The sequence below is a fragment of the Scatophagus argus genome, chromosome 24 (assembly GCF_020382885.2).
Source record: "Scatophagus argus isolate fScaArg1 chromosome 24, fScaArg1.pri, whole genome shotgun sequence".
Lineage (NCBI taxonomy): Eukaryota > Metazoa > Chordata > Actinopteri > Scatophagidae > Scatophagus > Scatophagus argus.
The window spans coordinates 7,955,092-8,027,180 of NC_058516.1; the positions used below are offsets into that span (position 1 = coordinate 7,955,092).

At 40.7% G+C, this 72,089-nt stretch overlaps 2 protein-coding genes across 2 annotated transcripts in view; one reads left to right on the plus strand and one right to left on the minus strand.

The window, feature by feature from the left end:
- The window catches only part of ndfip2 (Nedd4 family interacting protein 2), a 9,275-nt gene extending 6,817 nt beyond the window's left edge, over positions 1–2,458 (plus strand). Inside the window, exon 8 of the mRNA XM_046382557.1 lies at positions 1–2,458. This exon is cut by the window's left edge and continues 548 nt beyond it. The gene's annotated coding sequence lies outside the window, so the exon portion shown is untranslated.
- Positions 2,459–22,941: 20,483 nt separating this feature from the next.
- spry2 (sprouty RTK signaling antagonist 2) lies at positions 22,942–28,055 on the minus strand. Its single transcript, XM_046382722.1, has 2 exons — positions 27,519–28,055; positions 22,942–24,938 (listed from the first exon to the last, which is right to left on the minus strand). Exon 2 carries the CDS (start codon positions 24,888–24,890, stop codon positions 23,880–23,882), a length of 1,011 nt encoding a protein of 336 aa, XP_046238678.1. The 5' UTR covers positions 24,891–24,938; positions 27,519–28,055; the 3' UTR covers positions 22,942–23,879.
- Between the last annotated feature and the right edge of the window lie 44,034 nt (positions 28,056–72,089).

The following is a 72,089-nucleotide window of genomic DNA, read 5'->3' on the forward strand; positions in this document are numbered from 1 at the left end:
TGTCAACAAACAGGGACAGCATTGTTATCAGCATATGACCTCCAACTTTGCCTTGTTTGTCTCTGACATTTTGTGATAATTATCAGGAAAGGATATTTTCTCCCCGCTGCTTTGCAAACAGTTTTAGCACCGGTGTTGCCATTCCATCTTTATGTAAGTTCAGGGTATTTTGGAAAAAAGTCTTAACTTTAATCTTTAATCGTGATGTAGCATTTCTATGCCTTCGTTAACATTTTGGGAGGCCGTCAAAAAAAATTTGACAAATTAAAAGGCGAGGTGGAAGATTTTCGTCTTAAGGGGGCGTGTGAGGAAAACCAAAAAAATATGCATGTATCAGTTTACATATCACAAACCTGCATGTGTGGTGTGTTGTTTTTAAACCAAACAACTGCTGTTGACCTTTTGCTTAAATGTGACCAGGCTGGGTCAGACATGGAATGAATTGAATGAATGAACTCTTTCTTTTTAGTGTCTCATTATTTGTGACAGTCAGTTAAACAGAGCCTTGGCCACTGAAGTTTGAGATTTGAACGAGTTCAAACAGGAAACAACATTACTATGATCTCTGAGCAACAGAACAAATGCATGGAATAATAAATCAGAAGCTTTTAGATGGAAAGGAAATAGCCAGACACGCATTAAAACGTCAGCTCAATAAACTGCCCCTCCCTTAATGACGGTTGTCACGCTGACCTGACCTATGCAGCAAAAATGTTCATGGATCATGACATTTTTACATTTAGCACTGCTTGGCATTTTTTCTGTTTGAATCAAAGAAAAATGAAAAGTTTCAAATGCGCCAATTTAACTACCAAAACCAAAAGCTACTCCCTTCCCCCTCTTTGCTGCAGTTTATCGCAACAGATCACCTGTGAAACATGGAACACTGCTCTTTTCTTTACCCTTCTCCAACACACTGATTGCCATACGCATCTGGTAAAACAGTCTCTGTAAGCTACCGAGGAGAGTGGCCAATCGGGGGAGGCTCCTCAGATGAATCAGTGGGTTTTATTTTGTTTTTAAGGCCACAGGCCGCTCCAGGCCAATCATATGAAAAGTGGCCCTTAGGCAGGGCTGTGTGGGAGCTCGGCTTCGCGTGCCTCTCCTGCTTCGGTGCTGTGGAAGTGGACATGATCATTTTTACCTACAGTGCAGTAGCTGTCATGTGCCAGACTTGAGAAAAACTCTTTGGAATACAAGTATGCAAGTTAGTTCTTTGTAATCAGCTGTGTTAATCATGGATGTAAAGTCCTGTGAGTATGGAACAGTTGAACAGTTCAGTCATCAGACATCAGGGTCAGTCCTGAGTGAGCTTTTTTGGATAAAGCTGAGCAAGCGGCACAGAGGGGAAGAAGTGTCTGTGAGCGTTTGTATGTGTGCTGTACACATTTGCCAACAAAATCATTTTAATTACTAGTAAATCAGAGGAGAATGCAATGCAATAAACCAATTCAAATGTGACTGGTTCTGCATGTAGTGCACGATTCAGAGAAACACTCTCTCTGGGATTTTCTGATTTAGATTGGACTCTGGGTTTCTTCCTTTTTCTTTCCATGGAGTGAGAAAGCTTTTTTTGTGATGTGACAGCTTTTTTTTTTTTTTTAAATTTGGTGAAGGTGGCTGAGAACTGAGAGCAGTACGAGAGTGGATGTCAGTAACTGATGAAAGTCGGGGTGGGGGGGGGGACTGTCCAGCATGCATGGACTTGGTAGTCCGTGCGCTCGCGTGCCATGAAAATAGAGCCTGACTGGACAAAGAAAACAAACATGCTTATTATGATTATTTTTGTCATCCAGAAAATGAAGTGTATATACCAGCTTATGCCAATTCATGATATTTGCACTTTGAAGAACTTCTGTACAGTATGATTTGTGAAAATGCTTAACTTGGTGTGGTGGGTAGAGAAAATTAAAAAAGAAATAATAATCCCAGAAGTTATCTTAGCCATCCAAGTTTTAACTGGAATTTGTAAATCATCCCAAATGGATAATTTGCCTTTTGCACTTTTTATTTTTCATGATGGTAATATTGTTATCGTGTTTCATCGCTTTTAGCCTAAACTGTGACAGCTTAAATATTGCCCTTTTTTTTTTTTTTTTAAATGCTTTTCTTTCGTTGTTTTTTGACTCTGGTCATATCCCACTAAAGCCTCTTTCAGCAATAGTAAGATCTTTAACAAATTAAAGCTCTGCTGCATGATTTATCCACCCGAACAAGTGGGGTAATATTAGGATTAATCTAGTACAAATACATTTTGTTGTTTGTAAATAAAGCAATGAAAAAAAGAGAGATGGTAGCCATATTATTTTCTTTTTATAGAAAATAATCCTTGAAGATAATCCTTGTAACATCTCATGACAACAGTTGTCAAGCATTTATTGTAACTGGAATTAAATTGACAGATGAGGTCTTGCAAAAAAATGCCAATAAAGTTCAAAAGCCTGCTAGGAAAATTTTATGCTGGATTCTATTGTGTGCTTTTCTTTTCTTTTGCACTTCAAGGCTGAGTTATCGATATTTTAAAATGACACAGATTGTTATTTGTTATCATTTGCACACAACTGAAAGTGTAACTGAGGTGATAAAATCAAATGATCAAAATGGCACTGCAAAACAGGAAAAAAAAAGATTGTGTGGTTTTCCCTTTCTGTGCTACCATGATTTAAACTTATCGGACTGCGTGAACACAAAGGACGCCAGTTTTCTGATGAATCCTCACGTCTGAGGTTGAGGCACATTTAACCCTTTGTGACTGAGTGAGTCCTGCACATCCAGTCAATCATTAGGCTCATTCCCTGCTATCTCCTGTCCTCTCTGTGTCAAACTGTCCTTCAACCAGAATCCTCTGCCATCTTGCTCTGGCCTTCACTAAACAGTTCAATGAAGAAGAAATGAACAGAAACTATAATGTTCAAACGACAGCTACTTTAAGTAATGAATGTCTTGAGAGTTTTTCTGGGATTTGGGACCACATTTTTTAGACATGTGCCACTAAGGGCAAAGATAAAGTTTACCCACAAGGAAAGACATGTAGATGGAGAGGTGATGCTGTAAATACCTTGTGGAATTGAGAAAGCGATAGAGATGATTAACTGTTGTTTGGTTTTGGATCAAACACATTTTGAATTGTACCATTTTAACTTCATGTCAGCGGGGTCAGTCAGTCCATCTGAAGCCTGCTGCTAATGACAACAGGGAGACTGAAGCAGAACAGTAAAGTTGCAGGTTGGAAAACGCACTGCACTTTTAACAAGTTTGTTTTATGTGTTTTTTTTTTACACTTTAGACTCTTACATATTTCTTGCTTTAAGTGTGCATTTGAAAAGTACATTACAAATCAAGTTTATTTCTTAAAAAGCATCCAAACAATGATGATATTAAGTGAGATGACCTGTGGTTTTGTTGCCACAGTTTGTATTCTCTCCACTAGATGGAGCCAAATAATGCTTGTGAGATTGAACGAATTGGAGTTCAGTAAGCAGCTCAGCACGCTTTCCTTATTTGGGTCAAAACTCTCAAGATGTTCTTTTTTCTTTATTTGCGTCTTTGCTTTCCACTTAACTCCACTGCTTAGCTCCATTTAGCTGAGATAACTCCTCAACTGCTTGCATTAGGCATCAGTGACCGTTCTTGGTATTAAGGTGAATGACTCTTACATCTTTGAGGCTGACATCTTAAAATATTAATTTAACACCTATTTTCACATTTTATTGAATAGCTTCTGTTTCATTCATCTGATCTCTTTACTTTTATGGTCCAGTCTCTCGAAAGGTCAGTTGTGCTGCAGGGATGATTTGTGACCCATTTTACTCTTGTAGTTTTAATGAAGTTTAAATGGTTGGTGTGACTTAACCACTGATCCGAATTCAGCAGTCCGGCTTTGAGAGCCTTGATAAATAGAAAGCAGAGGCTTTTTAGTACTGCTCTGGGAGTGCATTTTGCTCCCTGCTAGATCAGTGTGTCCAGACTTATGCCTCAGGCTGTTAACTAGACCCTCTCTCCTTACACAGTCCCACATGTGTAAAAGATTGATTTTAGGTGATGAAGGGGCAGAAAAATCAGTCGGTCATCAAGTGGCTTGCTGTCGGCTCAAGATTATCCTAAACTAGACAAAGTGCACTCAAAATAAAATCTAGGTGCAGTGTAAAATAAACTGATGATCTGGTAAAATTGAGACACACTCAAAACCAGAGTGGAAACTTCATTTGAAAGTCACAGAAACATGCGGTTTTATTATCTCATCATATGCAGCCCTTTTCAGATTAGTATCTGGAACTAAAAACTAAAATAACATGTAGGCCATCTGATAAACATCATGAGAGACCGGTGACTCATCGACTCAGGATTCAAATGTTTTCAGTGTAGCTTATTTTCGGTATAGTTGGCTGCTTTCTGAAAGTTACCAAAAAACAAAATTCATGGTTGTATGTCTCAATCTACCATCAGTCGAGCCCTGCCCTAATATTGCCCCCAATGCATTTTCATCAGAAGCCTGTGAGTGTTCTCTATTATTTGAACTGGAATTAAAAAAAATCTACAGATTTGACTTGTCTTCTTGAATACTCTGTTGATCAAACAAATTGTAAATATCATCACGTCCTGAACTCCATTAGATTTTCCCAAGCTCAAAACACAGAATAAAGACAAGCTTTTTCTGATAAGTGCGGGGTAGATTCAAAAGCTGTGTGGTGAAAGTATTGTCATGGTGTGTATCACCACAAGGGGGCAACATTTGCACACTTTCCCCAAGCCAAAGGGAGCTGGTAAGTAAAATCACATATTGTATGTAGAGGCTGGGCTCCAGTGGAGATTTTACAGTTTAAGTACTTTAGAGTAGCACAAGGTAAAAGCATTCATAGCCAATTCCCCCCAGTTCACTCACAACAGTGACATCTTCTGGCGGTTTCATTCAAGTGAAGCCAAATGATTTAACATATGATACAAGTTAGATCCTTTTTTTCAGCCTGTAAACAAGACTTTACGTATCAGGAGAAAGGAAAAATCACAACGTCTCCAGGTCAGAAACCTGGACCGATGGCGGTACTCAGGGCTGGGACCAGACTCGAGCAGTACTTGTGAGAGGGGCCTCTGTGTGCCATACTGTATTTGCCTGCTCACTGTGAAATCCTTGAAGCTACAAGCTGTCTCCTGCCTCTTGACAGGAAGGGCTCAGGTGTTGCTCTTCCCTTCCTGTGTAAATTATACATCAGGTTTTGATAGACATTAGATGCAACATGTTGCTCCCCCTCTGGCCCCCGTTACCCTAAACCGATAATGATGTTACATCACTTTTAAGGTTTCAAAGCAGCAGTATACATTTTTGCTACTCCCTGAGCATCTCCATATGCTTGAAACAACCATCTGAAAGTGTTCAGAACATTTTCAGAAGGCGTTCGCAGTGTCACACACAACAAGTGATGGAAATTGCTGCCTGGAAAAACAAAGAGAGATTGAGAGATAAGGTTGAAACCGCGCCTTCACCTCCACACATCTGGCCAATGAATACATTAAAGCAGGCATCATTGTTAGCTGCCTGTTTGTTGACCACTTTGTTTAAAGCAATCAGTGGCTTTAAGATGTCAGCTGAAATTTACATTTTCCACAATTTTTGGGTAAGATAATGTAAACTATGATGATGTCAGATTGAATTGTCTTTTCATCAGCTAACAAAATATTTCAGTCAGTTTTTCCATATACACCTTAGCCAGTTGTTATTTTGGCAGCCCGGGCTGGTGGGAGGAAGAAAGCCAACAATCATTTGGTGTGAAATTTACAGAAATAGACAAATGTTTTTTGACATTATCAGTTCAAATGGTGTCAAACATGTGTTTCATCTGAGCAAAAAAAAAAAAGAAAAAGTTCTCCCTACGTGGGTTTTCTGAATTAACTGGGAAGGCCTGTGGAGTTGGCTACTGAATAACAATCAGTGTTCACTGGGGGGAACCTACACTGAAAGGATAAGTCAAGTGAAAGCCTCATTTCTGAAATAAATATTGTAATGACTTACTGTGGGAAGAATACACCTACGGCTGATATTAGCCTTTCAGTGATGACTGTATCCTGAAACAAAAATTTGAGCCTTCAAAAAAAAAAAAAAAAAAAGGAGAGGGAGAATGAAAGAGGAGCTTACATTGAACAGAGAAGCCTATTCATATAATGGGTTTATGTTCCCTACTTGCCTACCCGCCTGCCCCTGGCCCCAATCTGGCCTCCTCTCTTTATAAGGCCTTTATGACTGACCCATTTACATAACTCCCTTCCGGTTTTGCAAATGTTTCCCTCTATGAGGCCCTCTCCTGTTTCTAAACCCATTCTCTTCATCCTCTCTCGCTGCCCGTTCCTCTCTATCTGAAAGTCTCTCGCCCTCGTTTCGGACCAGGTGGAGCCTCGTCGGGGCCTCGTCCAAGTCCAAAGTAAACTGTGTCACATGTGGAGAGAGAGAGAGAGAAAGAGAGAGAGAGGCAGCCAGAGACCTGCACTGATAATCTCTGTCAACAGCATATCTGAGGGCCTCGGCTGCCTGGCTACTGCAGAGTGTGTGTGTGTGTGTGTTTAAAATCAACTGGCGAAGTGTGTGTCTACTTCACCGTGCCCTCCCTGCAGCTTTTCGGTGTGTGGGTCTGTACTGATAGCCAAGAGTTGTGCCTTAGCCAAACATTTAACACGTAGGCCTGTTTTAACACAAACAGGCCTTCCTTTACATTTTTTGTGTGTGTGTGTGTGTGGCGCATTCCATGCATTTACACGTTAGAGACTTTTGAAAACATGCAGATTTTTTCTTAAGAAGACTGATGCCACTTTTATGTTTGTGACTTGGGAGCTCAGTGTTTCCTCAGGCCTGGTAGGCCAGCAGGACGTAATGATCACTTTATTCTTTTACTTTCAAATTTCAAAAGTTTCCGTTTGCCCAGTATTACCGCACAGAAACATGCAGCAGAGGAGAGGACAGACGTAAAGTTAAGGTAACATTACTTGATTTGACGACAGCTCGTTACATTAACGTCAAGTGCAATAAAAGCTTCCCAGTGGGAGTAAATTATGAATGTAAACCGAGAGAGATGTAGACCACATATTATTATACATTGTATATTTATATTATGTCACAATGCAGTGGTCAGTAACCCACTTCCAACATGAGAGAATTGAGAATCTAAAATTGTTGTTGTTTTACCTTGTTCCTCCAAGCCGTCAATTCAATCAATTGGGAAACAGTGAAATGGTCACAATATTTCAGATTCCCTATGTTTTATATGACTTTATATGTTTTTATAGGCAGCTTGGAGCACAGCAGTACACCATCAGCGAGAAAGCCCAACGTTTTGAACTGTTCCTTTAAGGCGTGCTCCTGCTGATTATTTGTTCTAATTTCTCTGTAAGTGTATGCAGAATAAATTATTTCTACCAACCATACAAATTGTGAAAAATACAAAAATCCAGCATCATTTGTAAATAACTGCGTGATCCACTTGCTGAAGCCTCCACTCACCCACACGAGAGCAAAGCTTCTTAACCCTGTGGCCCTTGGTGAGGAAATATGTAATCACTTTGGCACAAGGCAGCGCAGCTTTCAAGTGGGCATGAAACATGGTGTTGCGGGAGAACAGAAAAGCTGTGTGTTCCGCTTTTGGCGTTCACATGTACACACACGTCTCCTGCATTCATGACAACTACAAACAGAAAAGCCTTGGGGGTGTCTTTTTTTATAAATACAGGAAGAAGAGGTTTGGAATGGCTTCCAGGACACAAACCTGTCTGTTGTCGAATGTCAAGCATGAAACTGTGACATTTCACAACACTGCATGCACACACACACACAACACACCCCTCCCAACACACACATATACACAAACACAGGGTTTTTTTAGGGCATTTCCCACAAATGTAAAACCTGGGAGGATTTACGCACCAGCTCCAATGTGGTCTATATGTTATCTCTATAAAAGAAGAAGGAACTTGTCTGTGAAGATCTCTCCAAAGTCTTAAACCAAATATTGTATTCTGAATGTGTGGGGTGAATTCTTCGTGGGTGGGTTGTCCTAAGTTGGCACAGTACTGAAGGAAAAGAAAATTTACTTCAGCTCTTTCCTGGAATTGTCTAAACCTTTTTCTATTATCCTGTGTGGTAAGCCACACCCATGTAGCACCAAAATAAACTCTGAAGTGACTAAAAAAAGAATATGGCCCACGTCTTTGACGGCCCAATGAAGTTAAAAAAAAATAAAAAATCTGAATGTTAGTATCTGGAGGTCTCGTGGTCTTCAAAAGCTATATTTGTTGCAAAGATTTTTGTTCACATTTTCAACAAATGTCAATGAGGTCTTTAGAGGGGTCCCAATCCAAGTAAATCCTTAGAGGACCAAGAAAGGTAACTACGCCAGCAGCACCAATCCCTTACACCCAGCCGATTTGTCACCCAATGTCACATTTCATTGCACAAAGACAGCTGTTAGACCCAGACTGAACACCAAGCATAAAACCTGCCCTTTTTTTCCATTTTGTTTGACTAATACACCATTTATCCCTTGTTCCCATGCAGCACTTATAATATAAACACGTGCACAAGCTGGTGCAAGCTCAACATCAGCAAATATTGACATTCTCCAGTGGATGCCACCTGGTCTGCTGGTTGAGGAATAGTATACCACAAAGCAATCCACAAGCCACATGACACAGACAGGACACAGTGTCCAGGAGGATGAAGACTTTTCTACAGGAGGACATGAGGTGGTAACTAACGTGTATAGGTGTTTTCCTTTTCTTTAAAACAGAAAACACGGTGTTCCTCTAAGACACTTCAGATCAGTCTTGGTACCGACAGCAGCAGCAACATATGCATATGTCGAACCATGCTTTTGACTTACAAATGATTAACAAGCCAGTGCAAATTTATAAAAGAAATGTCACTTTCTGCCTTCACTATTCACTGAACCTGCACATCTTCAGGAGTTTTTTTGCCTGAAGAATTGTCTGTAAGGCTTACGGCCATCAGCATCACATGAAATTTATCTTCTATTAATCTTGTTTCTCATTTTCAGTGTGCAGTCTATTTCCCTGATTGAATGTCTTGCTTCCATCTTGTTTCTTTATGAAAACAGAAGAACTGTGCTCAAGCATGTAATTAATTTCCATGCTAACAACAATAGTGAGTGATATGAAATTGACTGCATTACCAGTATATAGTATATTATCAGCCCACTGTAGCATGCAGAAGTGAGTTGTTCAGTTATATTTACACAACGCAATCAGCTCTCCTTAGAAAAGGTGAGCAATATCGGCTGCAGTTTCTTTTCGGTTTATTTTCGTGTTAAAGTGAAAATTAACACATGAATTCTTCTCTCAACACATGAATGCTTCCAAATGGTGGGTGTGAAGCCAAAGTGGCATAAAGTCATATCACTTTCATTGTTCAGATCCAAATATATGGAATTTACAGCCATTCGTGGCCCCTTGGTATGAACTGTGACAACTTTGATGACCCTCTTTTTATCGGGTCAAAGTTTTAATTTGTCCAATAATTTGATATATGACCAAATACCTGCAACACTGACAACATTCTCATTAGCCCCAGCTGTACTTTGGGAATAGTGTTAATTAGCAAATGTTTCCAAACATACCACCATGTTCCACTAAGATGGTGAACAAATATTACACCTACTAAACATCAGCATTTTAGCACTGTGAGCATGTTTACTTGCTGATGTGAGCAGTTAGCGCAAAGCAAAGAGCCCCTAGCGTGTCGCCTGTTGTTTGCCTTTGGGATGGCAAATTCCTGAGAATAATATCCACGATGCTGTAAGCTATGTGTGGGACACACAGCTTGAGCAACAACAAACTGATAGGTGTGAATAGGGCTATCCTCGTGGCCAGCTGATGAAAACAATTGTCTTTGTGTTCACCAGGAGAAGGGGTTGGTGTGAGATGCAGAGAGTGCAAAGAGTGTGGCTTTCGTGCTGGAAAACAGGGATGTTAAAGAATTCTTAGCTAAATCTGAACATCTCCCGTAGCCATATACTGCTTGGTGTGTTGACAAAAGCCTTCCACACCTTCTTCCATTTGGTGTCTACAGAGCAGCTCACTTTATACCTGATGACATTTCAAGTTTTGAATCTGAGCTCTCTGGTTTCCGGAGAAGCCTATATTCCCTTTAACTTCTTCATGTGTGGAGAGCCTTGACACGTGGAGTCGTGGAACTCCTGGAGAGCGACCTCGTCGTATTTTCACAGTAAACAGCCCCTCCAAAAGCTCTCGCTCCCTCTCCTCCGTCTCTGAACAGTGGCCTCCTTTCAGGGCCATCACTTAAGGGCCCTATTAATAATTTGACAAGTTTTCTCAAAGATTAATTACGACCAGTTTTGAGGCTGTAATTATGCAGGGTGGAGAGACTCCGTAAACCACCTCCAGCTCTATTTCCAGGCCCAATTTTCCACTTATCAAGATGTCAATGAGGAGGAAAGTTTGTCTAACAGTCTCACTGATGCACAGATCCCCATTAGTTGGAAGGGGATAAACTGCACTCATTTGCAAACGTGCTCCACTTTGCTAGCAGATGCCCAAGATCGAATATGGGACTGGAGTCAATAAGGACAATCTTTCAAGGCTGAGAAAAAAAATAAATCTGGACCTTGTTACATCAGAATTACAAAGGTGGTAAATCATTCAGATTTGTCAGGATGATTGTGCTTTTTTGTGCACTTGGTTCACTGCACCTTGCATTTTATTTTATTCTGCACATCATTCAATACTGCTTATTTGTTGTATATACATTTTATATTGCTTTGTATATTTGCTAATTTAAAAGTATAGATTATTCGTTTGTATAGGTTATTCTTTTTCTTTCACGGTATTGTCACTGGGTGTAATGCTGCTGCTGCACTGGGATCAATAAAGTAAATCTATCGATCTATCTAACGTACAGCTGAGGTTGATGGAAACATCATTGGTTTTAGCAATCATTTCCAAAAACCATGCCAAACATTGGATTAATTGAAAATTTGACCAGATCATGACAAGAGAAAGTTAAGGGACTATGAAAGTTGTGAGGATTCATCCTCTGAGGACAAGGAATATTCCTTAGAAAAATTATACCAACACATTCAATAATGTTGAGTTATTTCAGTCTGGACCAAAGTTGTGGATCAATAGACCATGATATCCACAAAGACCCCAACTGCAAATGCTGATGGTTCTGAGTTTGCAGACAAAGTCATGCACTCACTTCAACACACTTCAACAACAAACAGTTCTGGAGATTGACCCTCTTCTGGCTCTTTATGATGAAGTGTTGAACTCGTGCCTGTGGGGTGAGGTGGTAAGGAGAAGCCCGACACCACACATCACCACTGGAGAGTGGAAGGCTCCTGTCCGCCACAGCAGATGGTTGGTACCGAGCCAGCCAGCCTGCGCTCGAGTGTGTGCGTGTGCGTGTGTGTTTGTGTCGATGTGTGTGTGCGAGAGAGAGAGAAGACAATGCAGCGAGTGTCCCCATACTGTGGTCTGCCAGAGATAAGAGCCACCTGCCTGTCCCATTCTCCTCTCTGCTGAGTTCAAAGAGAGCCCTCAGTCTCACTACAACTCGTACGAGACAAATTAATCATGTACATGTCTTACCATTGATCATTCACGGTGTAAATTGTTAAATAAAATAAACTGGTTTTGTACAAGTACTTTGGTAGATAATTTTATATTTTTGCTCATTTTAAGTTAAAAAATGTTTGAAAAATGTTTTTCTCATGCAGCACCGGAACAAACACATGCCACCTGCCAAGATTAGCATTATCACTGGATCTTGTTATTCATGATGTGAATATTCTCATCTTCGTGTTGCATGCTGAAACATTATCATCTGGACTCAGTGAGAAAGAGGGGGACGGAGAGGTGAACCGAGAGCACAAAGCCCAGATTGTTCCTCCTCGCTGTCTGTCTGTGATAACAATGAGCCATTCATTTGGCCTCCGATGGGCACTAATTAATTCCAACTTTACATTCTGACCTACAATCTCCCCCTGCTCATCCCCTGTTTTCTCCCGGATCCATCAATTAATGCATCCAACCACATGACTTCACCCTCTGTCTGCAGCTCCTTCACTTCCCTCCCTTTTTATTGTTAAAAACACGATAGCTTAATTCTTCATTCCCAAGCCAAATTTCATTACAGACACAATTACAAGCCAGTATTGGACAATTTTAGAGAATCTCTTCAGCAAATTCTTTCACAGCTACACATCGGTTTGTAATATTTAATTCTACACTTAAAGTGTGCTTTAATGTCTTTTTGACATTCAGAAAGCATTAGTATTCATTTTGAAATTTGTTTCTTTCCACCCAGTTGTTTTAAGTCCAACATTCTATTTCCTTTTAGCCCTGAGTTAGCTTGCTACCTACTTTAACATCTAATAGCTATAACAGCAGTTTTTGCTGAAAATAGCTGCCTGCTGTTGCTGGATATGAGGATAGGGAAGTGAGACAGAATGAGAATGTTCAGAATGAATCCGAAAAACAAAACAAAGGGCTGAAAGCTTGCTAAATGCTTCCTATATTAGTTATATATAGTAGTTATATATAACTAATATATTCTTTATGCCTTATGGTACACATTTTTCCACCTTTTTGCTCTGTTTTCCTCTACTTTAATAGGTGAATTCCTTCCTCCGTCATCCCCGAGTTAAGTGTACGTTGACACAGCGTTTTATTTCGGGCCCAGTGAGACAGCTGGAGAAATAACCATTCTTTTCATGTCAGTTATTTAAATGATATTTTTTGGCATTCAAAGTATAAACGCAGCTTTCTCTTTTGGATTTCATTTGATTGCAGTATTTCCTTGCCTTCTATTTAGAGACGAATGTGCAGTGAACCTTCCTCTTTGCTCTACAGTGTACTTCTTTTTAGAATATTTGAATGTTTTTAAAAGCAGGTCTATAAAAGAGCCTTTTATTTTCAATTGTGAGGGAATAACATCAAAAGCTGACAAAAAACACTGATACTCCACAACACAAAAATACATTCTGCTGCAGATTCTGCACTGTGATGTTAACTCAACTTGTTGGAAAAAACTTAGGTAACAGTTCATAGCTGGTGTCTAAGTTTTCTTCTGGCACCGGCATCATCCTCAGTCGTACAGTAGACCACTTAGTGTTTAGAGTTAAATGTCACTGTGGCAACACGCTAAACTAAGATGGCGAATGTGATAGCATGTCGATGTTCAGCGTTCAGCTCAAAGCATCTTTATGCTGCAGTGTGGTCTTCAGGAGCGGCAAGCGTGGCTGTAGAGTTGTAGTCTTGTTCCAAAGTTTAAAGGTGTTGTCCCAGCATTTGTAAAGAAGTTTCTGATTTTCTTTGACATCCCCAGTGTCAAAGAAAGGGATAATGCATGAAATGTGTGGGAGGAGGAGCAGGAGGAGGAGGAAGGGTGGTGATGGTGGTGGTGGTAGGGGGAGGCACAAAATTAAGAACAGAGGCTGCTTTGTTGATAGCAACAGCAAACTTTACGGTGATCATTTGCTGCGCTCGCTTGGCGGCCTCAAAGAGCAGCAGTCTGTGTGTGCGTCTGTGTGTTTGCGCTGTGAGTGTGTGTGTATAAGTGAGTGCACGGCTGTGTGAGTATGTCAACGACAGCGCGTGTGTGTTTGAGTCGAAACATGGAAGAGCTGTAGTCCGCCACCATCCAAGAAACACATGGAAAACACACTCATCCACACACACACACACAGGATATTGGGTTGGTTCAAGAGGCAGTAACATGAAGCTTAGGCTGACCAGATCCTTGATAAGTAACTTCCCCTTCAGCACAGAAGGGATTATAGGGAGGCCAACAAAAATAAGATTATAGATAGTATTCCTCTGGCTATAGCGGATACACTATGAAATGACTCTTTCGCTGAAGGCCATCATGCACACATAATATTTTGTTTGATTTGTTGACTTTTATCAGACAGAAAATATCACAGAAAAGTCAGAAAAGCCAATTTGTTGGAGCATGTTGTTTCCAAAAACATAGAAAATAAGTCAGCATGCCAAATTAAGATTTTAGCTTGTTTCATTTCTTTTCTTGGCTTGGTGTGGTGGAGTGGCTCTTGATGAGATCAAGGAAAAACTTCTTATAGGAAGGAAGCGTTGGGAGAGCCGACTCAAAGAGGGATCCCCCTCCGGGACAGTCAGCTGGTGGTGCCAAAAGTGGGCTGATGGTGGGATGATATCGAGAGTGGACTGGTAGTGGGATGGTGGTGTCATCTGTCTGTGCACGAGGATGAATCTGGATATCCATACCGGATAAACCATTGAAAAATAGCCTCTGCAAAATGCTAACTTGATTTTGATCTATGAAAAAAATGACATTTTGCTCATTCACTTCTTTCAAACATCAGCTCCAGTTAGGCAGATTAAAACAAACAAAAAAGTTTTAAGCTCACAAGCATGGATTATTTTCTCTAGGAACAGGAAAAATGGGAGTGGGAGTGTAGAGGGAGTGAAGCTATCTCACAAAAATATTTTATGTAGTTTTAGGAGGAATAAAAAATAAATGCTTGTCTGAAGATGTCACTGAGATTTAAAGGATTGCTGGGTTGAATCATTTTTTTGTTGTGTTCCCTCCCTCTCTTGCCCGTCATACTGAAGGTTTCTCTGAGGACCCCATTCATCCTCCTTTCCCTGTGTGCCTCAGCCAAGGCCTGGCTGCAACCATGTCGACAACCTGGGTAGTACAGTGTGTGTGTGTGTGCGTGTGTGTGTGTTAGTGAGACAGACAGTGGGTTTTGGTTTGTAAGGGTCTCTTTCTTCAGGGTCATTGAGCGCAGGTGACCACAGGAAGTTGTTTTCCAGAGCTTTTCCAGTGGTGTGTGTGTGTGTGTTCAGCTTTGGACTCACCACAGGAACTTCCTCTTTGGGCAAATACACACACACACACAAACACAAAGATTCCCAAATACATGCTTATACACACAGCTGCACACACAAAATTCCTAAAGGACAAGCACTCCCATGTGTGTTATTCATCCGGTGATGGTGTCAGCATGTGCAAAGGAAAATCAATGTAAATGGTGATGTGTTCATCAGTCCTTGGACACTTCAGCATTGATTCTGACTTTGGTTTTGACTGTTACAGGACGTAAAGTTGATTTATAGTGAGTGGCTGAGACATCACAGGAAGTGCTTGGTTGATTTTATAAGGGTTTTGTAAAAAAAAAAAATACCTTAACTCTCCATTTACGTTTTTGCTTAAGTCCAACACTGACTATCTCATCTAAAAGCTGATTATAGTAAGTGATTAGTTTGAGTGTTCTGGCCTTAGCTGCTCAAGTTCTTCCACTGTCATGGCAGATTTATTTATTTACATGTTATTTTGATAGGCAACTTAACTAGCAAGAAAGTGCCACACTTATACACCAAATGAGCTCAAGCGAGACTCTGTTTTTTATATTAATCAAGCAGGCATTCCAAGCTGAAGGAATTCTGTTGCTTTTGGCTGTGGGCCAGCTGCAGCGCTACTTCTCAAGACGCCTCGCAGTGAAATGACATTTTAAGTGCATGGCTTGTTTTCTCTAACTTTGGGGTCCCAGCAATGAGGCAATCTCTGTCTAGGGGCCGACAGCAAATCAGAGATAGAACGCAAGGCAAGTTCTGCAAACACATGCTCACAGTTTGCAATTCGGAACTTCACTTTTAAACTGGTTTTCAAATGTCATGTGACTTTATCAGGACAAAAAGGAAGTTCATCATGACACATTTTGTCCACATTTTGGGTCAGACAAAATAAAGAGGATAAAGCCTTTCACCATCATATTAGTGTAAATAGTATCTAAGCTTGAGGACTGTGGTGTTGCTAAAAGATGCCCTGTCAACTTCTGCTTGACCGAACCACATCCGTAACCCTGAATGTACTTTTTCAACAAGTTTGTATCTCACTCTAAAAGTGGAAACCAGCACGCTATTGATTCCTACCAGATGTTACTTTTTGTGAATCTTCTCCTGACTCACTGGCAGCTCCCCCACACTCAGTGTTGTATTGATCCTAAATTATTGAGACAACATGTTCAAGATAGATTAACCATTTCCCTTTCTTTCTTTCTTTCTTTCTTTCTTTCTTTCTTTCTTTCTTGGGTCCAGTGCTGATGGCAAGTGGCAGCAACATGTAGTAACTTCAGCATAGCCTTAAAGATGGCAGGTTAACCCTGCAGTGATGACTAAACCATACATATACACACCATATTACAGCTTATCACTGTTATCCATGATCATTTCAGTAATCTTTGCACACACTGACATCCCACAGCTGCATGTCCCTGCTGCCTCTAAATATTCTCTGTACATCATGGCCGTAAAGCAGCGTGTTGCTCTAAACAGAGGAGCCTTTATCCCGTGAAATATTGCACCTGTGCCCGTTGCAGAGTGGATAACCTTGGCAGAAAGCCTCTCTGTTATATGCCTCTCTCTCCATCCTGTCTTGTCACTGGCTGTTTGGAATCTGGAGGAATCCCAGGTATGCCAACAATCTCTGCAGCCATTGACAAATTTCTATCTTCAGGCCGGGGGAAACACACACACCCACACGCACACACACACACACACACCGTGGCTCAACTCGGCTGTCATCATCAGCTTGTCAGCGTGCCGCACCTGTGAATGGTAACAGGACCCCATGGCTTGCAGCGCTCTCATAGCTGCCTGACAGACTCAAGAGATCAATTTCCGCCAGCAGAGAGAGCTTCGAGAACGCAGGAGGCTGTCAGACAGCTGTATGCGCACTGATTTTTAAAAAAATTCTGTTAGATATGCAACATGCAAGCACAAGAATTTCTGAAATAGGATAGAAGCTGCACCTCCCCATTCCTTTTGCAACGTGTACATGCATACTTGTGGTTAACGCTTCAAAATAACCAGCCATATAGAGTTGTCAAAGGCAACAGGATAAAGCCACAGAGCACTTATCGGCAGTAAGTGGTTTGAGTTCATCTATACACTCTGATTGTAACGCTGTTCTATCATGAAAAAATCTTATATATAAAATCAGAAGGTAGCCATTTTGAGGTTATGATGGATTAAAAACAGTTAAGTTGTGCACCACCTTATCTACTGATTCTGGTACAAAATTGGTATATCTAAGCACAAAACAGTTCTATTTATATCGCACCAAATCACAAAAAAAAATCTAATCTCATAACACTTTCCAAATCATTTCTATCCAAATGTTACTGAAATTTTAATCAAATTTCCACAAAATCTGCTTAAGAAAATGCAAAGTAATGCATGTTCTATCCACTACCAGTAAGTAAATATTAGGATTTGGGTGCACTGATGCGGTGCTATGAAAAGACTGCAGAAGAAGAGCATGCAATGAGAAGATGTAATTAAGAGATTGCCAGTGAAATCTCAAAGAATTGGAAACCTCCTGAAAAATGTGATGAAAATATGAAATGCATAAATTGAAAATGCACATGAAAAAAGCAGGCAGGTGGAAACATAGCAGTAGCAATTAAGTATATGTTTGTGTGTGTGTGTGTGTGTGTATCAATGTCAACATCAATGGAAAATAATCTTAGCGTTTTTCTCCAGGAAGAAATTATGCTCCAAGTAAGCCAGTGCCTTTTACTAAAGGCAAAATTCAATTAAAAAAAAAAAACACACCAAGGTGTCAAGTGTACTCTTAATGGCACATTTCTCATCAGCACAACCCATCTAAGTTACAGTCTTTAACCTCTGAGAAGTGCTGAACGCATCACTGGGTCCAAGCCATAGAAAGGGGGAATCTGTTTTTAATGGAGCTGAATGGCACACAGGTCGATCACATCTTTTTCTTCTTCCACAGCTTTGTTCCACATGATCTCACACTCTGCCCTCACCTAATCTCCAGCTTACAACAGAGGGATGACAGTGGAGACATATATAGTATTATTGCCCTTCCTCTGAACTCTTTGCTGGCCCAGCGTATTTCTTTCTGCGTGGTCAGCCTGCAGTTTGGAGGAAGGACATTAGCCTAACAGGTTTCACATCATCATGCTTTTTTACAGCGTGAGTGTGTCTTGTCTTACAGGCTGCTATGTCATATTTTTCCACAGCACCAGTTATGTCTGTGTAGATTTGACTTGCAAATGTCCTCACCCTCCTTCCTTGTGCTGTAATTTGAATAATTCAATCCAGATCTCAATGACACTATTCAGGGAGGGGGTTACATGATATCACTGAGGTGAATGGGGCACCTGAAAAACGAGAAGTTGGCTTGCAAATTTGACCAGGATATGGGAATAAAAGATACTCCCATATGGAAAAACATTGGCCTATTATCCACTGCATCCACTGCAAAGAGTGCTTTGCTTCTGCATAAAAACCACAACCCCCTCCCCACAGAACATTGCAGCATGCATGTAAAATAGCTTGCCAAAGTCAGGCAAAATAATCTCTACCTCTCAGCCTTTCTGGTTTATGACACTTTATGGTCAAGCCATTAAATTCACGACTATGGTACAGAAATTTCATTCAAACTGTTCCTATTCTTTAATCCTGGAGAGGTTATCTTTGCACTGACAGATTGAACTCCGCACTTTGCTTCAGTGCTGGAGAAAGATTTGGGGAAAAATTAGTTTTATGTAATGTTCTTTTGTCTGCTGTAAAGTCATCTTACAACCCATCTCAGATTTGTCCCATAACCCGTTGGCTGGTCCTGACCCCCCAGGGTTTGGAATCACTGCATGAAATCTGTTTAATTGTGTGCTCAGCATCGAACAAGCAAAGTTAGCAATTACCCAGTGCAGCATTTAGCAGCATTTCACGGTAAACCAAAACACTTTCTTAAGCTTCTTTAATGAGGAATAATAATGTTTTGGTTTCAGTTTTATAAAATGATACTGCAGCTACAGATGCACTGTACTGACTGGTTTTCAGACCTGTTATATCAGGAATTCATCAATTCACTTAACACAAAAATATAAAAGATGACGTTGAAAAGAAAAAAAAAATATTTGAACATCATTAAGATAAGTACTGACTCTGACTCCCACTTCTTTTCGTGCTGCGTCTGAAAACAGTGCTTGGCTGGAGCTGAAGGATACCATAAAAAGCCAGGCTGCACTAATGAAGAGGGTGCAAAAATCACCAGAGGCTGCATCCTCCCACCACTGACACAACTCCCATCTCTTCTCTTAAGAGCAGGAGGGAACAGACAGCCTTTCAGCTGGTCAAAGAGATGACACTGTGACACACGCACAACATCCACGCTGTGATTGGCTCCTGCAGACAACAGCAGAAAATACAAACTGCAGCCTCAATATTTTTATCACAGTAAATTCTGCTTCTTTAAGCTATGAGCATTAACGCAAATAAACTCAACACATCTGCTATTCTTTTCATAGAAACCTTGCTATAACATTCAAAGTCTGTGAGTGATTACACAGATGCATCCACATGTGCGTGCACCCTCCCAGAATGCGCACACACATAATTGCCACCATCATATACACACACACTAAATGCGATGTGGTATAGTGAGCTGTCAGACCGCACTAATTCCTCTTTTTATGTGTGTCTGTCCTACTGTGTAGCAGAGGGATCAGGATTGCCTTTCAGGATAACAACTGAAGCTCTAAGCTCTTAGTGTGTGTGTGCGTGTGTGTATCTGGGTGAACAACAATTGGCCGCTAAGCTGTAAAGAGCCTTGCAGCCACGGTGTCGCCAACAAATATCCACTGGCTGTCAGCAACGGACTGACTCTGCGTGTGTGTGTGTGTGCGCGTGCAGATGAGCCAACTTCCTGTGGTGGATTGAAGTTAAGTGCTGCTATTAGACAAAGGCCTCCAGTCGGGCTTCGTTGTCTGGGCCAAACACTCGATTATGCTGACAGAAACACACACATGTACAAGAATACACATGCGTGAACATTAGCACACACATACTGGTTTTCAACATGTGCAAAGATCTGAGGCATTCTGCACTGCACACACACCCTCCGTCTCCTCACACTCACCAAACTTTTATGACAGATGCACTCTCTAGTGTGTCTCTTGATCCCTCTATTTGCTCTCTTTGCCTTCCTGGCTGCTATAATCTTCCTCCTCAAGGCATAACAGTAGTTCAGCTGTCACAGATGAAGCTGAGTTGCATAAGAGTGAGATTTTTAACTGCAGGCGTGCCCCGTAATTCACCTTGCAAAGCTGTACTCTGTCCCAGAGCTGCCAAGGTGAATGTGTCGCCTTGCTGCTCCATATAAAGTGAATGTGAAACTTCAAAACAAGGGAAAACTGAATTACTGTATACATTTTGGGTATTTTAGCACAAGGAATTTGTCACTTAGCTCAAAACGGCTATGCATTATAAAAATATAATAAAACGTGTCTTTATGTAATTTGACTGAATGCATAGTAACTGTAGCGGAGGACAAACTCAATGGAAAGTAAAACCACAGTCAGGTGTGGGGTGCACTTTAGCTTTGAGCTCTAGATGTGTGCATGTCTCAGCCGCCCACATCGGAAAACAAAAAAGAAAAGTTCAGCTTCTGAGAAAACTTTTTCATTGGTAGAGAAGCGGTGGCTTTTTTCTTTCACACCTACGCTCTGTAGCCTCTCTTTATGTTGACATGTTAAATGGACTTTTCTGCAAATGAGCTAAACCAAACGGGTGAATTACACCTGTGTGCACTCATGATTTGAAAAGCCTTCTAAAGTTTCAGTTAGATTTGTTAAAAGTGTGGTTGTTTTCTGACGTTTTGGGTTCTGAAAACGCTGAATGCATCCTCTCAATTTAGCAATGAAGGTTGTGTAACTGTGAGCGAACGTGTGAGTGAGTGTACACTATGCTCAGCGTTGAACAAGGCAAACCACAGTGGAAAAGTCCGGCCACTCACAGGAAGATCATTTGCCACATCAGAAAACAAAAGCATATTCCGGTTGTTGATCGTTCTTTCTCTAGAAAAGCAAGTGTGAAATAAAAGCAGGTTAAGTTTTTGAAGAGGACTAACTACCGGTTAGTCTTGGCAGAGTCAACCATTACCAAGCTGCCTTGACAATGCCAAAATAATTAAACTTGTTTTTCTTGAATTTATGTTACACATTTAACCTTATATTTGCCTTGCTGTATCACATTTCTGCAGCGAGTTTCACCTTGAAAGGAAAGTTGTGACAAATGAAAGCATTTTGGGGCAAACATGAAAATAGATTTTCTTCTTTTATTATTTTAAAAGTCGTAATGCTTTGATAGGGTGGTACTCATCTTCCTCACCATCCTGCACTTCCTCTCTTTTCCCCTCTTTCTCTCTCACAGTGCTGTTTGATTGCTTAAGCCTGGCCGTCAGACAGACAGACAATGCGTCCATGAAGAATAGACTCGCTTCCTTCCTGTCTTCCTGTGCTGCGTTCTGCCTTGGTGAGCAGGGTGAATAGGCCGCTCTGCCCCACAGCCGCCATGAGCCACAGGGGCCACGGCGGCTAAAACCAACAAAGAGAGCCGTTTGGGGGCCTTTTTTTTTCCACAATTCACATCCCCTCCTCCTCCTGCTACACTCTGCTGCCAAATCACTGGAGCTGCCGTGCGGATAAACACTCTTACTCCGAATTTCTATTTTTCATCCTTTTATCCACTAATTCTCACTTCGTTCAGTTAGTTTTCTTCAGAGAGGTGTATAGCATTTTGCCAAGACACCCTTTCAGATCCAACACAGAGGAACTAAAGCAACCCGAGAAAAATCCTGCTTTCTCCTTTCACTAGCATGAGTGTGAAAATACATCTCATTTTGCGTAATAAGTGCATTTCTAATCATATTTTTTTTCACATCCAATCAATGCTCCCCCCCCAAAACAAGACAACCATCCCCCTATGGGAATACCAAGTAGGAGCAGGTAGCTGAGAGGAGCATTGGGGAGCCAAAATGACCCCCCAACTATTGAAAACAGGATGAATGCATGCCGGGCTGAATACGGGGGTAAACTGTTAGGTCTTTGTCATTCAAAGTGGTGCTTTTAACCCTTTGCAGTACCTCTTCCTAATAACCCGCCCCCTCCTCCTCCACACCCACCCTTTCCCTCTTCATTCGCAGCTGAGACAATGGAGGAAGAGAGGAGGCCTGCAACTAGAAAAACAGACTAAACACAAGATCATCTCTCCAGTTTCATCTCTCCAATCTCTAATGGGATTCTGCCTGTTATGTTTCCATCTCCTCTACTGCTGCTGTAAAATGGGTGAAAGTTGATAATTATATAAAGCACCCCCCCCCCCCCTTCCCATCAGTCAAAGGCTGGGGATGAATAACAAACAAGTGAGCGCAGGTTGGGCCTTGCCGTGTCAATCACGGCTCTGAATGCATACCGTGCCGCAAACACGTCCGTATGCTGTCAACAAGTGTCGGGGGCTTATGTTTCGCCTGCAGGGACATTCAAAACCAAGGAATTCCTGAACAAAACCTTTGATTAATAAAAAGCAAGGAGAAAAAAAAAGGGCCTAGTATCTGCAGGATCCTGTGGAACGTGTATGAAATTACCTTGAAGCCACACCAGGGTGTAATAGTAGGCTTACATGAATGCATATTTGATTCATAAGATAAATAACAATAAAAAAAAATCATGATGATTTTTCTGGAGTGCATGCAAACAGATGTGCACATTCCTTTACTAGAGCCAGATGTTTTTCTTAAAAAAGGGCCTGAGATGAACATTCATGCATTCTTGTTTGATCTCTTGTAAACATCGTGGAGTGATTGTGCTGCAGAGACAAAACGGCTTGATGAAAGCTCTGCTGCTTGAGGTATTCGTGCAGGGGTTCAATTAAAAATTTCGCAAACGGTGCCTAAGCCTGCCTTAAACCATGTGAAAAAGTCTCAAGAAAAGTGTAAACCCTGACAAATCCTGGCACTACTATAAAGTTAAAAATTAATTTTGTTCATTAAAAAAAAACGATTTGATGAACTTGTTTTAAAGAGGACTGAAGAGTACGGAAGACAGTGCAGAAAAACAACAGGAAAAATACTCGTTAGACTTCAAGGTTGTTTAATTTCAAACGTTAATATATTTGTCTTCTAATTCATAGTGAACTATTCATCCAGCTTTAACACTCCTACACGTCACCTCAAAATCTGCAGCCACAACAAAATAGCCCCACGCGAGGTGACATGCTTTCACAAAATAAATATTTGTCATTATAAAATAATAAACCTTCAAATAAATATATATTTTTAACTTTACACTAAGCAATGTTGGAATTAGAAAATAAATTTCTCATATAAGGTCACTGTACAATTTACAAGTAGAAGGGATAAGACTTTGCCTTTGTAAGTTACATAAAAATGATTGATATACATTCCAGAGAATGTACAAACATTGTGTGAATGAAGCTGACTGATTCTTAGAAATGTGGATTTAACAAGGTGCCTCTGGTATGGCAGAAAACCTTTCACAGTTGAAGTATTGTATGTACAAAAATAAAACATCTGTCACACTCATTTTCGAACGTACATACCCTTTGCATCTACTACTTTACATACAATTAGTAAGAGGAGTCTGTGCTTAGCATATAAGTTGTATTAGATGTTAAACAAAGGCTATCCATTTGGACTCTCATAGCAACAACGTGATATCTGGGCACGTGAACATTTTTCAGCCAAAAACAGTAGCTGAATGTGACTTCATACCTTTTCACATGTGGAGCGCTTATTTTGGTTTACTTCTGAAGTGAAACTCATAATTCTAGGGTGTGCGAGTACACATGCAGTGTCTCTTTTTTTTGTCAGAGAGCCTCAGAAATTGGCAATTTAAGGCAAAAATTTCACTCTGCCCAGATCTGATAGGCATGAAACTGTAGAAAGTCAGGGGGGGCACAACAGCATCATTAGTTCTCTAATCAAACCTTTTGACTACACAGCTACAGGGCATCTATCAGTTCAGTCATCAGTCTTTCTGCCCTTCTGCATTTTAACATCGACAGCCGGGCCGTGTGACTCGGTCATAGCAGCTCTGGCACACAGTGACACATCCTTTAGCTGGGAGGTAGCACAGGAGACAGGGGAAGAGCAGGGAGAATAGAGACACAGTGGTCCAGCGGACGCAGCAGTGTGGCTGCCTGCACGAGAAGGGCTTGTCGGCGCACGTGTCCTCGTCGTCGCTGGAGCAGTGGTAGAAAAGGCCCTTGACGCAGCACACGCATGTCCCGTACTCCACCACGCTCTGCAATGAGCACATGCATCGACGGCCGCACATCCAGCAGGAAGGAAGCACCCGCGGGCGGCTACACTCTGAACACTGACACCGACCACAGTCCTCACACTTTGAGTGTATACCTTCATTTTTAGAGCTCAAACTGCTGCCTGGCATGGCCACCACCACCCTGGACTCATTATTCAGAGGTTTAAGCTCATCTGAATTGAGCTCTGTGCGTTTCGGCTGGGTTTTGATTATCTGGTTACTGCCTGCCTGGCTGATAAGTAGCCTCTGGCCTGATGAAGTGCTCCCCACGCTGGTCCGGATGCTACTCTGGGAGTCCTCTGCACTTGAGGATTGCAGCACAACCTCCCTGGAAGAGGTGGAAATATTTGTGCTTCCACACTGAGTGAATGAAGGCAAGTTGCGGAGATTATTAGGCCTCTCTTCCTGAGTCTCCTGCTGCCCACTGGTCCTTGAACCTGGTGATGTAACAAAGTCACTCTTCTGTTGCCTGTGCTCAGAAGCTGGAGACCTTTGGGCCACTGTGGGCCCTTCTGAATACTCATTACTACTCCCAGTTATCCTGATCTGATCCAGAGATAGCACAGCTGAAGTATGGGGCGGCTGCCCATTGGTGAACCCAGGATCGGGAGGTGCATTGTTGGTCTGCAGAGGCTGTGGCTGCAGCCTCCCTTGGTCACGCAGAGTGTCCAGTGAGCCACTCGATGAACATTCGTGGCGTCCTCCTCCCCCATCGTTGTCGTTCTGACTTCTGGAATCCATCTCGGGACTGAAGGGCCGCTCTGGCTGGCATGGGACACATCTGAAGTCCTGTAAACGAAACAGACAGTTTATATCTGTCCGGTCACAAGCCATGCAAATGATGCCATGCAAATCATAACTGATATCTGTACGAGTACCATTATGGAAATAAGGCCTAACACACACACCACAGATGGACATGTTCGATTACAGTGCTGGTGAATCAGCCTCTCACTTTAGAGTGTGTCTATGGAAGTACAGCCATTCCAGGTGATGCAGTTTGTTTACTCAAAGAAGATTCAAATTCCACATCCAGGCTTTATGCTTAATATTCAGTTGAATATAAAGCATGAATCTTAAGTCATTATTGAATTCAGACTTGGCCCTGCTGCCAGTTTGTGCAAACTTCCAATTTCCCTACACCCGTGACACAACACCGACTAACTTAATCAAGAAAAATGAAATGCTAAATCTGTTTGGACTCTTGGACTTTGGGTCAAAACATCTTATCCGTTAACTGATAAACAAAAACTTCATTCTGTAGCTTAAGACACCGACCATGAACTGCAACATCACCTATGTGAGTTTGGACGTTAGCTGCAGACAATCTGTATGAACAAATCAGGAAATGAGCTATAGCAACGCAGCAAAAGGCAAAAAAGTCCGCAAACACTTGAAAAATAATAAATATTAATTTGCAACTATTCAGATTATTAACAGTCAAAAATTCACTGCTTCAAGCTTTACAAAAATAATGGTTCTTTTAGCCTTGTATGATACTAAACTTATTATCATCAGGTTTTGGGCTGTTGCTCAATACTTGACTTGTCAATGGACGGAAAAAAAAAAAATCTGCAAGTGTTTTGATAATCAAACAATCGTTTTAGTTAGATTTTAAGCAAAAAAGTCAAACATTTGCTGGCACCAGCTTCTCAAATATAACTTTTTGATGCTTTTCTGTGTAACACAAGATAACTTTTACTGGGCTTTGGACTGCTGATCAGACCAAAGACAACATCAGCTTAAGCTGTGCGAAACTGCGAGAGACATTTTACACCATTTTCTGAATTTGAATAAACAAAGAAAATAATTGCCAGGTTAACAAATAACCAATGTTCTTAGTTGCAGCTCATATTCTGATACATCATTATGAAATATAATTAGCTTATACTTGTAATATAACTACAGTGTGTCAGTTTTCTGCACTAAATATCTTGAAGGATCAACGTTTCCAGTCTCAAAGGCTGTGCATGCTGACGATCAAAGTTCAGTGTTTTTCCCCCTGTGGATTGAAGTCGTGTACTTTACTGAAGACTGATACGGGTCAAGCAGATAACAGACATGGAAAGTTAAAGCACATTGAGAAGTGCGTGTGAAAGGAAGAACGCAGGAAATAAACTACATTTTTTGTTGTGCTTTGGACAGCCCTCTGATGCAATAGTTTTTCACCATTTGTGAATTTTCACACTTTCTAACCTTGAATAAAAACCCAGACCTCCAATCTGTAGGCACTCACAGCCCCAGTAGGATCACTTTAATCTCACTGATTCATCATATGGAGAGAGTAAGTATTAGCATGTTGCACTGTCACTCTGCATTAATCTAACATATTCAAATGCACGGCCTTGTTTTCACCAACATATCACACCAAAGTAAAGAGACTGACAGTGGTGGTCTTAATTCTCCTTCCTTGTGGTAATTAGCTTTCAAATGCCATCCTTGGGGAGCCCCCACCCCACTCCACCTCACCCTTTCAATGACAATACAGCAAAGGCTTTTGTTTGTTGCATGACAAACGGCCTGCAGCAACCTTCCCCATTCGAACACATTTTACATTGTGACACTCTTGAAAAGAAGACGAGTGACAAGATAAAAACAAAGTTTGGAGCAGGAAAGGGGGCATGTGAAGTGGGAGTGATGCATTCAAAGGTGGTGCTGGTGGTGGGGGGGTGGAAGTGAGGCACTGCTCACTGGGTGGATGAAGTGTGGGGGGCTGATGAAAGTAAACTGGAGCAAACTGATGGCATCAGGTCTTGAAGACATGTTAGAAACAGGAAAAGTCCAAGATTTTACAAGCAATTAACAAAGGTTTGGACTTCAAAGTAGGTGATAGAATTTCTAAAAATCCTATCACCTACTCTTTCTGATAGAACATAACTGATGTGACAGCGTTTTCCAATGTGGACAACAATTTATATTGCAAATATGACTTCAGAGCCAAAACGGTATCACCAGAAACGGACACACTGCAACAACACCAGAGCAAACACATGTGCCAATTTGGACACAAAACTGACACCAGCAGCGAGATGAACGATTACATTAGACATTAGACACTGCTCAAGCAAAGGCAACTGCTCATTTTAGATGGAGTGACAAATACCTGTCTTCTCTGCAGGAAAAGACACTTTAGATTCAAAAATAAGAAGCTCAAAACATGTCAAAAGTGAAGACAGACTCTGCTTATGTATGGCCTGTATTAAGCTTAAAGGAAGAGCAGGGCAGTTGAAAAGAGAATACAAATGCTGACAAACACCACTAAAGTTTGTTTTTGTTTAGCGTGTTTATGATACAAACAGCCAAAACAAATACGTGTTGTTTAATAAACCACTCTTCACTACAGTGTGTGCTACAAAAGGCTCCACGTACCGTGTTTTCGACACTTTAGCCCCCGTCTAGGTGAAATAAATCCAGTTTGAGAGTTTATTCCCTACGCGAGCAACTCACTGCGGAAAGTCGTCGGTAAAATCCATTGAGAAAGTTTCCGACCAACAGCGCATTTTCACGAAAAGCGGCGCTAAGGCGTAAATCCCGTGTTTTGCGCAAGAGCACGAGGCATTAAAACGGGCGAAAACTTCAATCATTCACCGCCGAAGTGTAAACTTCCTCTTTTCTTGCAACAAGCGGGGAGCGAAAAAGGCAAAGCGAGAAACAAATCTCCAGCTCGCAAGGAGTTTTAATTCGCTGTATGTTATCCACAACGCTCTGAGAGTTTGCATGTACTTTTTCTTGTGTGTGAGTGTGCGTGTGTGTGAGTGTGTTATTTTTTTTCTTCTTTCCGGAGGGGAGGTCGGGATTTGGGCTGTAAATGGCGTCAAGCTGAAGGGGGGGACAGAGCGCTTGTTGTTGCAGCGGATATCTCGCATCCGGTGCGCAGCCATAGGCTGCTTAGAGAGCAACCATTCACACCCAACAGTCTGATCAATTATGCTGCAGGAGCTGAACGCTGCTGGTCAAGTGATGTGGACATATGAGCCCCCCCTCCCCCCAAACTATCACTGAAACTCACAAGTTCTTATCGTCGTGACCCATTAATGAAGCAGCACTTCGCATATCAGTAGCTGCTGCAGTGAACGCTGCTGTTGTGCTGTTGGTTAGTTCAAATCTCTTACAGGTTTCCAATAAATAAATCAATAAAGAAATGAATAAAAATCACGGTTTATTGCTGCACTCAGTCAATGACTTTTGAAACCTTCATCTACATTGACGCAATACAGAGTATTAAGTGGGATAAAACACCAAATATAATATCAAATTCATGATAAAAAAGAGAAAATATCCAGTTCTATCTGTGGGTCAACAATGGTTGCTATCCAGTTTGAAGGGCTTTACTGTGTTATTTATGTTTTATGCTACTTTATAGTTCTACTCTGCTGCTGCTCTGAAGGGAAATATTGCACATTTATCTGACAACAAATGATACTTATATCCAAAATAAACTTTTGCTTATAACTATGTTGCCTTTTTTATACTAGTATGTTTAAAACTGTATTTATTCAGTACAGTGTGCAATATAAGACTTGTAATGGAGTATTTTTACACTGTGGGATTGCTGCTTTACTTGAGGGAAATATTCTGAGTACTTCTTCCACCACTGTGTGTGCAGCCAAATGCAGTGGAGTAGAAGTATAAAGAAACACAAAATGCAAAGAGTGTGAAACTATACTTAAACAATCTTCTCAAAGAGCCCTGGAGCAGCTTCCTGTATCCATCTTGACTCACTTTTGACCTACAGCACAGTGTGTTAATCCTACATACGGGTGAGGTTAAAAGCAATTCATAGCAATTTAAGCAACTTATCAGCAGGCCGATATCGTTTTTCTTTCAGTTGTGGTGAATAATGGTGGAGCAGCAACCCCTTGTGGATTTTTCTGATACTGAAGCCTGAAATCAATAGAAGCTGGATTTGATGCTGCAAAAAAGTCCAAATAATTCACGAGATCTGTTTTAATGTCTGTGAATAATTCTTTATAACTCCTGATGACTGATGGTCGAGGTGTTTGTTTCTGTCAGATAGTAATTCTCTCCCACACACAATTTGTCCTGTCAAACAGCAGTGAAGTACTCTGATGCATAAATGCTAACATGTACTCATGAGGGAATGGAAGAAGAAAAAAATCAACATTAGAAAAAGGTGAATCTGTAAAGTCATACGCTTGCACACATTTTTAAAACCAGGCCCCAAATATAATACCATGAAATCTCCACAGACCAATTAATCTGTCAGTCTGGAACATGGTCAAAGAGAGCAGGCCTTTCAAAAGAAAACAATGACAGTTTAGACATCTCTCTTCCTTCCTCTATTTTGGTAAAAGGTGCAGGATTGGTTCCAGAAAGATTAATCATGAAGCTGTGAGCGCCACACTGCTGGGACAAGTCACTTTAATCAACCCAGAGCATGACTTGCCAAATTAACTTTCCTCTTTCTTAAACAAACGGCTGGCTGCCGTCCGTATACATTTAAAGCCTTACGTGGCCATGGTGTTAAAATAATGAAAATGTTAAAAAAAGAAATTGTGAATCAAAAAAAGCCAAAACAAAACAACATGTAAGAATGTAAGAATGTTATTTTGATAGACAGCTCTGTGTAAGACTGTGGGGTCATAGACAGACAGTAATTGATTGACATCTCCTGAAACCTTTTTCATTCCTCATCGGTGAGAATGAGCTCAACTACAGTGGAAAGCTTCGACACACAGCAGGATGTGGGAGAAAATGGAGGAAAGTTTTATTTGATATCCTCCGTTGGATTTTACAGTTTCGGATTGCTCTGGTTATATACTTATATTTATTTATTTACAACCCACATCACATATTTTTGCGAGGGCCTTTTGTGGTCCATTTCAGAAGGCAAATGCAAAATGTAAACAGAACCACAACCACACATAATAATGCAAAACACTAATGTGGATTTGCTGGTCCTTCAAGTGGATTGTCAAGTGCACTTGTACCCCTTACTATTAACTGACTAGTTGGTTGGTGTAAGGTTTGGGATTTTAATATGTGAATGATATGAACAAAAAAAAGGTGAGGATTAGGTTTAATTTTATTTAATTTTTAGGTGATAAACTATTGTACTTGACAGAAACAACTCTTTTTCTTTAGTAAAGCTGGATAAAGACCAACATGGCCTAAAGATTCTATTTGTTTGCTGCTTTCAGAATTTGTGTTTTTAATGTAAAGAGTTTCATTGAACTACAAAACATCCAGCTTTAGATGTTCGAGTGATACACATCAACAACACACAAGGAAAAAAAAGGAATGTTCCCTTTTGTTTTTGGCTTGCTGATACTCAGTTCTTTCTCCTCTCATTTTGTCCCCAGACTCCGGTTGATTTTTACGTAAACAACAAGTTTCATTTAACAAGTTTTCACATCTGTGGCAGCGTGATGCACAGGCAGCATACCTGGAAAGAATCCTCAGCAGACGTGCTTTAGCTGATGAGGTGCGCAGCCATGCATAAGTTTGAGTGAAGGGTGAAGTTTTGCCTGATGAGTAATTTTCCTCCTTGTTCTACACAAACATTAACACCTCGCTGATCATCTAAACATCTGAGTTAGTTTTTCCACCAGAAAACTTTCACTCAAAGGCATAAAGGTATACAGGACGTACACCCCTCTTTTCCCTTCCTACTTAGGGTGTAACACAGGGTGTAACTCTTCCGATCAGAGCTGTCTTTCCTTAAGGGACCTGGTGCAATCAAGAGTGCATGTCTAGCAATAAAGGCTCTTTATTGACTATACTCCTGCTCCACACAAAGTTAGAACCTCATGACCATTAAATACAACCCCTTTAGCATGTCACTTCAGCAGATAAATGTTGCAAAGTGCTATCACTGTACTTTACAACAAGAAAAGTGAACATTAACATGTTTTATAGCATTAATTATTGTTTCACGAGTTAGCACTGACAGCACTGCTACAATTAAGGCAAAGGGAATAAATATTAATGTATAACATTTGCTTGTGAGTTTTTTTTTTGTTTTACACAAAAAGTTTCTTTCTCCTGAGGTGTCCATTTTTCACCGTGCACCGGTGACGTGTTGTACATGTGCATGTGAGCAAATCGTGCGTGACAACAGCCAGGGATCGTCAGGTTAAAAGCAGACTGACTTTCTAGTCCTGACCGGCTGGAGCTTCCCTGACGTTTTCTCTTTGATTTATCCATTTCACTTAGCATTTTTAAAACACTGGCCTGACACCGCAGGCCAATCAGTAAGCCAGGTCGGGCTGCTGATGGCCAGTCTGGGTCTGATGAATAACTTAATGCTGGACAACAACATTGTTTCACCTGTCTTGTCCCCAGAAAATTTGTTCATCCATCTTGACAATAAAAAAAGACCACTTAATTGAATTTAACAGCCCTGTGTGACAGGCCTGGTCTTGCACACCCAGCCATCTCTCAGGCTGCTGAATCAAGCATGATAATAGTCCATTTACTGTGGAGCCAGCAGTGTCTGAAAAATTAAATAATAGCCGAGTTACAGCAATTCCTAAAGTTTTTGTCTTGCACCAGAAGCAATGACATTTATTTTCTTTCCCTCAAACTACCTGCACATTGAGTTTCACTCCCGCTGAGCCCGACAGAATGCCCTGCACATAAAAAAAAAGAGAGAAAATTGAAATGAAACCTAAAACCCCTGCTGCTCTGGGAGATGAACTGTGTCTGGATCGTCAAGCAGTGCCTGTGTGAAATAGCTTTGTAAAAATGAAATGGCCCTGATGAGTGGGCCATTACAGCTGACAGGTTCTACTACATTACTGTACTGCTACATTTATTCAGATATGTGTCCCATGCAGATGCACAAAAAGTAGCACATATATGTGTTGCTTAAATCTTTAAGGATGAATGACTGTGTTCATTTGGTAAGACTATTGCTCATTAACTTGCCACGGCTCTCGCAGCTATTTTATGTTTTTTATTGCACATTTCAATGAACATTAATGAACAACTGCAGGTTCACAATCAACATTCCGAGTAAATTTTCAAACAATTGGGTCGTTGATTTCAGGAGGCACTCAAAAGCAGACTTCACATTTCTGCTGCTGGCAGATTTCTAGTTAGCTAATTAAACTAAAGTTAGCTCCATGTCCTTTCAAGCCAATTTCAAACTAGCATGTTTAAGTATGCACCTAAAGGCAGGATGCGTGACTGAAGCCAAGGCTAATGTTCCAGGTCTCACTCTGAAAACCAGCTCATTGTTTTCCTTTTGACGCTTGCCTTTTCATAGACAAATACTGTAATTTAGTCTTGTCATTTTGAGATACCTGGGTGAACATACAGGGTTAAAAATTGATTTTGTTTAACTAAAGAGCTGCTAAATAAAGAATAATCTTGAAAAAGAGGTTTTTCAAGGTTAGATCCATGTCTTCTACATTTTCAAGAAACATCTTAGGACACTGGGTGGTTAATTAAGTGATTAATACCTCTTACAACTTGGAGTGCAATCAATAAACCAAAACAGCTTAGTTTCTAAAGCAACTTCTCACTTGTACGCAAAGCCACATCACTCTTCATATCAATTATTTTGCACTCCATATTTCACTCTGTGTGTTAATATGAATGGTATGACCCTGTGGAGTTCACAGCTTTGAATGCTGACCCTGTTCCAACTCTTGCAGACTTCTCTGCTGCCTCTTCTTTTCATTACAATACAGAGAATACACAGAGGCTATATACTGAAGCGTCTCAGTGGATGCTCACAGCGTTGCGTGTTTGGGGCAGAATTGGAGAGGAGAAAAGGGAATCACAGAATAGCTGCTGTTGGTGCTATGAGTCGTGATATGGGTACTGAGTGAGGCTGGACTGGCCACACTTTGGTCTGGGTGTTTAGAACCTGGTTATTGATTGAACTGAAAATTACAATTTAATGCAACACATTTTATACTTGAATTAGCTCTTCTCTTAAAGTTGTTCCAGTATGTGAGAAGGAGTGAATTTGACTCCAGTACATTTCAGTTAACCCCACCCTCCAAAAAAACAAAACAAAAAACAAAACTTGGATCAGCTGGAATATCAAGACTATAAATTATATTGGTAACTTCAAAAATGAGCATATATGTGCTTTTGGATGTATATGCATCTTATTAATATAATTATTTCATATGAAACTTTTCTTCCCCGTTTCAGAAGCATGCTTTTCTGATTTTGAATAAAACAGCCAACAGCACACACTTTTTCTCCCATCTGTTGTTTGGTCACCCTGACTTCTGCACAGCTCCTTGCATTGTTGACAGTCATTAGGATCGAAAGTCCCTCCCAAGCTGCTGCGTTTGAGAGGTTAGCCAAAGTACGCCCCCGCCCCCCCTTCCCCCACAGAAAAAAATTCTTAAATCTGGTTTCTAACAACATCATCCTTTGGGGAAAGCTCGAGTATACAAAACAGAAAAGAGGCTTCCACGCTCTAAGAAATGTCACAGATTAGCATTAGCAGGGAGGGTGGGGAAACCTCAAGGGCGTCCAACTGATGCAGCTGCATTTGTTCTGTGCAAGCGTGTGCCAGAATTGTGTCGGTGAGAACATAGATGTTTAGTTATTTCTAGCACGAGGTCATCAGCTTTTCACAAATATGAAACACGTAGTCTATTTCTCTCCATGCTTGACAGCCCGGGATTTATGTTGGCAGGACTTTTGTGTTTAACAGTAGGAAAAGGAGAAGCTTAAAAAATGAAAGCTTGAAAAAATTAAAAAACAAAAAACAGAGCGACAGACATGTTGCATTCATCCAGCACATCTCAGGATTACATGTGCTGGATGCAACGTTATTCCCATGTATGCGGAGGGAAAATAAACTACACAGGAGCAGTGGCTGTGTAGAAAAGTGCAAAATAACTGGCAGAGTAAGAATAAAATCAGCCACAGACAGTGTAGATGCTCTCAGAAACACTCTCTCCAATCCCTCATCCTGTGATTCTGTGGTGCAGCGCCAGAGAAAAAAGCCTCTGGATGAGGTTTAACTTAAGCTTCTTTTTGTTCCCCTCCTCTTGGTGAAGTAATGAAAAGGGTTAGAGGTGTGACTACAGCGGGAGGTGCGGAGTTATTTTTGCCAAACAAACCCAGACATGGTATCAGATCCCAGGGTTTTAACTGTCCAGCTGGGGTCACTGTTGCAATGCGTTTAATGAGACTGTGTGTGTGTGTGTGAGGTAGCACAATAAGAGGTACTGCACCAGAGGGTTGAAGCTGAAGGATGGGACTCGCTTTTTGAGCCCTTTAGGCCCTGTTTACTCATCAACTTAAAACTGGACAGCTCTAAGTACAGGTGTGAGTGTACCCGAGATGCACTGAGATCAAATCTCTTTAACCACGTTTGGAGGGGGTTTAGGTTACACAAGACCACATTGTTTTTAGTGTGGACATCAGCATGTTCTGGCCTACGTTGAGCCTGCTCTTCTGCATCCTTGGGATAAGCAAAAAGACTTATTCTTTCATGCACCAATGTAATTAGATTTAAATGGAACGCATGAAGAAACCACAACAGGAAAAATTGATTCTAAATGTACACAGAAAACTCTGTGTCTGATGTCCTCTGGGAGAGTGTTGGTGTTTAAACCGCTGGCACAGGAGCTTTGCATTCTCAGGTGGAGGTTGTTTCATAAAAGCTAATAAAAGCTTTAAATTTCATCCCTTTGACAAGACATCAAACAAATTTATACTCATTCATTGTTGTGTGAAAGTCTTTGAGAGGGTGGAACCATTTGTGTCCTCGCTCATTCTTACAAGATGTCCTCACAGAGCTTCAGACCCTGAGTTCCCCATGATATAAAAATGTTCCACAGCTTTGCTAAAAATGTACGTTTCATCCCTAGCGCTGAGAGGAACACCATCACATAACCAATTTACTGAGAGGGATCGGGGCACCTTAGAGGTGCAAAAATTGCACTCTGTTTTCATAAACTGGAAAATAGTTTCATAAAATACATAACAGCAACTGTAATTATATCCTTAGGCAGAAATGTTATAATTGCAATATTTTAGTAGTTGTACATGAAGCAGTACAGTCAAATATACTGAAACTAAATGAATAACAGAGTGAAATCTCATTGTCATGGCAACCTTTTTGGCAGAATGAGCCTTGCAACGGCATATTTTCTTTGCTCTCCAGGGAGTTGGGTAAACTGTGAATATAATAATGCGATAATGCATCTGACAAATACAGGAGGTGTGATGTGATGGTGTGCTCTGTAGGTTCTCTCAGTTGCCCTGATAGTAATGTGTTTCTCTAATTTCCTGTTCTTTTACAAGGGAAGGAAGTGTTACTCTACACACTGAGTTATCAGTTTACTTTATGAAAGCTATCTATACAGTGTGAGCTTTCATACTGCAGTTACAGGGAGGCGTACCAAAACGCACCCTCTTTTTCCTATACCCATCCTCCAGAATTTCAGACAAAGAAAATCAATGATCCAAATGGCAAATAGTAGTTGAGTATGTTCCTGTCTTGATCCATTAGTGCACACAAAGACTAAAAGTAAGGCAGCTGTAAGCCGTATGCGAATAGAGAAGAGTGTCAGGAATAAGAACCATGCTGATTGGACAATCTGAGCCGGAGTGTTGTTCAAAAACTGATGCAACATGAAAAGGGTACTTTTAATGAATTTGTAAGTCTTATTCCTCTTTGTCCTGCATTGATTATAATCCAGGGATGGTGTAACAGGAAGTATTTTTTAGCTGTGGGCTACAACTTCAGTCCCAATCCTTAGCCTATATTTTTGCTTAAAGTTTAGACCAACTTGCACCATTAAAAGTACATCAAATTAGTCATTACAGTTCCTGTTTATACTGTGTGCATGGATGTGCAAAAAACTGATATAAAACAGGAAAAAACTTAATGTGATGATTTTGAATTCAAGTGTTTTTTTTCGCTGTGAGGGGACTTATGGATGCTTGATCCTGGTAGAGAATGAAGATAATGATATCCTTGGGAAGTGTAAGTCACTCTGAAGTGAAATATGTGTACATTATGTCTGTGTGTTCATATCTGACAGAGTTATGATTCTGAGACGGAGTGCGATTTTTGATGCAAATTGCAGCCGACACCTCACGTCTCTTGTTCCGCACCCTTAAATTGATAGTCATCGCAGTTTGAAAACCTCCCCGTGCAGATTTTCTCATCATTTCTTAAAATGAATAATTTTGTCAAAAAAAAAAAGAGGCCTGACTAACTAGCTCTCTGGCTGCCACAGCAGTTGGCATAAAGCAACCTGCAAAGTCTAGCTAGCAGTTCTGAGACTTATTAGCAGGATTCGACATGTCCATCAAGCAACTTGGCTGCCACTGAGCCCTTTCATGTTTAATGTGAGCTTGCGGTGGGATGGACCAATTTAGTAAAAAACACTTTCTACTATAGAGACATTGCAGATTTCAACTATCAAAGAGACTGTATAGAACAGTAGACATGCAAGCAGACACGCACACACTGATGCACTCTCACACGTCCTTGCATGCAGAAACACACACTACTTCTATCATATCATTACTGTGCAGTCCCATACACCTTTCATCTTCCCTCTTCTCTGAGTCACTGGGAGCAAAATTTGATTTCCGCCTCATAACTCTCTCCATAATGCGATATCGCCAACACTAAATTGCCAAGATAACCTTTATCAGAGTAGAGGTGAAAGCCCTGAATCGTTGAGCGGTTATTCTTCTGCCAGGCAAGAAAAACAAGGAGGGGGGATAATACACATTTTCCCTCGGGCAAATCCGCGGACACCTCAGCGGCATCACTGAACCATTTGGATCGACGCCAGGTGGCAAAGAAATGTTTGGAGGAAATGGAGACGAACGGAGAATCAGAATAATCCTTATGCCAGGTGCCTGTCACACAACTTTTGAGTGTGTGTGTCTGCAAATTGTGCTCTTTCAATAAGTCTTTGTTTACTCAACCTTACAGAAAGTATCAAAGAGCCAGGCCTCTTGAGGCTTGCTGTGCTGGTCTTAGTACATCTCTGAATACACCCAAACCAAAGAACTTGTTTTCTCTCTGTTCTTCCTCCATCAGCCTCCATCTGAGGAATAATTCAATGACTTGTGCATCTATTTTTTAAAAATGTCTCTTCTCTTATAAAATACAACTTACTATAAAAGATGTGAACAACTTTACTGAAAAGATTTCAGAAAATTACGATTCCTGTGTTGGATTTGAATCACGAAAGCTGTACATTAGTCCCACCTGAATTTATTGTACATCAATTAAAACTCTTATGCTCAACAACAAACAGTGGCAGAAAGTACATTTAAATCCACAATGCCTTCCATTTGATGTTATTTTACCCCTTAAGTTTCAGATATCTTTATTTAAGAGCAAAGTGGTGAGATTATGTGGGATTTTGAGCCTTCATTTCTTCCCTTCTGGTAGTAACAGATTCAGCAGAGTAGCACTGGCTATGTTAACGTACATGAGCTCCCATCTCCCTCGAGATACGAGACGTCATGCTCACATGAGCCTGTTTGAAAAGTGCAACAGGTTGTGCTCCCCACATCATTTGCTTCCCCAAAATCCCCAAGGAAAGAGAAAAAAAAAGAGAACATTTACACGAACTAGCAGCAGCTGCATAACTTGAAAGTCACACTAATAATTCACACAAAGCACACTATATGGACACAAGTATCCAGATGCACCTCTTTATGGAACTGTTTTTCAGGGGTTGGTTCGGCCCCTTACTTCCAGTGAAATTTTAATGTTTCAGCCTGCCAAGACATTTTGGACAATGTTGTGCTTCCAACTTTGTGGCAACAGTTTGTTGAAGGCCCTTTGCTATTCCAGCATGACTGTGTCCCAGTGCACAAAGCAAAGCTCCATAAAGACATGGCTGGATGAGTTTGGTGTGGAAGAACTTGACTGGCCCACACAGAGTCCTGACCTCAATCCCATCCAACAGCTTTGGGATGAACTGGAGCAGAGATTGTGAGTCAGGCCTTTTGGTCAAACATCAGTGTCTGACCTCATAAATGCTCTACTGCATGAATGAGCAAAACTTCCCACAGAAACACTCCAACATCTTGTGGAAAGCCTTCACAGAAGAGTGGAAGCTGTTACAGCTGCAAAGCTGTCTGTGTGTTTAGAATGTGCAATGGTCAGGTGTCCCAATACCTTTGTCTATGTAGTGTATCATGAGGCAAGCAATGTGGTGGACTGGCAACAGTTATCACATCATGAATGTTTCTGTGGCTTTTGTGAACTTTTATTCAACGTTTTCCTCCAATAATGTATTGTATTTCAATGCCTGGCTGATTATGGTGCCCTCAGCTACCGATGACAATCATTCAGTTTTTCTTTGTTGTAGCTTTCAGAGAACATAGCAGAAGCATACCAAATTTACTCTGCTCATGCTGACTTTTAATGTAAGAAAACAGAGAAAGATTGTTTTTTCCTCTTTTCAACCACCCATGACCTCTCTTAGATTAACACGCATAAAAGTGAAAATTAAAATGATAGAAAGATCATGTTTAGCCAAAAGGGAGATATCACTTTGAGACACTCACAGGGCTCTTTATAACAGTAGCTGCTCCACTGCTGAGCCACAGCCGCACTTTTAGTTTCATTAAACACTGCTCATAGTCTAAATGGGGATGAAATGAGGGCCAGATTCAAATCGAGCAGCGGAGACCAGCACTCTCTCTGTACACGAGAGAGACAGAGAGCAGCATTGTAAGCAAAGTCTCTTTTCCAACCAGCCTTATGCTGCCAATTCACTCATGCAAATGTGTTTCTGCTGTGATTTAGAAATATATAAATTGTTCTTGAGCAACACTTCTGACATTGTTTCCAAGTAGCTAATTATGAAATAGGAGTGAAAAGGTTTTTATAAATGTGTGTGACTGCATAGAAATAGGAAATTACTTTTACATAAACAGGATGAAGACATTTCACAGTACTTTGTTTAGCCTGAGAAATGGTCTTAGTACCTGAGATAATAAGCATTTTGATTATTAGTGTTCACAGAAAATGAGATAAACAGAGAATCTTATATTGCGCTCAGCATGAAGTTAGCAACGATAGCTAAGGAAAACAGGGGAATTTATTATCCTCCTTTTTCTCTCGCTGTAAAATCTGGTTAACGTGTTTCAGCCACACAGGTGATGGATGAGGTGTTGGAAATATCTAGCAACTCAGAGCCAACATGTAAGGATTTTTGGCAGGATGGGCTAATCTCAAGCAAGATGCATTCTTCTTCCAAGCAACCCGACAACTCTTTCAATTAATTCAGACTCCTCGGCATTATGAATAAAACAAATCTCGTGAATTCACAGATTGAAATACAAAAAGTTTTAAAACATAGATATTTGCGCTAACTTTAAAAACAGAGAGTGCATCAGCAGTCCTTAATGCTCTGCAGCTTTATTTTGAAACCGGTCACGATTCAACACTTAAAAATCACAAGTCATCACTTCTGGAATGCAGTGTCTTTTTTAAATAGAGTCCCAGTACGTCTGAGTTTAGAAAATATTAAGTTGTTGCAGAAGCTGAGCGGTAATAAAATAGGATTTTAGGTCACAGCAGGAGTCAGATCTTATTCTGAGCCTGCATGTGTACAGGAAAAGACAAGTTGATTTTTGGCCTAATGCACTCTAGATCACATCTATTTTCTGTCCCAAAAAACTATTAGTTCTGGGTCATATGAGGGTAAAGATGTGATTTTCAATTCCTGGGTGTGAATGAAGCCAAAGACGTCTGGTGCATATGAATCCCAAATCCCCACCAAAAGCTCTGTGGCTCAGACTATATGTCTGTCAGTGAGCATTATGTGAGCACCAGTTGGTTTCCTCCTCTGTTGATGTGTCAGTCTCTCACTGCTTTTAAATCTCTCCCCATTCTCCTTCTTCGTGGCACAAAAGGGCCTATAGTGGGCCGTCTGAGCAGTAGAAAAGACCTTAATGTTTTCAGGAAGCTGATGATGCACCAGCCATACCCAATGTGCTATGAGCCAATAGTGGTGCTGCTTTATAGCAGGCAGGGCAATCTGCTGTTAGGTTCAACGTGAGCAGACTTGTGAGCAGTGGGCTCAAAAAGTGTTTAATGGCCGAGCTTGGCTGCAGAGCCCAGAGTCAGTTGGGATTGTGAGACAAGCCCAACTGGTTATTATGGATTAATATTGTAATAGTCAACCCAAAGGGATAACACAGCTGAATTCTCAGAAACACACTCAATTGCTATCATGGCAATGCAATGTACACATTTTTTGATTGTGGTTGTGTGCTGGCTTTAGCCCTGTATACTCCAGGCTGTTGCTCTGTTCCCTTCTGTACCATATGTGAAAGTCCCAACATGTGAATCTTCCAGAGGAGGTGGCTTACTTAGAAAGGCCATCATTTGGCTGATTGTGCATAGCTACAACTATCCGTCAGTGCTGTGTCAGTGCTGAAGAAAGGTCTGGCTACACCCATTATCCTTCTGGTATAAAGGGGAAAAACACTCTGGTTTAAAGAAATGCAAACAAGCGTTCATCATCATTTTGGGTGACACTAAGCATGTGCAGTAATGGTATCTCTGCAAAATAGTGTCAGGGGAAATTGCACATGAGGAGGCAAGCCCTGGCATTAAAATGTCTAAAGCCCTGCAAATGAAACAGCTTGTATCATTAACATCCAGGTTAGGGTTTGGGTAGCTCAGCTATTGGGGTTTCCAGTTGAGATGAAGATTTTGACAACATGAGCAAGCAGACTGTGAAAGAGGAGGAGAAAGCGAGCCTGAAATAGGTGGCCAAGGGCGGCCTTATACATCGGGTAAATCAGGCTATTATTTGAACTATCAGCAATATTAAAAATTGTCTTTATCTAGTTCCAAAAGTTTGCAATCATATATATTAGTGTCTTGTGCCTCTCTTTTAGTAACTTGAGATATTCATAAATGATCATCTTTCAGGAATTCTGGCTCTGCATGATTTTTATGAAAAGGAAAATGTTCTATTTGAAATAAGCTAATTTTATATATTTCAGATTTCTTTTTTAATTTTAATATAATTATACACAATATGTTGCCCTGGAGAAGGAATGAGTAGACGTTGGTTTTTGTTGATGCACCATAATGGATGGGCAGACAACGATCACACACGTTACATTAAATACTGCATAGAAAAGCTTAAATCTGATGATTATGAGAGAGAGAAATGGAAACACTATCACACGAAAATCTGCTTCTAGCAGTGTGTTTGCACATTTTGATTGGAATGAGATATTTTGATGCAAATGAGGATTTTGCAATGTTTTCTGCTGTATGCACTTAAAGAGTGAAACTAATTTACACCAAGAATTATGCTACCAGTAGACTGACAGTATAACAGTCAGTATCAGAAAGGAACTGTTGGCACAAAGGGGGCCACCAAACGAGGTAACTTTAAGAATTTGTTGCAACGGGAGATGGTGCAAACAGTAAAGTAGGTAGAAAACAAACTTCCTCTTCTGGGAAATCAGAAAGCAACACCATGAAATGCGTTTCAGAAATGAGTGAAGTTCGTCTGAAAATGAGAGAGCCAGAAAGATTTGGCATGATTAAAAATAATACTTTGAAAAAAAAAAATTACACGGCATCACCGAGAGAAAAATCTCTCATGTTGTGACAGCTCATCACGGTAGAGGTGACATCCCATGTGCTACGTGTTACATCGTGAGTTTAGAATTATTTCTGCAGACAGCCAGAGGTGAAGAAAGTGACCTGAAATCCATTTGCAGTTAAAATTTCATAAACAAGATGTGACTTTCATCAGATAGAAAGAAAAAACGAAGTGAAGACAGAGAAGTTCTAACAGCTGGGAACAGATGCCGTCATGGCGCCACATCCACTGATGAACACCTGCGATGCATGTGGCACGAGTGCGAAAGGCTAATGGGAGGTCATGGCAGACTGGTCCCTGGATGGTCTAGAAGCTTTAGTTGATGCATGACCTTGCTGCAAGCTCTTTGTGAAAGGAAATGAGAGAGGGAGAAAAAAAATCTGCCTCAGTCTTCAATTCAGTCTTTGAAAAGGATTGTTTGGGTTTTATTTTGTCGTTTTGCACCTATAATGTAAATCTGTGCTTTGAAAACAGCAACAATACTTGCAGAGTGTCACTGAGCTGAGCTGCAACTGAAACAGACTGAAGGCTGAACTCCTCTGTGCACCTGGAAATGATTTTTTTTCCCCCCACTGATAGCCGAGCAAAGAGCGCCCGGGCAGACAACAGTAAACATGAAAAGACTCCCACACAGCCACTTCACTTGCACATTTAGGGCAGTCATTTAACTGCGTGGGCGTCTTTTGCATTTATTAGGACAAGCCATCCTGTGTTTCTTGTGCAGGTTTGACCTTTTTGGTTTTAATTTTCAGCTGCAGGCATTGAATAAATTCAGGTGGTAAAAAGCTGGATTCCTTTTGAATGTGAACGAGAAGGACCTGGAGTTTTTTAAAAATGTAATAAAATAAAATGGTGGCTGATTTGGAATTATGCAACGCTGGTGGAAGCGTGTCACAGGACTCGCAGCTAGCTGCATGTTGGCTTCAATTTGGAAACCTGAAAGTTAATAGATTAATCCCACACATCATCCACAGCAGCAGGTTTTACTCAGCTGTCTAGCTGCCAAATCCAGATGAGAGAAGTGAGGAGATTGTGGGAACTCTGATACACAAAAATGCTGGATTTTCTGTAGAAAAAGGAAAATGCATTCTGTTGCAATGTACACTATAAAAATGGAAAAAGGATCAACAGATCAACAGTATATTGCATGTGCATTCACTTCACTACAATAACTCAGAAGTGGATTTAGCATGAAGTTATGCTTTAACAAGTAGCAGCGCTTTATTTTGTTTTGCCCCAGGTTTTGCCTCTTGAGCAATATACATGCTTTCCCAACTTCTTATTGGAGGTTTTGGGTCTGTATGCAGTCTGAAAGAAGGGCTGCAGGCACTACCCAGGGCTGATAAAGAGTACCTCTACCTCCTCTGCTACATTATTTGGGTTAAAAACATTTACCGTTTGAATTCATCAATCAAGAACAATTGAGTAAAACCTGGTGGTTCCCAGTCTTTGTGATGCAGCTTACCGCCTAAGCCCTTTCAGATTTCAGACATGCTTCAGATGTGTTTATTTTATTTTATTTATTGGTTGGTTCATTTAACCGGAACAGTGCACATCAGCAAACATTGCTGTAAATGCACAAAGATGAAATTTTTCCCATCTGCAGTGGAAAGATGTGTCAACCTAAAAACAGCTAAAATTATAAAGCCTACATAGGTTTTAATCAATCATATTTTATTTATTTACATTTAGCAGCTCTATATTTTTCATGTAGCCTACCCTCAATTCATTACTTTTCAGTAACAGGTCAGATAAAAAACAAATGATTTTACAATTAATACACCATTAAGACAAAGGTTTGCAAGCAAGCACATGTCATTTTCTCCTGACTTCATGTGTCCTTCACCTCAGTCTTTTGGATCAGTGGTGCACATTAAGGGTGAAATACCCTGGAAGAGTCCATTAGATAATCTTAAAAAGCTCTTGTCTCTAGTTTTAATTTATCTGAGAATATTCAAAATGCAGACTCTCTCACCCTCAGTGACAAGTGACATTGCCCTAACTGGCAGCAGAGGGAGCCACGGCATGACTGTTCTCTGTCTACAGGAGCTTTAGAGCATATTTTCAGTCCAGTCCCAATGCATGTCCACCCACACACACATACACACACACATCAAGAGAGGGGAACAGAGGGAGCAATAATTAAAAACAAACAACATATGATGAATTACTCTTTGTCACATCTTATCATTTGTATCTTTAAATGAGAGTAGCAGTGAGCTTGCTCCCTTCTTTCTCCTCTCACTCTTCTCTGTCTGTTATTGACCCAGTTTGCAGTGGCCGTGTGAAGTCTGGCTGCCTGTCATCATCAGATGAGGAGGAGGAAGAGGAGGAGGAGGAGGAGGAGGAGAAGGGGAGGAAGGTGGTGGTGTGGTTGCGGGGCAAATGACGTGGCGGAAAGAAAAAGTTCTGTTCTGTAAGGAGAGCGGGGCAGAGATTTCAGTAACAGTGGCGTGTTTCTTGCACAGAATCTTTTGATTTGAGCGGTAATGAGTTCTGAGCCAAAGGCTGCGTTCATGCTCCAGAAATGGAACCCCCCCCGAACCACCACCACCCTCCCAATCCCCTTCCTGGCCTCTCTGTTGTTCCTCATAAACTGCCATTTACAGAAGCAAAATGCCAGCATCTGCTCGCTTCTGAACCATCCTCCACACTTATCTTGTCATTTTATATCTGTAAACAAGGCGGGTGAATAGGCTACATCAGATCAGAAACTGGATGAGCAGAGACTGAAATACAAAGAAGTACAAGAGACCAGAGAAGACCAGACAGAAAGAGCAAGACCCGCACTGACACAAAGACGAAATAAAAAGGACTCGTATCATAGCAACTGGTGTCACCACCCCGCCTCAGGCTGCATGTAATGTTATGGACAATTCCTCTCAGAATACAGCACTATAGATCTCATTGTGTGTTATTAACAAATACGGTACAGGGCAATGATTTTTTTTCAGGATGAACTCAGGTTCTTTGTTTTAGAGGTAAATAAAAGAATCGCTTTGACTGCTCTCAGCAGTGCTTCTTTCAGCAAGAAGTGCTCGAAAAATCCTCTGAATCCTCTGTACATTACCAGCTAAGCTCCGAATGTTCAACAGATGAAATTAGTGACAAGTTGGTGAAGACAGGGGATCATTTGGCAGTTGAAGAGGCCCCCGGAGAGCGAAACTCAGCTAAAAAGAATGAATAGTGGACCTGCAGCACAACTGCAAATGAAGGTGTCTGCTCGATGTGTACATAGGATGAAGGTGTGTAGTCCTCTTCACGCTGCAGACACAGCACACATACATGATTACATGTAGAATTAAAAACAAATGTTTTTTCAATGTCATTATAGTGACTTCTTTGTGACTATTTGGTTCAAGATTTCTTTGTTTTTCAAGAGCTTAAGCTTAAAGTGATCTCCACCTCTCTGCTGCTAACACATCTGCTTCTCTAAATTAATGGGTGATGACATTGATATGCAAATAAGCACATGCTTTCATCTGGCAAGTTTTGAGAGACTTTTGGAGCATGTGTGAGCTGCTTTCATTGGAAAAGAGTCAGCTGTGCTTCTTTCAGGATTCTTTCAGGATAAAGTAAGTGGTAACTATATTTTTAAGAAGCTGAATCGTAAGTGTTATCTTCCATATTCATTTCCACTTAGTAATTTAATGTTTTTGCACTGTCCACCAACACTTCAGACATCCCAAATCAGCAGATTATTATTCATCATTGTGAAGGAAATGCAAGTCATAAAAGAAGTGAACTTTGAGGGGTTTTCTGGGTCATATGGATCTGGCCAAACTAAAACAGCGCATGACTAATTCTTGTGGAAATAGAACCCGTCGCCATTCGAAACCCCTGCAGGGTTTTGTTTATCTGCTTATGATTCCCTTGGAGAAGCGTACCAATTTCACAGCAGTGTTTTTCAAAGACTAAAGCAATTCAGCCAAACATTATTTATTTAATGACAATCCTCTGCTTTCAGCTGATGCCAAAGTTGCCCCCTGCTGTCACTTTGACGTCACAGTTTGTCGCTGACCGTTCTCCACTCTTTACTGACTTTTGATTTCAGAAAATCTGTCACAACTGTCCCGTTTTTAATCTGATGATGAAGATGCAGCTATTCGGCGAAGGCTCGGCACAGAAACCATCTAGCATAATTTCATTTGGTGGCTCATCCTATTCTTGAAATTAGGTTTTTCTGTAAGATATTCCATGCCTTTCATAGCACTCAAATAAATATAATTAACGTCATTCTTATTTCTTTGAGAGACTGGCAATCAGTGTGATCCATGATAAGAAAGAAAGTCATGTAAAGTTCAGCCTTGACTTCTGCAAACCCACAGTTGTGCTGAGACGTGTTTTGTGAGAGAGTGTGTGTGGGTTGTGTTTCAACACATCCGACTCTCAACTGTCATTTACCGTGTTGGTGCTCTCACTGCAGGCGTTGATCAGTGGCGGCGAATTAGCTATCATATTCTGCAGCAAACACGACTCTCTGTCAGCCCATCCTCTCTAAAGTTTATCTCCACTGTCAAGGCGTTCACTTGTTTAATCATAACTGTCTCCCAGTCCGCAGTAATTGTTTCCACCCAGGAGGGGGTTTCAGAGGTTTAGGAAATTGGCTCTTTATGCTGCATTAGTTCTCTTGCCGTTTATTTGTCTCTCTCCATTTTTGTTTCTTTCTCCTTTTCAGTTTTGATATGGTTATCTCTCTCGATTCATTCTACGTCACTCCCCACCGTCAGTCACCCCCTTCTCCATTCACTTTGTCCTGTATCCTGTCCGCTCGTTAACTAATCAGCTGCGTTTATTTCACAAATAGCTTGTCTTCCTGTTTGCGCTAATGAACACAATTCCTCAGTTGAATTTCCCTTCCCAGAAGCAAAAGGATTTTTATTAGCAGGGCAATAACCCAGCAATCAATCTTGTCCCAAAAAAAGGAGGCGATTGTCGATCAAGACGTGTTGAAAAGGACATAAGGCTGTAGCACTAATTCTAGATATTCTTCAGTGACAGATCTGGGACTTTATAGAGCAGCTGTTTCCTTGACCTCTTACTCACAAAAAAGGGGGTTACTTCATTGTTGAGCAATAGAGCTCAGTTCTGGAGACAACAAACAGGGCTTTACTGGTGATTCTAATCAGCCATCTCTCAGCCAGGAGGGATCATTATATGTGCAAAACTTCTAATTTCCCAACAGTTCCTGTCCCTCAAACTTTAACATTTCATTTTTCCGAATGCCTAATGTTCATAGAGCACATACTCAGGATTTCAGGGGCTTCTAGTGCAGCTGCACCAGCAGACATTCAGCAATTTCCCGAAAATTGCTAAAGTTAAACACAGCTCATGAAGGTCATGTGGACAATAAGTGACTGAGGTGACTGTGAATGCACCTATACTTTTCTGAACAAAACCAAAAAGCCCCTTTGAGTATATCTGCAGATCTGTCTTCTTACATTTTTAGAGATTTTAAATTGCAATACTTGCCCCAAAACTCTCTCTCTGGTTTCTGTTTAATTTATGTTGCCTGCAAGTAAAAAAAAAAAGAACTCAACTGAAGACGTTCCTCATCACAAAATTACGTTCTTTAAGAATTTTTTTCTTATGCAAATCTTGGCTTACTGTCACAACCTAAAGTCATGACCCTTTAAAGATGATTAGCGTTACTCAGGTGATTGACAGATGCCAGACTGTTTTGCCCTTTAATGCTCACAGGACAGCAATCTTTTGAAAATTCACACTTCTCCTAAAAATATTCACACATGATCACTCCCATGTTGTCCTATCAGTTTTTTTTTTTTAAAAAAACAAATATTATGTAAAAGAAAGCAAGGACAAAATTTGTTCTAGGGGAGCTCTTTTCCCCCCACTCAGTGATGTGTCTGCATTTGAACCTTTTAACCATCTGGCAAAAAACCGAAGCCAGCTTCTACATTTTTTTTTGGCTCAGCTTTCCTCTGCCTCTCCTTTTCAGTCTTCTTTGTGATGTTGTTCATGCCATCTCCAATTAACACATTTCCTGAATAGGCCTAGAATACATGCCAACGCACAACTAAGAGGAAAGTCAAGGGCAAAGATATGCAAAGTCTGAATTATGAACATAGATAGCCATTCTGAAGCCCTCCCTGATGCACCTCAAAAGGTTCGAAGGGGAGCTGCACTGGCTAAATGCCAAAGCAAGAAAATATTGGAGTAGTGCAGGAAGATTTTAAATTATCGAGTTCTGTGCTCTCTGAACTGGGGTGACCGATGGACACCTCTAACCTGGCGACTATGCCTCTCCTGCAGCCAGAGGCAAATTATCCCTGTAGGTCAGAAAACCTGTGTGTGAATGTGTGTGTGTGTGTGTGTGTGTGTCGTCCTTATCCGCACTGGATTGTGCAGCTGCTTGTTAATTCTGCTTGTCACACCAGTGCAGGCTTTGCTTTGGGGCGATTAGTGATAATTAAGATTTCCATTAGGCCAAAGGCGTAACATCTTAACTGTCTAACGGGATCAATTTATTTATATACCTGGCCTGGTCTTCATGTAGATGAGAACTTCATTTGTGTTTTTCCTCTTTCCCCTCCTTCAGTGTAGACTTTAGTGAACTAATTTTACCTTTCGGTGGGAATCAAGCTCATTACAATAGCAACCTATTGTGGCTCTGTGAGAAATCTTATTTTTGGTATTGACCAGGGGTTAGATTGGGATTAAGAAAAGCCATGTGGTTGGTTGGTTTATTATGCAGTTCATCTTAATTAAACAAACACTAACTCAGAATTTCCTGTAGAGCTTGTTTCACATCATACATCACAAAAATACACTGGTTAACAAAACACTATAGTTTTGTTAACCAGTAATTTGTATGTCTCATTAAATCTGTTTTCTCGGTTTCCAAGCCAAAATGCACCACCACCAGTACACAAAGGGGATTTGCTGCCTTGTAGGTAGCTCTTACTCTGTTATTCTTTTCAATTTCAAATTTTCAATTAGAAGAAGAGATGTCCTTTTTTGATGACGACAGCAGCTGTTCACAGCTGAGTTTGTGCACGTACACTTTGCTAATACTAACAGAGACACACTGTTATCACAGAAGAGCAGCAGTGTTTTCTCTCTGTAGACCGTTACCTGTTTAACAAATGCCTGCACACAAATAACAAGCCACATTCTGTATACATCCACTGTGTAACGTGTCCTGTTCGGAGGCACAGCAACCATTTCTACTGACAGAATTACTATATTGATATTCTGAATGTGTTTAGTTTAGTAACTAATCATGCCTTTCAAATACTAGAAATTCAGAGATCCCTCCTCACTTCTCGGAGTAGAAATAAAAGCTTTGGGACTGCATGGGGGATGGTGGAGCAGAATGGCTTCTGGTTCAAGCACAGATTGAGAGAGAGAGAGGAAAAATCAAATAAGGCAACTAAGACATGCCCATAGTCTTATTTAGATGCATTTTGGGAGGAGTATGAATCCACTGTGTGTGAACAGAGATCTGATTTTATAGGATGAAGCTCTGGTTGAGTTACTGAAAAGATCTGTGCTGTCATACACGTCACCTCATGCCTACACCTCCTTGTCTTAGCTTAGCAGGGGTACAGTAGAAACTCATATCTGGTCTTCTTAAATTGTTATAAAGCAGGGCTGCATGACAGACATTTCTTTACATTTCTTTTCACCAGGGTTTCTTGGAAGCTACTCAAATCATTTATGCTCAGGAAATAATCTCTCAGTTGTGTTATTCATGGAATGCAATATTCACTCAGCTAATGTTCCAGCCTTGCTTAACCTGTGCCTGAAAGAGAGCAGAACTAACATTTTTGCCCCAGGGGAATAGTAAACAACCTTGGAAATAAGGAGCCTGGTTATTCAGCATGTAATTGCAATAGTTCAGCCTGGTAAGAATGCCATTAGGAAGCCTCACTTCTTTTTCACCTAAATGTAGAAATGATGATGTGTGCCGTCAGTAGATTACATGCATATGCAGCACCACCCTCTTTCCTCTGCTCACATGTCCCTGACTTTTATTAGATTTGAGAAAAACAGGGTGAGAGACAAATGGAGACTGAGGATATAAAATATTAAAACTCAGTATGTCCAGGCCCCTCGTTTCTCCTCCCCTCTTCCCTTCTCCCCCCATCCCCAATGAGTTCTCTTTCTTTTCCATTTCATTGTATAGCAGAATGATCACGCCAACTCCACCCCGCCCTCCTCCTCCTCAGGGCCTTCCAGTGCTAAAGGTGGAGAAATTAGTCACCAAGGTACATCAAACTCCAATAGTGACTTTTTAAAAGGGGCAAATGAGGGTCATTCATTGGCAAGTCCCTGGCTGGTGCCGTACGGGCCGTCCTGACTTGTCCCACATACTAAGTCGGTTTTACACGGCGGAATGAAACAAAGACTGTCCACAGGGACAGGGCTTCCTCTCTTAACAAGATACAATAGAACCCACCTCCCCAACCCTTCCTATGAGGTGGATTTCTATTTATATTGCAGAAAAGAAGCAGTCACACAACACCCGGCATCCCTTGGGTGTTTCATTGCAGTGCTGATAAGGTACATTTTGTTATGCTGCTAAGCTAGTTAGAAACAAGAGAAGAAAAAAGAAAATGAAAGCCACCCACTTGCTGTGGCAGGTTAACACCCAAAGGCAGCACTTTTATTTCTATTGATCTGATGTGAATATTGCATGGATTATGGCAAGAATGAAGGTGTAGAAACATTGAAATCAAATCTTTTAACTGCTTATTGACCAGCTGTCATTCTTTTTGAATGAAACTTCTAAATAGCATCCTGACAACCTTGCAACTGACATTCTGAAAGACAAAATGTTTGCTGCCTGTGATAACTTTCCAGATTTGTAAAACGCTAAATCAAAAATATTATAAGCCTCTGTGCAGTCTTCTGCCTTCTGTCGCCTACGTGTGCTGAAGCTTCTCATTAGTGAGACCACACTCCCAGAGCATTTATAGGAAACTCAATTCACTCAATATTGCCGCTTCAGAAGTAGCTAAAAATAATCACTGATGCATCAAACATCCACAATTCAAAATAGAAATGATTTAATCGTAGACTTAATTCAAGTCCATAACCATCTCCCCATGTGTCACTGTCCCCCACCCATTCCCTCCCTTTCTCCACCCAGACATCCACATTGTGGTCTTTGATCATGGGAAGCTGGAGAAACTAGGAGCCGCGGGGTGTGGGAAGCATGTGCTTGGTCTTCAGATGTGATGTTGTGCTTGTAAACAGAGTCTCATTGTTAGCATTCTCATTGGTAGCTATCTCCAAACCCTGAGCAGCACACGAATCCCCCTCGTCAAAACATCACGCTGAGATAACGATACTAAAACCATCACCATTAACGATCAGTATCACAACTTCTGAAACAATTCCATGCCATTTTTTGTAAGGAACTCTGGTTATCAGCTGTAGCATCAACACCTTATATAAAAGGCTGTCGGTGTAATTTTGTGCAAAAGACTTCATAAGAGAAAGTGAGCAATATAGCTGTCTGGTCTGAGAAAATAAGTGATATAACCAGGATTATTCTCCCTTTCAGTGTACTTTTTGAGAAGAAAACAGAAAGCTTGTATAACTAACTGGGGTTATGGAGTTTGGAAGACGGGGGTGGTTCACAGAGAAAGGTCTTCCTAAATGAAGTTTACAGGAAATGCAGGAGCTAGCATTTTCAGTGCTTGACACATACAAGGTTCTTTTTCTCTTGCAAGATGAAACAAACAAATGAAAAGAAACAAGAAAGAAAAGAAACCCCACATCCCTAATAGCAGACTGCCAGCTTTTCACTACTGAAAGTAAAAAACACAGTGTGTGGCATTTTTATCTTCTCAGCCACTCCTCAATTGGAACAAACCATTTAGTGAGGTAAGCACAGGGATGAGGATAAAGAACAACAAAAGACATGGCACAAAGATTACAAAATTAACAACATACTTGCTGAAGATTCTTCATGCTAATTTCAGAAATTTTATTATATTACGAGTACTAATCTACTATAATTGAATTTCCCTCGAGATCAATAAAGTATCTACCTATATAGTCAAGCTGACCTTTCTTGCTACCCCCTCACAGGGCCCAGTCACTGATTAGATGATGAGTGATGCACACCTGATTTCAATTCTACTTGAGGATCAAAAGTCCTGCAGTAACACTACAAACAAAATTAAAATCTCTGTTACTTGTGACAAATTAACACCTTCTTTAGTTGAAAATTAAAAGAAAAACTGCCAGTGACAAACAGTTTTTCTACTTATCTTCAACCTGGGTTTGACTGAGGGACAATGTAGCCCAAAAAAAGCAAAAGGTTTCCCCTGCTCATCTGCTAAATTGTTGCATCAGACCAAGTTATATGACAGCACTTGTCAGTGCCTTTCTAATAGCTTAGCTTTTGGTTTGGACTCAAATACATGAGCTTTATTTTTCCAAATCTGACATTTGTACTTTACACCGGACACTTTTCCATGTACTGAAATTATTTCATGATATGAGACAACACTACACCAAAAATAATTAATCTAAACATGTCAGCAAAGCATGGATTTCAAAATAGTTCCTTTTATTCAATTAAAACTGTTTCTGAGATCCCTGTAACATGGAGTCAAACATGAACCACAAAACTCGGCACTGATCACTTCACAGCTCTCTAATGAGAACAAAACTATGTTTGGCTGTTTCATTGTCAAAAGCAGACAGCAATGAAATTGTAACATCTGTTTTACAGGCATCTGATTTTCTGGCTGCGTGGCTACGAGAGAAAAACAGGTCAGAAGCTGAAAAGCATCAAGCCTGAGAGGGGCTTTGGGTGATACAATGGATGAGCATGGGTGAGACGAGATCGCCAACCTCTGCACAGCCATTGGCTTTCATCTCAGAGCCATGAGAAGAGGCAGAGGACGATGGTCCAGGTGTGTGCTATACCGATAAGTCCCCCCCCCCGCCCCGCAGGCTGCCATCCCTCCCTCATTCCTTACCTCTACCTGATCCCATCTTTATCTTTGTCCTCTTTGTGCCTTCTCCAACTCCCTCAACTTTCTTTCTGAAGCCAAAGTATAAGCCCAGATAGGATGGAGAGATATGAGTTGAATAAACCCCAGGAATTAATTTTTTTCCATCATTTCTGAAACATTTCTCCTGTCTCACTCTCCCTCCTTCTGGCTTTCTTGCTATCTCCCCATTTTCTCTCTTTCTCCTTGAGCAATTTGATCAGAGCGGCTTAAATAAAAAAAGGTTTCTATAATGGAATATTTAATCCACCAAGCAAAACATAGTGAAATTAGAAGCCTGGTCTCATGGCACAATGATCACAACTGTGCCTCTCTTTTTCTTCCTCTATTTTCTATGATTCTCACTCTCTCTTTCTTGTACTCCTGACTGGAAATGCAAAGCCTACCTATATGATCGCCATGCAAAAGCAGGCTTTCCAAAGCTGTATTGTTGGCTGCAAATTCAATATACTTTAGCCTCTACAGGTCCAAACCTATAAGGAACTACAGTCCACAAGATAAGAACCTGATGGTGGACTGCAGGGCTCCAGAATATGACCAACATTTTCATTGGTCGCCTTTATTCCTATTTAGAATCATTTCAATAACGTGACGAAATGACCAGCATTTGTGAGAACTGACAAAAAGGTCAAGCTTAAAATGAATGAGTGTGTGTTTTTTTTTTCCCCAACAATGACTTGAGATTAAGATATTCACAAGTTTGAAGTGATGTGAAAAGAAATTGCATTTGGGCTAATATTAGACTTCCGTCAACTCCTTCTTAGCCAGACGGCTCCCTGGGGGACGTGACGTAGGTAAGACCTGACGAAAGAGAAGCAAGATCCTTTGCATCCCGTGGGAAGGTTACATAAGGGCTTAAGTCTCATTGAATGTAGGGATGTTATTATTGCTGCAGTGATGGGAAACCATTGAAAACCTTAAGTGAAGATACTGTAGAAATAATCCATAAACTGACTCAGGAACAGTGTACATAATGACTGCCCTGTATGTTGTTTTGTCATTTGTCAACTGTCAAGACACACAGAATGGAGAAATGCAGGCAAAACAAGCGAGAGTGTCAAACATTATATGCAAACACAGAGTTATGCAACACTGAAAACTATAGTAACCTATCCTACAAAACAACTGAGAAAGCATCTTGAGTGAGGGACACTGATCAAATAAACATGAATTTCAAATCTCAATCCACATCCCTCATTCATAACTCATTGGTCGGAAACAAAACACATAAAAAAACACTAAAAACTATTCAAAGTCTTCCAACTCTTCGATGCACAGAGAGATACACTAACGACCAAAAGCTTCGGTGAATTCAGCTCTGAGAACAGCACTAAGCACTGAGCTCAGTTCAGCTGTTCAGTCATCTTTTCTGGTGAGATGTTGATAAAAAAACACACACAGCAGTATATTTTTAGCTTACATTTTTGCAAGCAAGCTAAGAAAGGGTCCTTTTGTTCAGTGCCTCACTTAAAGACACCTCTAAGTGGAGAGGACACAAACACACAGTGACTGCGCACGGTTAACGGCGTAAGTAAATTCACATCCACAATTGAACAAAACAGACAAATTGGAGCAATGTAATTCTTCTGCAAATGTGTCCTTTTGTGCATCAAACCTGTTGAAATTTGATTTCCCACCAAATTGTGGACAAAGTGGTGTCATTCATACTCAGATTTTACCAGCTGGAATAATTCAGTGAGGGATTATTTTAGCTTCACTCAGGGCAGGATTCTTAGGGAGTCTGCTGAAAAGCTATAATCAATTAAAATCGAATTACTTTACTTTTACAAAAAACATGAGTCTCCTCGTAGACTCACATGCAACTTTTCATACCATTTGCAGAACATGAAAGTCTTTGTTTGCCCCCCCTAGGCGAAAATGTGGGTGGTTTGTTTTCTCTATGATAGAAGATATACAACCACAGCTTTCTTTCACAGTATGTACTGTCTAGTTCTCTCATCGTCGTGTCTGCGGAAATGCATTTCACATTTGTTGACCTCAGATAGATTTTACGGGGATGAATAGGTTAAGTGCTGCCATAGAGGGGATGACATCAGTGCCCTCCTACTTGGAATGGAGGCCATTTGGACATATTCACTGGACACACTGGCACCAAAGGGACTTAATGAGGACTTTGACATTTGTCCCCCTTCTGTAATAATTAAGCTGTTAGAGAATCTTTGGCCTGGCTATAACCTTTTTTTGACTGGACTGTATGCTGATCTGTCAATGGGGTATGCCCTGTATGCTGCAGCAATTGCACCACAAGGGAAAATCAATAATTATCTGTAATGAATAAGAATCTGATACTATTCTCACTTTATACAGCTTAGCCTATAGTTCAAAGTCTGGAAGCAGAGGTAAACCTCTGTCTAAATGAAACAGAACATGCCTATCTGCACTTCAGTAGCTCTCTAATGCACGCATGCATTCCATAGGGTAGCAGTTTCCCCCAGTTTTCAGTTTTGGTGCAAAACTAAGCTAGTGCACTGCTGGTAATAGTATCATATGTTCCTTTAAGGTTATACAATGTCTGTTTTGATGGCTGGCGGTTACTTTAGTGACATAAAAGCAGAGCAAGCTGAAGAAATGCGAGACTTAACTCCATGAACTCCACAGTGTGTTCAGTTTCATAAGTATGGTTGTAAGCTGCTTGTTATATTATTCATATTGTATATACACACACGAGCAAAGCTAGACCACATGGACACAAACAAACCAAACAAAGAAACTGCTTGATAGACAAGAACAAGTTCCCAAAGGACTTGACAAACCAGAGTCAAAATCAACACAAAATACATCCAAACTGTCAAAAAAAGTGGTCGCCAGAATGCACGAAAGACAGCCTGCTACCATGTGTAACAGAAAAAACAGTTGCTGTAATCTCATCTGTCAAAATGTTGCCACATCAAGACAAACCCCCTGCCCATGTATTCCTTCCTGGCAAATGAAGTTATCCCAAATCTGAAAGGAAAGACAAACCCCCACGTGTCCCATCTCGGATAACAACAATTAACTCTTTCACCACTTCAAGCGAGAAGAATAAGTGATGGAGCTTGGCAAAAGAAGCAACACATACATCACGCGACGCTGAGAAGAAAACACACATAGCGCGGTGTGCTCGTTAACCTTTGGACCGACATGTGTGCGTGTGTGTTTGTCGGCTGTCCTGTGGTGACAGATGAAGTCGAGGATGACAGAGTGTGCCTGTCTGCTTCTTGATCACTTGCACACACACGCACACACACCCACCTACGCATTACACTCCGGCAGAAGCTGGCATACACACCTGTAGTACACAAATCATTATGCAGACGTGTGAAATCTAAGTTAAATGTTTGCCTTTTTGCTACCCTCATGCACACACCCATTCAACAGATCAACAATAGGAAACAAATTCCTCTCATCCGTCTGCCTCCAAATGCATTTGACAGCAGCACCATACCATAAAGCAGCCTGTGTGTACACTTCATCAACACATACAGAATTTGTCAGTGTTAAGAGGGACGGTGTCGAATTTATTCATGAGGAACATCACAAAGTGCTCAGCAGGGAAGCCAAGGACACCATGAACACAATTAACAAACAGGAGCAGAGGAAAAAAAACAGCAGTACACAAATCGAAGGTCTGGAGTTTGTGTGTCTGTGTGCTGTTATGTAGGTGGCTGCATGCATTCCAGCAGAGCTGAGATTGTGTCTTTACCAGTGTTTCTCTTCCACTGTAAATGCATTTTAGCCTTGCTTTTTTTTTTGTTTGTTTTGTTGCTTTTTTCATCCTTTTCTCTCAGACTAATGTACATAAACAACACAAGACAAATCACCGGAGAAGCTGAAAGAAAATGGAAGCAGCGGTTCTGGTACTAATGTTGCCTGGCAACCAGACCAAGGTGATTTAGTTATTGAATGCATTCTCGGAGTATTTGTCATCAAAGTGGCGTGTCCAGTGTTGAAGCCAGTAAATGTCTGACAAAATGCATTTGGCATGACTGTTTCGAATTTCTGAAATGCTATAGGCTCAAAGAAGCAGGTTTGTGGGTGGTGGACTGCAATTTTGAATCTTCAGGATGACTATTTGGGCAAATTCATGTAAGGAAAGTGAATGAGTAATGCCCTCTTTTTCTCAAACAACCTCTGTGTGGGTGCCCTTTAACGTGGCAATTAACCTCAGACACCTCCAGTGGAGCTGCTGAATGGCCAACAGCACAAAACTGCACTGTGAATGTGCACTGCTCTGAATATAATCTAGGATCTATCTGACAAAGACCATACACCTTTATAATTTTCCCTGGCAAAAAAAAAGCAAAAAGATAAATTTGATGCTGTATATCGGTGGGAAGTCTAAGGCAACTCGTTAGCCCTTTTTACGCAGAGATCCTGCAAGGCTGGATCCTGCACCTGGTTTGTTGAATAATGCTGGAATAACAGCTGCCGCATAACATTTCCCCATTCAAAGTGGCTGTGCAAAAACAGCTAGAGAAAGCATTGTCAATTATATAAAAAGCCCGAAAGGATCACAGACAGAACCTACAGAGGGTTTTGACAGTATCATTAATGTGCAGCAAAAAATTCATCTTGTATTCTGTCTTAAAACTTTAAAAGCTCACTCTGTCTTAAGGTCTGCTGGTTTGGAGGGATAATTTATTTAACATAACAAATAGCCAACCTTCACTTCCATTTGACCAGTCAAGACATATATGAAGGCAGAAACCAAATTTAACAGTAAAAAGTATGAAACAGAACCTAAATGAGTCAATAGTAAAGTGATGGTGTTTCAACCAATTGCACCATCCTTCAATCATGAAGCAGCCTCTAATTCACTTTCTGCCTTGTATTTCAGCTGCCTTTTGAGGTACAGAAGAAGGCATGGATTTCTTCACTCTGTTGTTATTTTACACCACACATGCACCAACAGGACCTATGAACATGAATTAATGTATGGAGAGATGTCAGAGTGACGAAGCTGCCAAATACTCAGGTACTCTGAGCTGTTAGGGGCTCAGTGCCTTTCAGGTGAACTAGCACCTCTCCAGCTGCCAGTCCACGCCGCCGTACTGACTGGTCTGAGCTGGAATCGGTCTAGAAATAGGATAATATGAAATATGAAATAATTGCTGCTGTCCCGTAACTCTAAAAACCACATTATATAGTTTCTCTTCACGTCAGTCCTTAAGATGACTTTATGTGTTTTTACAGAACCAGTACAGTCACACAGTTTGCAACTCTTAAGCCCATTTCAATATTACATGAATGTTAAATTAATCAGACCTTCACCACATTCCTATATTGTCAGTTGTCAATTAAATTATAAGGAGCAAGCAAACTGTTTTACATACAGCATGTGAGCCAACAGAAATTAGTCCCAACACCTGGTTAATCTATGCTTTGGTTGTGTTGGACATGATAAAATAGGTTGTGGAATTCGCTCAGGAAAAATTGATGAATCTCATGAGAGCAATGTATTAGGGGCTTTCGCTGGGAGAAGCGTTCTTCTTCTCCCTCACGACAGTCATTAATTAAGGCTTCATCTGTGGAGTAAGTTTTACAGTCTGTCACCGAGAACAAAAAAGCAACACTTTTCAGACTTGCTTCTCTGTCTCATGCACCAGATGCATGCTGTAAATGTGCTGCCTTGCAGTGACTGGAGGGGGGGTCCAGCTGAATCCGTTTCTGAATGCAGGCTCACTAGTGACAAATGTTAGCAAGCTGGTTAGAAGCAAACAACATGTAAATTATACAACTTACAACTAGCATCACAGATGGCCTCTCTTGGTAGAGAGAGGGTAGGTCTGACAGTTTTACGACAAAAGCATGCTTGTTTTCCTGCAAATTGTTGTAAAGTAATCTTAACATCTTTGCGTTTTCATACATCTGATCTTATGAGCAGGGTGCAAAATGTGCAATTAAATACATGTAGGCCATAATTAATTTGAGAGCGCGATGTTGATGCATCCGTACATGAGCACATTTGAGGTTATAGGCTCAGAGGTTAGAAATTACCATAATCAATGGAAACATGTCAGTTTCTTTGTTTATTTCTTTATTTTATTTAGGTTTATTAAACAGAACAAAGAGAAAATGGGTGATTACAGTCTGAGAGACAGAACATGAGTTCTGTAGTTGACCACCAGGTGCCACTGTTAACTCACAACAGCCCTTCCCCCAGCCTGGCAAATCCCTCCCCCTCTTGCTTCTGTCTCTCCCCCTGCACTCCCTCACTGTCTCTCTCTTTCTCTCTCGTTCCCTCTCTCCCTCTAAAACAAAGTAATTGCCTGCAGCACAGTTCAGAGTCTCCTACTCTGACGCAGATCAGGCTCTAGCCAGTCAATCATTATTCTCCACCACAACAGTGAATATCTCGTGTGGTTCAAGGAGTCACTGAAACCTGCTGCTGACACAAGTATGTGTGGATGACGCTGTGGTTGTGGTGTGTAATCTCTGTTAAAGTCCTGTAGCATCAGTGTATATTTTTTGCTGTATGTTTCACCTGCATGTTGGTGATTACAGCTTGAAGTCATACTCATGCATGACTGCCTGGGTCAGAGACACAAAGACAGTGACAGATATTAATCTCCCAGTATTCATCTTCCAGTCAGACATCTATAATTCAAAAGCAGCCAGTCAGGGGTTTTGGCAGGGTCTGCTTGCAAAGAAAGCTGAATTTCTATTATCATCGATTCCTTCACTCATTTCATTTGTTTGTCGTTTCTCTTATAAGCATTTACGAGCATGTGTGCAGCATGAGTAGCTATTTAAGGCTACAACATATGTGCATTACCCACGTCAACAAGATTTGTTTGTGTCTCAGTTACAAAATGCCTGTCTGAACGAGAAAGGGCTCTGCTCTCCGGATTTTCTCATAACTGCGGGTCTGACCCAAGTGCCATAAGAATGTTATTACTCTACAATTTGATACCCGCGTCACTTTCTGCTGACAGAGAGAAAGCACGGCAGGAAAAGACAGAGGCTGAAAAAATGAAAGGAGTGTGAAAGCAACAGAGTTGGAAGTCAGTTAAGCTATTTATTCAGCCAAAGCCGTGGAGAGAAAGACAGTCTCTTTTTCAAGGTAAAACTCAGCCCAGAAGGCAGCAAATGAAAACCAAGGTGCTAAATCCTCTGAGTACCAACAGCGGACACATTGTCAGGCGTGAATCCAAGTGAGAGCTGTGATCACATATGGATTTGCTCAATTTCATCAGGCTCAAATCACAAATGGAAGGGGACATGTCGAGAAAAAATTATCAATAACATTTCACCTGTGAGTGAAAATGTGGAAAGACAAAGCTGGTCAAAGCACATACTTTGGACTGGATGGCTTGTAGAAGTCAAACAAACATTTTCAAATCAATTAAACTATTTACATACTCACTATAAATTTAGTCATTTATTTATTGCTTCTAGCAAAATACTTTTAGCCAACTCTTCCACAGGGTTGTGAAAAGTAGTCATTCTTGAGTAAAAGTAAAGATATTGTGCTAAAAATATTACAAATGTAAGATATCACATAGTAATATTTACCTCCACAATGTAGTGGAGTGAAAAGTAGCATTAAATGGAAATACTCAAGCAATGTACAAGTAACTCAAAATTGTACTTAAGTACAGTATTTGAGTCACATTTCCTTGCTGTTCTCCCACCAGTTTATCCGTTTCTTTTAGCTCTTTAAACTCTTTAGCCTTTACTTTGTTTTAGCGGAATCAATGTTCCAATGTTTCTTTCGATTCGTTGAGTTACTTTACAATTTATCCACGTATCCCCCGGGCAACCGCACAAGTGTGCTGTGGGGTGAAAGTCACCTGCTCATGGCTGGAAATGGCTGTAACAAAGCAACACAATCAAATGTAGAGAAGAACACAGTGAGGAAGAGAGTGTTGTGTGGGGATGACAGGAGGAGGCAGAGAGTTGTTTTCAGATTTACAGACCAAGCTGCTGAATGCTGCTGTCAGAGAGAGAGAGGGCGAGAGTAGCAGAGAGAGGCCTAATTAACAGAGAGCACAGCATCCTCAGAGTGAGTGATTCTGATCCAGCAGCATTATCACCCTGCCATAACACTGCCAATCCAACCTGAAACCAGCTCAGCTGAGCTGATACGCCTTTTTTTCCCCTGAATCATCCGAGGTCATGACTTACTGCTCACTCCTTCTGGATGCACAAGCACATTTTCCACATAGCACTGGCCCCACAAGACCTGGAAATCAAGAGCAATTTCTGCTAAATGCATTGTATCCACAGGGGCTGCACTTTGCAGATGTATCATCATTATCTCAGAATAGAATAGAATAGAATAGAATAGAACACCCTTATTGTCACTATACACATGTACAATGAGATTATAAGCCAACTCCACACTGCAAACAGTGTAAACATAGAATAAAGTCAGGATAATCAGTACAATATATAAATAGATATGGTGCTATTTACAGTGTTTTTTATATATATGTATATATATAAACACTAAAAGTGTGGACCCTCTCAGCACACATGCTGTTGATGTAAAGGGGGACTCGGCCATGCATCTTTGTCACGACAGTCACGTGTTTCCATTCAGTGTTTTAAACGATTTCTCAGGGGCCACTTTTTAATCATGGCATCCTTTCAAAAAGACAGATCCATGTGACTTTTGAGTACTGTGATTTATATGCATGCAGGGTCTGTGTGTGTGAGGGATGTCACCAGTCCCAACAGAGTTACTAATTTGGAGAAGCTATTTTCAGCATCAAAGGTTTTAAAAGTCAGTTCAGACTATGTTTGGTTTGTGGCACTTGGAGTGCTTCCTCCCATGGTTTGGATGGACATTAAACTGTTGGCTGACTCACCAGTACAAAAGATGAGCAGTTTTGTTACAAAATAGGTCCAAGTACAAGTCTATGCTCATAAAAATTGAGGGACTGTACACATAATTCGGATGGAAAGGGGGAGTCTCATATTTTCTAACATAAAAACTTCTGTAGACCATCTTCTTGACTCAGACATAAAGTGCAATGTGATGTATTGTGTAGTTATGTAACTATTTGATGTTTTCTTTTCAGTTTCCAAATGTTCATTTATGTATTTCATCTTACAATAAATCTCAGAAAGGGTGAATGAAATAAAACATAATCTGGGATTTGAAGAAACCCTCTCTTGCTTTTACTACTATAATATACTAATATTTTACTTCCATCACGACTACCATCATGACTACCATCATTTCCGAAAAATGACTTTTCTTTTGAACAACTCCCTTGAGGAGAGAAGTTACCTACATCTGCTGCCAAGGAGTATTTGGCTAAGAAATATCCAGTGACTGAGGTTAAATTAGTTTGGAGCAGAAGGTAAATATTAACTGAAATCAGCAGTTTAAATATGCAAGTCTACACATTCAGAATTAATTGTGGATGAATTCAACAACTATTTCGCAGTATTTTGACAGCTGTGTGTTTAGGCTGAAGAATGCTGAGGAACTCTTACAGTTCTTCCTCCCAAAACAAAACAAAAATAATCATTGTTACAAAAATGATCTTATATTCTGGTTAGTGACTGTCACTGATGGAAACCCACAAAATGATGCAGCTAATAAACACAGAGCTTCTATACTGTGCTGACATCAAATAAGAAATTCAAGATTCAAATTCCAGGTGTAGTTAACAAACAAATAAACTTTGAAAATGTGTGGAGGATGAGTTCAGGAGTCTCACAGCCTGAGAAAAGACGCTGCTCTGTAGTCTGATGGTGCAGCAGCGGATACTGCTGTATCGTTTGCCAGATAGCAGCAGGCTGAACAGAGTATAGCTGGTTTAGGTGTTGTCTTTAAGGTATCTTTTGCAACTGAACTCATCAGTATCACACAGATGGGTACCAGTGATGTCTGGGGCAGTTTCAGTCATTCCTGTGTTGGGCGGTGCACAAACCAGGGAGCTGCAGACATTGTGAAGAAAAAATAAATAAATAAATATATATATATATATATATATATATATATATATATATATATATAAATAAAAAACAACCAAAAGCCAAAAATCAGGGCATAATAGTGGAAGTGTAACTGTAACTGATTTTTGGGCTTTTCACGCATACTGCACACACACTTTAATTTCCATCTGGCAAATGTTTTCATGCATTAAAAGGTCACCCCCCACCCCCCAACCACACACCCTTTTCTTAGAGAAGGGAAATGTGTATATATCAGTCTCATTCCATTAATGCAACAACAAAAATGGCTCAAATACAGAAGTGACCACAGGGAGGGAGAGAGATGCAAAAAAAAAAAAAAATGGCTGTGACTAAAAAATGTCACGGTGAATGGAAGCTGTTAAATATGCCATTTGGTAAGCCCTTTTTCCTGAAGCAACTGTGGGCAACATGCTGAGTGCAAATTTCTCTTTTGGCTCTCAGAGAGGTGTGCTTCCGGAGGCTCAGCCCTGAAAAAGTACCTTAACACTTATTCACTTCTGCTTCCTCTGTCCTGGCTGTTAAAAAGGCTATTCCAGTCTTCTGTTGGATCAGTAACCTCAACATTCCACCCCAAAAATTTTAAATGCTGAATGACATTTTCCAAATTGGCAATACCTGATTTGCATGAAATTGCAAGCGACTCAGCTTTTCTCTGCTCCTTTTTCTGTACAGCACAGCCTATCCTCGATTTACCCTGTCAAAAAAACCAGTTGCTGTAAACTGCCCATGAAAATTTTCACCAGAATGCAGGTCTTGGATGACGATCATGTTATGGCATTTGCTTTTGTAATTGGCACTCTAAAAGGAACAGGCTACAAAGTAGAAATTTTCAATATTTGCACATGTTAGCCAGGAGTTTCAGTGATGGCAGAGGATAGCACAAGTCCAGCCAGCTTCTGGCCAACAGTCAAGCACCAAGACTCAAACACTGTTTTGTCCTGCTTACTGCCGCCTCATTTCTGGGCATCGCAGTCACCTTGGACAATATGACGGCCAAAAAATATGAGTCCGTTCCCCCTGCTTTCTGTGACTGTGCCCTACGGTGAATGCTCATTAGCATTTCTTCCCTCCACAATAACTGGCCTGCATTGTACCCATCTGTTGACTGAATTTGTGTAGCCAGGTGTGCATATATGCATTTGTTTGCTCCTTTTATTTGGAATCAAATAGTGTTATTAATGCTAATTTGCACTGTGATGTTGGCCACAACCAGAGCTCGTAATCTCTCACCCCCTCGCACACACGCACTAAATGCCTCAATGGCACTACATCCTGAGCTTAGCTTTCATGTCGGCAATCATTCTGTAAGGAGTAGGTGTCAATATTTTTAAAGTGGTGGGTTTCTCATTTTGGATGGCAATTCTTTACAGCCTCTCTCTCCTATAAACCTCACTACACAGGGGCCCCTGGCGGAGCAAGGCTCAGGTGCATCTGGTTTTATGGGCCCCTTGCCTCTAAACTTTAACAACTAATGTCATAGCTGTCTTGTGAGTAGAGGAGGACTTTTTTTTAGGAACAAAAAAAAAGAAAAAAGAAAAAAGAAATAAAGAAACCAGAGTGCAGAAACACTGGATTATGTTGCGTTTAAGGCCACACTGATTGTACTGACGTGGACTATGACATCATATACACCAAGCCATATCTCCCTTAATTAATTTCATAAATCCTGCCACAATAACGCCCACCCACATCAGAGACTGAACTCATATTGTGTATCTCACACACTGTACATGACTGGGATTGTATAACACCCAGCCAATTACTGCTTTTCAATAATCTAAACCCATGGAGACCCCCCTACTTCCACGCACTCCTACAGAAGATAGGGACCGTGTATAGAGACAATGACTGGAAATCAATGGTATGTTTGTTCTGAGTGGCAGTCTCCACCTGCCTGTGCAGTGTCTTTTAATTCCCCTATTAGAAGAGAAGCAGCATCTTGTGTCATTTGCACCTCCACTGAGAGAAGCAGATTGATTATGTGTATGAAGATTTACAGAATGTTCCAGTAAGACGGATGGGAGGGAAAAAGGCTAAATTCTTATTAGTTATTTATGCAGCTTTGTCACAGAAGGAGCTTCCTGGATATATGATTAAAGTAAAAACATTTAAATTGTGGATCCAGCAATTATATACATATTTTCATCTCTACTATGTCTGTGTCTGCCCTGAGTTAGAATATGCTGGAGGTTTGCAAAGGTTATATTGAAAGAGGAATATATTTTGCCATGGTTCAGAAAGCATGCACAGGTTTGTGCTATTGCTTATTAATTCATCTATTTTAATTATTGTTTACTTTTTTCTTTTACCTATGAGGTCCCTCACATGTCATAATAGCTCAACTTTAATTAAATTGTACTACTTAACTGTATTGCATTTTTCTTTGATATGGCTCACTTCCCCAGAGAACATTAATTTCATCTTATCCTGGTATTTATTTTATCTCGAGCATTTTCTTTTTAGATTTTGGACCATAAGTCCATTTGCCAGAAAAAGATGAAAGCAATCATGGCAAAAGTCTCTGTCATTCACTGACATCTATCCTGCATTGTTATCTTAAAAAATGATGCAGCAAAAATCTCATGTATTTGTTCTCCTCATCTAAAGGTATTTGATTTCTTTTTTCCCCTTGGCGGCTCTTTTGTAGCTTAAGTTAATGGCAGTTTGAAAAATAAAATCATATCACAGAAGTGCAGCCTGTTTGGGTTTTATACCTTATCTGACTCACTAAAATCTATTTAGTGAGTAAATCAGTCGCTGACATCAGAGGCAGTGAACAACAAAAATTAAAAAAAACATCAGAGGTTTTTTTGTGTGTGTTTGTTCGTGTGTGTGTCTGTGTGTGTGTGTGTGTGGGGGGGGGGATTACAACGCTAACAACACTTTCCTATGAATTCTTGAATATTCAACTCATAAGTGAGCACTTCACTGGTAGTATCTTGGTGACTTTATTAATGCAATGCATTCACAACCACTCAATCCACCTCCCTCTCTGCCACAGCCCCCACTGCATCACTCAAGTTCTTAACCCCACTCATACTCACAGCCACTTCACAAACAAAACACATACAAACATGCATATACAAGTAAAGTGCACACTTTCACCAGAGAGCACACTCACGTACACACACACACACACAGACTCACATACAGTTGTCATCCCACTGCTCATCTCTATTCCCCTGGCTGTCCAGTCTAGTCCAGGTTGGTCGTCTGGAGAGTGGAGGCAGGCTGAACCTGTCCACTCTGCTTACTGTCATCGTCTGGCAGCAAACCTACAGGGTCAAACACAACTTCACTTCCTCTCAAATGCCTCAACAGGGCTTGATTGATCCCGCCTGGCACCACAGAGGCCAGTGGAATGGAGAAGGGAAACTGCAATCCTCTGTCGATCTGGCACCAGATTGGGGTCAGATTGCTATCAGGAATGGATTCAGTTGGAGTGATGGATTGATGGATGTGTTAGGAATTGGGGAATGTAAGAATTGTGGACCTGATTGCTCCGTAAGAGCTGGTGCATGGCAAAAACAAGGCATGCATGTGCAGCCACAAGTATGCACCAGAGCCTGTTATCTGTCCTTACAACAAATTCAATCTTACAAGGTTGTGACTGCTTCAAATGAACAGGTTCTTCACAGATGGTTTAATCTGAATTATTTACAGGGGCTTGAGAAGCTGAAAGTGTCATCTATTTAATAAATAAAAATGTTTGTGTAACAGATAGATGTGGTATTAACCTTCATAACAACAAAAGACAGAAAACAAATCACAGGAGCAACAAGTGAATATTCATTATTTCACAGAATTGTGCTTCTGTACTGTATGACACAAAAGAATTTACACCATATGAAATGCCTTTCATTCAACGGTGAAGGAAAGTGACTTCAATAAGTGCTTGTGGCAGTGAGCAGTGAATAAAACAATATCTTGTATTTCTAATAGTTTCACTTTTTGCTCTTAGGTTGCGAATACAAAAGAAAATGTTGTTCAGACATTCTGGCATTTTAAACTTAAGCAAGAGGAAACATTTCCAGAATTTCTGGCTGTTTGGTAACCGTCTCCTTTATGCCTCTGATTAGCCCTGGCAGCGGCCACTGCAATCCATTGCTGTATGTCTCAGTGAAATGCTTAATGAGAGGGATCAGTCAGCAGGGACTAGCAGCCAGTCACAAGTTGGGTCCAATGGCAACTGTTTGTATGTTAATTATAAGAACTAGAGACACTTTTCTTGAAGAAAATGGTCATAATTGCTGTGCACAGTGAAGGTGGTGGGCTCTATGTTCGGATTATTTTATGCTTAAGTATTGACGTATTTAATTTGAGGTAACAGAGGCTTTAATTTGTATCTTTTGATTGAATTATTTATAATGCTGCTGCTATTATGCAACTAATAACTTAAACTGAAGATTTCATCATACTCAATGTATTGTTAATCAGTGCGCAAAAATACGTTTTGAAATATTAATTGATGCTATCTCTTTAAAATGAAAACTTTATACACTATGTAGACAGAAGTATTCAGACACACCTCTTTATGGAACTGTTTTTCAGGGATTGGCTCAGCCCCTGACTTCCAGTGAAGGAATATCTTAACGCTTCAGCATACCAAGACATTTTGGACAATGCTGTGCTTCCAACTTTGTGGCAACAGTTTGCTGAAGGCCCTTTTCTATTCCAGCATGACTGTGTCCCAGTGCACAAAGCAAAGCTACATAAAGATGCCATAAAGATGGTTAGATGAGTGGAAGAACTTGACTGGCCCACACAGAGTCCTGATCTCAACCCCATCCAACAACTTTGGAATGAACTGGAACGGAGATTGTGAGCCAGACCTTCTGGTCCAACAACAGTGCCTGACCTCACAAATGCTCTACTGCATGGATGGGCAAAACTGCTATAGCTGCAAAGCTGTCTGTGTGTTTCGAATGTGATGTCATTAAAGTCCCTTTTGATGTTGAAGTCAGGTGTCCCAACACTTTTGTCGATATACCTTATTCACGTTGTATTCATCGCACTGACTTGGACCAGATTTTATTTTACAGTTTTTCCCTGCACTGGTACATTCTGATTTCACTGTAACCAACTGTAAATTTAAAGCACGCTCCTTTTTAATATTGCTCATCTAACTTTATTTGCAACACATCCATTGAAAATTCGGAAGATGTAAACATTACCTTTTTATATTTTGACCCAGGCTTGTAAGCCTGGATGCATGTAAGCCAATTCAAGGTGACACAGAATCCCATTTTATATGTGGATTTAACTTGTAATTCAGACATTTACAACAGTAGCTGAAGGCAGGATAATACAGTAGATGCCAGTTACTGTGTGTAAAAACATTCTTGTGCCCCGTGTTGATGTGCAACATGTACATTGCTCTGTCAGGTCCAGTGCAACCATATGATTTAATTTGTGACATTCTGTCACATTTGCCCACAAGGAACAGTTGTTATTTCTTTTTCCTTTTCAATTTTTGTTCTGCTTCTCCTCCACATTCCTTGTTAAGTCAGCTCATCTGCACTCCAAAAATCAGCCAGTTGCTGTCAGCTCGACATGGAAGTTGGATGAATCAAAGAAAGGACACCATGGGGGAGGAAAAATGGACTTGTTAGATGTGAGGAACTTGTGACCCCACTCCACCCCTCACTGACAGACACCTGCAGTGAGGCAGCCTCTGGTCTTTGTCAGCACTGCCAAACATTATGGGAAGTTTGGAGGGGATGTTCCTGGACTCAACCTTGGCGTGCAGGTTGACTGCAACTCCAGATGGCCAGTCCACCTCTGACATCACAAGTGGCTAGAGTTCAGGGAGTGGCTTAAGGGCCTTCTATGACAGAGACTGTGACTGTCTGGGATGAAAGCAGATCATTAAATAGTCTCTTCATCCACAGACAACAACATATCTGGGACTTTCATCACTTCCTTGAGTGTAACGAGGCCATTAAGACTGAGAATCACCAAACTGTACAAGTGCCCTGCTTATTTTTGGGAAAAAATGTTTTTAAAAACGATCCAAATGGGAACTTAGTACCCCGGTGCTTGTGTTTCTGAGTGAGTGATGAGTGCCTCATCATTCCTCACACTTTCCCAGGCTGAACAATGACAACCCAAACAATGTGAATCAGGGGATGAAGCAACAGTGCATCATTAGTACCCTGTTGCCATGGAGCTTGTGTTGTTAAAAGTAGTACATCCATGGTTGTCAGAAGGAGCCAGTGAAATAACAGAGTATTACTTTTTTGGCCATATCTTTGGATATGACACTCTGAGCACACTAAATCAAGTACTCAAAGAATGGAAGGTAAAACCTCAGGATGAAAAGAGCACAGATCTGTTCACTTTGGGAAGCATAATTTCTTGTTGCTCTGTTGCAACAGGCTACATCCAGCCCTGTGAAGCGCTCATTTTGGGTATCTTCACATCTGCTCATTAGCCATATTATTGCTTGAGTTTCTCTTTGAGCCCACCTCCCTGAATTAACTGCCATCAGCACTTGCGGCAAGATGGTCTCTGAGCTACCACACTGTCAAAGCTGCTTTGCTCGTGCCTCCAGAAGAACACAGGCAAGCCACATCCAGACCACAAATTAGCAAGTCTATTCACAGTGTTCAATGTCAGTGCACTCAAACCGCCACAAACCACTGAAACCACTGCCAGATAGCTGAATCACAAAATTTGTCACGTGGCTTTTCAGAAAGCACAAGGTACGACTGGTTTTATGGCGTTGCTCCAACGCAAAATGAACAGAATGCTGTGTTGATATGTGGGGAAGGACACATCCACTAATACAGCACTCATCTTCAATGATTGGATCCAGTAGAACAGTTGAAGCTGAGGCATATAACACAGACAAGGTGTTTTTCAACCTTTCTGTGCAATATGCCTCAATAATACAATACAATAACAAGAATAAATGCCACAGAGCCTTAAATATCATGAGAGAATAAAAAAATATGATGTCATACCATTAACATATTTGTGAACCATCATCTTGGGTTCTGTTTGTTGACGGATATTTTTAAGAAAATAAATCCATTTTTGAACAGCAGAGTGAATGCTGATTTATAATGTTTACTGTGAAATATAACTTATTTCCTCCCAGTGTTACTGACTCCGCAACAACTAAAAATAACGTTATTATTAGGCTCAATTCTAGCAGCAAATACATCTTGAAATTAAAGTGTTGACATAATATACATATTGATCCTACAAAATTCACTCTTGGCAACAAGAGCATCATAATGTTTTTATGCTTATATTTACTCAAAGCACTGGGTTGGGGAAAAGCTGTGGTCTTGGATAAAGGCTAGAAAAGTCAGTGCTAAGAGGTGTGTCTCTTTTAGTTCTATGGTCCACCACTTTGGAAAAAACTGAAATGTATGACTTTTTTGACGACTTGAAATGAAATTTTTTATAAACATTCATGGGCCCCAACGTATAGATCACACTAACTTTGCTGATCCTCTGACTTTTCTTACAGCACCACCGGGATGTTACAGTTCTTACTCGTTTTGAATTGACTTTTCTTCTAGTGGAAGCATTGAGGTTGAAATTTGTGATTGTTTTAACCACCCATCCTAACTTGACCTCCCTCTGCCTCTCTGTAGTGACATCACACCGAATAAACTGGCAAATCATAGCCTAATCAGCACGTATGATCCGTAATGCAACACATAATAATAGCAGCCAACAGGATTCTGCCTTGTTTATACACTACAGGCTTTAGATAAACTGTATTGTTCCCATTTAATGTTTCATCATGCCTAAGTGTGAATTATGTTATGGACAGCATTTACACACAGATGAGAAAGCCTGAAACAGTGAGTGTAATTAATAAAAAATGGCTTTCGCTAAGGAAATAGCACTTATGCTGTTAATTAACTCTCACTCATTAAATCATGCAGTCACTGGAATCTTGTGTGTCTTGAATCTGTGATGACTTATACTCATTTACTCATATCAACTTATACTCAGTGGTTCAATTCGGAAAAGAACATTATGTTAACGTTACATCTGGATTGTTAACACGCATACACATGCACACAGACAGAGCTTGTAATGATGCATTCATCAAATGTGTATTCTGTGCACTACGGCCTGGCCTTCAGCGTGCTCGCAAACATCCACATGTTTTGAAAAGGACCTTCAGCTCTGTAAAACAACTTCTGATAGATTCTGGGTGCAAGGGAGAACACACTTAAAAAATCACTTCAGCCTTTGTATCTCAAACTTACTTACAACTAAAAAAATAATAATAAAAAATGGTAATTTATCTGAGAGAGCCAGTGAAAAATGAACAAAGCGGAGAACACGGTTATCTTGACATGGCCTGCATTCTGAATTGTCTGATGCCAACAAATTCACTTTAACAGTTCTATTTAAAGTATCACAGCAATGACCCATTACCCGGCTGTGATTGCACTTACTGCTGTTGTCCTCAGCGATGATAGTAATACCAGCTTGAGAGAAGAGGGCTGTAAAAAATGATGAGTACAGTTACACACGCTGCATTTGTTTTTATTGCTCACATGCCTGCATCTTGCCTATTTTCCACACTATATTAACTCCTAGCCAAAGACACTAAGCTAATAAGGTTGCGGGTGACATTTTAAAGCCAACTGCTTCTTTAGCCACGCTAGTGGCACGGCTCTAGGGATGGAAATGTCAGTGTGTCAGTCATCCACCACTTTGATCCAGAGTGAAATGGCTCAATATTTCTAAGCTTGATTGCCACAAAATTTTGTCAAAACATTCATAGCTCCCAGTGGATGCATACTATTGACTCTGATGATCCCCTGAGCGCCAACAGGAGGTCAAAGTTTTCACTCATCCTGATGAGGCAAGATTTATTGAATGAACTGCTACAAAATTTTCTATTGTCACCCATGTTTCTCAGAGGCTGTATCCTGAAGTCAGTCAGTCAGCCCCTGGCCTTTTGTTTATTTAGCACCACCATTAGGTTAACATCATACACCATCCAACTAACAGGGGATTGAGCCACTTTGACTTCGTCCTGTGCTGCAGACATTCATGTTCTCCACAGGAATTTGTGGAGACTTCACAGGTTGCTGACATTTCAATTTCGTCCAAACCTTTCAAAAATTACTGAGATTCTCATCATCCTCAACTGTGTTTAATTCTAATTAGCAGATGTTATTTTAGCAAAGGGAGTTGGTGATCATGCTACACATTTTACTTAATTACCATCAGCTTGTTAGCATTGTCACTGTGAGTATGTTGGCATGTTGACACGAGCATTTAGTTGAAAGTGCCCTGTGAACTGCTGAGTCGAAGTCATATGGAATCGCAGTTCTCACATGGTGGTCAGTTTCTTGTAATAGAAGGAGGTAGTAATATTGTTTTTCATGAAACATTGTTTGATAACAATAAATGTTTAGTATTCACAAGATATTCATTTTGAATGCCATTGTCTTCTGCGAGACAACTCTTCATTTTGA

Excerpts from the sequence above, each read along its gene's own strand:
- spry2 (XM_046382722.1), bottom strand. The coding sequence starts at position 24,890 with ATGGATTCCAGAAGTCAGAACGACAACGATGGGGGAGGAGGACGCCAC.